The sequence below is a fragment of the Zingiber officinale genome, chromosome 3A, assembly GCF_018446385.1.
Source record: "Zingiber officinale cultivar Zhangliang chromosome 3A, Zo_v1.1, whole genome shotgun sequence".
In the NCBI taxonomy this organism is placed as follows: Eukaryota; Viridiplantae; Streptophyta; class Magnoliopsida; order Zingiberales; family Zingiberaceae; genus Zingiber; species Zingiber officinale.
The window spans coordinates 146,371,149-146,441,988 of record NC_055990.1 but is presented as its reverse complement, the minus strand read 5'-3'; the positions used below and the strand labels follow the sequence as shown (position 1 = coordinate 146,441,988).

The 70,840-nt window shown below is 37.0% G+C and overlaps 6 protein-coding genes and 1 long non-coding RNA gene across 8 annotated transcripts; 3 read left to right on the top strand and 4 right to left on the bottom strand.

The window, feature by feature from the left end:
- The first annotated feature begins 18,138 nt into the window (after window positions 1-18,138).
- LOC122052694 (peptidyl-prolyl cis-trans isomerase FKBP18, chloroplastic-like) lies at window positions 18,139-21,536 on the top strand. 2 transcript variants are annotated; one of them, XM_042614363.1, is made up of 7 exons: window positions 18,139-18,455; window positions 19,944-20,014; window positions 20,121-20,207; window positions 20,597-20,746; window positions 20,851-20,910; window positions 21,181-21,259; window positions 21,352-21,536. In XM_042614363.1, the coding sequence occupies exons 1-6, from the start codon at window positions 18,164-18,166 to the stop codon at window positions 21,241-21,243; spliced, it is 723 nt and encodes a 240-aa protein (XP_042470297.1). In that variant the 5' UTR covers window positions 18,139-18,163; the 3' UTR covers window positions 21,244-21,259; window positions 21,352-21,536. The 2 variants fall into 2 exon arrangements, with proteins under 2 accessions (XP_042470297.1, XP_042470296.1); XM_042614362.1 differs by having other exon boundaries at window positions 21,181-21,536.
- A 2,730-nt stretch (window positions 21,537-24,266) lies between these two features.
- On the top strand, window positions 24,267-28,329 carry LOC122052693 (outer envelope pore protein 21B, chloroplastic-like). The gene is made up of 5 exons (XM_042614360.1): window positions 24,267-24,449; window positions 24,836-24,910; window positions 24,991-25,143; window positions 26,600-26,698; window positions 28,108-28,329. The coding sequence occupies exons 1-5, from the start codon at window positions 24,354-24,356 to the stop codon at window positions 28,189-28,191; spliced, it is 507 nt and encodes a 168-aa protein (XP_042470294.1). The 5' UTR covers window positions 24,267-24,353; the 3' UTR covers window positions 28,192-28,329.
- A 490-nt stretch (window positions 28,330-28,819) lies between these two features.
- On the bottom strand, window positions 28,820-30,637 carry LOC122050753 (transport and Golgi organization 2 homolog). Its single transcript, XM_042611635.1, has 5 exons — window positions 30,169-30,637; window positions 29,757-29,943; window positions 29,431-29,637; window positions 29,141-29,338; window positions 28,820-28,954 (listed from the first exon to the last, which is right to left on the bottom strand). Exons 1-5 carry the CDS (start codon window positions 30,249-30,251, stop codon window positions 28,820-28,822), a joined length of 810 nt encoding a protein of 269 aa, XP_042467569.1. The 5' UTR covers window positions 30,252-30,637.
- Window positions 30,638-32,969: 2,332 nt separating this feature from the next.
- Window positions 32,970-35,328, top strand: LOC122052692 (pentatricopeptide repeat-containing protein At2g17210-like). Its single transcript, XM_042614359.1, has one exon. It carries the CDS (start codon window positions 33,019-33,021, stop codon window positions 35,230-35,232), a length of 2,214 nt encoding a protein of 737 aa, XP_042470293.1. The 5' UTR covers window positions 32,970-33,018; the 3' UTR covers window positions 35,233-35,328.
- A 322-nt stretch (window positions 35,329-35,650) lies between these two features.
- LOC122052691 (small nuclear ribonucleoprotein SmD3b-like) lies at window positions 35,651-47,085 on the bottom strand. The gene is made up of 5 exons (XM_042614358.1): window positions 46,848-47,085; window positions 46,575-46,627; window positions 46,426-46,492; window positions 46,277-46,333; window positions 35,651-35,917 (listed from the first exon to the last, which is right to left on the bottom strand). The coding sequence occupies exons 1-5, from the start codon at window positions 47,004-47,006 to the stop codon at window positions 35,855-35,857; spliced, it is 399 nt and encodes a 132-aa protein (XP_042470292.1). The 5' UTR covers window positions 47,007-47,085; the 3' UTR covers window positions 35,651-35,854.
- A 12,394-nt stretch (window positions 47,086-59,479) lies between these two features.
- LOC122052689 lies at window positions 59,480-60,673 on the bottom strand. The gene is made up of 4 exons (XR_006132081.1): window positions 60,316-60,673; window positions 60,123-60,237; window positions 59,965-60,020; window positions 59,480-59,545 (listed from the first exon to the last, which is right to left on the bottom strand). It is a non-coding gene; the product is annotated as an uncharacterized LOC122052689 (long non-coding RNA).
- A 6,565-nt stretch (window positions 60,674-67,238) lies between these two features.
- LOC122052688 lies at window positions 67,239-70,379 on the bottom strand. The gene is made up of 2 exons (XM_042614357.1): window positions 69,546-70,379; window positions 67,239-67,534 (listed from the first exon to the last, which is right to left on the bottom strand). Exons 1-2 carry the CDS (start codon window positions 69,752-69,754, stop codon window positions 67,444-67,446), a joined length of 300 nt encoding a protein of 99 aa, XP_042470291.1. The 5' UTR covers window positions 69,755-70,379; the 3' UTR covers window positions 67,239-67,443.
- Window positions 70,380-70,840: the final 461 nt, after the last annotated feature.

Here is a 70,840-nt window from a genome sequence, read left to right as displayed (position 1 = left end):
GGCATCTCCAATGGCTTTGGAGGCGTCTTGAGCTTTGACTACGAAGTTGCTGCATTTAGGACCCGAGGCACCTCTATTGTGTTTGAGGCGCCTCAGATGAACAGTACCGAGGCACCTCCAAGTACATTGAAGGCACCTCGAACATAGAAAAGACGTTGGCGATAGTTGCACTTCGGATAAAATTCTATCCACACTGGAGATGCCCTGGATCCCTTTGGAGGCGCCTCTGAGCCACATCAGTCAATTGTAATATTATCCCAAGAGGCTATAAAAAGCTTCCTGGAGCTAGGAATAAAATAACAAATTGTATTCGCTTTCTATACTTCTTTCTGAGCTATCAAAGTTTGTAAGAGGTTTCTTCACCTTTAATGAAGGAGTTTTTATTGAGCCTTTCATTTCCTTATATTATCCAACCACCTATGTTGTAACCAAGTAACTACTATGTCTCTTTTATTTTATGTTGTTCAATTATTTTAATTAATCGTCTATCCTTGCTAGTTCAAAAGGCAAGAGAAATTATAGCTTTCATTTCAGGGTTGTTCAACCCCCTCTTGTTTGTTAATGAAGGTCCAACAAGTTGTATCAGAGCGAGATACACTTTAGAAGGACTAATCGCCAACTGAAGCAACACAAAGATGGTTGGAGCGAGCATTCATCCGCTAAAGTTCGAGGGAGATTTAGCTACATGGAAAAAGAGAATGGAGGTATTTTTTAAGATTGATTTTTAAATTTTATTAACTATCCAATATGGTATTGTAACACCCAGGGATCAACACGGCGACAAAAAAGAATAATATCTCTGGAGCAAAAAGGAGTAGGCCGACTTAGTGGCCAACGAAAAAGTAGAATTCTATCTTCTAATCGTATTACCAATGCTAGAAGTTAATCGGATCGGTGCCTAAGACTCCTCTAAAGAGTTATGGGAGAAATTCCTAGAGCTTCACGAAGGGACCTCGAAGGCTAAGCTAGCGAGACGAGACTTGCTCAAAAATTGACTGATGAACCTCCGACTGAAAGAAGGAGAGTCAGTCGCTCGATTGCATGCCAAACTGAAGAAGCTAATCACCGAACTTATAAATATCAGAAAAATGGTAATGAATAGAGACTCCCTAAGGTATGCTCTTAATGCTTTCTTGAGGACCCCAGATTGGACATCGATAATCAACTTTGACTACATTTCTAAGGATCTCGAGGTAAGTATGTTAGAAAGCTTATTTCTATATAAAAACTTTACGAATCTAGATGTGCAGGACAAAGAAGGTGTTGGGGTTGCAAGGTTGCAAATATAGTCCCATATTGAAAACACATGGGAAAGATCATGGGTTTATAAGAGAAAAAGATATCTCCATTGGCATGAGGCTATTTTGGTAGAGCCCAAGAGCAAAACCATGAGGGCTTAGGCCCAAAGTGGACACTATCATACAATTATGGAGATATCTAAATTCTTTTCGATCCTACAATTGGTAACAGAGCCCGAACTGCAGAAGGTTTAACCGTCGACTGTGCACAAGAGTTATGGTCTGATTGAGCCATGTGGGTAAAATATTAACCTTGAACAAAGAAAGTGGGGGCTCCTATGTTCTGATCAAGAGGACCAGACACCAGGCAGAAAGTCCTAGTTGTGGCTAGGCAAGGAAGTCCTAGTAGGTCGGGTGGACCGAGGGGTAGGAAGACCTGGTGAGTCGAGGATCGGACATGGAAAGCCTGTGATCCTTTGTTTGAGGGGGGGATTGTTGGGGTTGCAAGGTTGCAAATATAGTCCCACATTGAAAACACATGGGAAAGATCATGGGTTTATCAGAGAAAAGATATCTCCATTGGCATAAGGCCTTTTGGATAGAGTCCAAGAGCAAAATCATGAGGGCTTAGGCCCAAAGTGGACAATATCATGTAATTGTGGAGATATTTAAATTCTTTTTGATCCTACAGAAGGAGTCAAGTTAGAATATTTCCCTAAAAGCAAAAAGGGACAAACTAGACTCTGAACCTTCTCTCGACGAAGACGAAGAAGCTTTTCTGGTAAGAAAGTTTTCAAAAATTTTAAAATCTAACATTTTGAAAAGAGATAAGCAACAAAAACTTTTTGGAGTAAAAGGAAGGTTCGATGCTATAACTGCCAAGAAGAAGGATATATCAAAGATAACTGTCCAAAGTTGAAAAGCAAAGGTAAGGACAAAGGGCTAAGCAGATCCAAACACAAAAACCTAAAAGTAACATGGAATGAGTCCTCATCTGAGTCTGAGTTAGAAGAATACATTGGGCTAGCATTAATGGTGGATTATCAAAAAGACAACGAAAGCTCGTCCAAAATGAGCATTGATGAAGGAAGAGATACGTTGGAAGAAAGCAGCAATGAATGAGAAGCACCAAACTACGAGAATAATATGCTAAGTAAGGTATGCTCCTTATCTCCTAAAAAATTGTACAAAGTTCATAAAAATGATTTTTGAAAGTTTGTACAAATTAAAAACAAGAATGCACTATTAAAAAAAGAAAATATCAAATTAAATGTTACCTTAGTAAAAGTATGTTTATTAGAAGATTATGATAAATTGAAAATTAAAAAATGATAAATTAAAGGATCAAATAAAAATATTAGAAAATAATTATGTATGTTCAAATATTCAGAACTTTAAAATTTTTTAAGGACTTAATTTGTAATTTAGATTTCACAAGTGCCAAATTAAAAAAGTGACATAAAAATCTATTCATAAAAATATATTCAAAAAAATGATCTTTTTAATCCAGTAAGTAGGAACTTATTTTGGTTTCGAAAATCCATCTTGACATGCTAGATTATTTTAAGTATGTTAGAAATTTGAATTATGTTGATTTATTAACATTTAATCATTTCAAAAAGTGTCTTTTTATTTTTATTTTTACCCAATTTCTTCTGTGAAAAATAAAAACATCATCTGCTAATAGGAAATTTTTCAAATTTTTGGACTATTATATATTTTTTAAAATTTTTTAACAAAAAATAGATTTTTTATATTAAAATTATCTCAAAAATAATTTTTAAAAGACTTAAATAATTTTTTGTTTCTTTTTATAGAAATTATTTCAAAATTTTTTGACTGTTATATTAATTTTTTTAAAACAAATATAAAAAATAATATTTTATAATTAAAAAATATTAATTTTTAAAAAAATTAATTTTTATGTAGATAAAAATTATATTTCAGATATAAAAAATTGGCATGATTTTTCGATGTTGAAAAATATTTTTACATTGATTTTTTAAAAATATGCACTTTTGTCTCAAAATATTTATTTCACTAATAAAAGTAAATAATTTATTCATGAAAATTTTTATATTGATCCGAAAACTTATCTTTGACTCAGATAAAATTTTTTAATATTTTTTAAATCTTAAAATAATTTTAAAATTATTTTTGGAAAATCCAAGACTTAATTCTTAAAAATTAATTTCTTTACAAATTAATTTCGGTAAAAATACATAGTTTGGAATGTTTGTTACAACCCCTAAAAATATTTTTAAATTTTTTTATAACTCTATTTATTTTTTTCCTATTTTTTTATTATGAGGGGAAGAAGTTATTAACTTTAGAGAAGGTTTTATTTTAAATTGTCATATTTATTTATTTATTTATTTATTTTCTACAAGTTTAATTAAAATAGTTTAAATGCCATATTTAATTTTAATTGCATTTTATTGGTTTGTTTAATCTTAATCTTAACTCGAGTTGATGCACGTTAAAAAGGGAGAATTGTAAGTATGTCAAATTGGGTTTGATGTGAATTGTAAGTGTAAAATATCGAAAAATGTCGAATAATGATAAGGGAATTTTCTAGAATTTCTGGAAAATTTTCAGAAATTTTTCGGAAACTGTATGGACGAGTTTATGGGGATAAAAACTGAACCCCAGAAAAGCCTATTGAGGTTACCCCATTTAGGTGAGGAAAAGTTACATTTTTCCTATTTCTTTTCTTTTTCTATTTCTATTCTTTATTTCCTTCTTTCCCTGTCGTTTCTCCGCTGATCCGTTCCTTCTTCCCCCGCCGAAACCGTGTCCATGCCCTAATCTCCTTGCGCCGATCCCTTTCTCCCAATTTCCTTCGTCTTCCACCCGACGACGCCGCCTTTCCTCGCATGCCCGAGCCCCCTCACTCGAGGCCTCCTTACGCCCAGCCGCCCCCGATCATCTGCTTCTCTGCCCTAATCTGCACGCCAGCTGTCTCCTCTATGCTAGCCACCCGAGCCCCTCGCCTCCGTCCGATTTCCCTAGTCCCGAGTCACCGCCGTTACCTAGCAGTGATCCTAAAGGTAAGGCAATGATGAGAAGGTTAGGGATTTGGGGATCTTGTTAGATCTCAGATCAGTTTCTTGTGACCTTCTTCCTGTTCTGTTCGGCTTGATTCGTAGATTGTTGTGGTATTGGGATGTTAACAAGTATTGTTTGATTTGTGATCTTCTTGCTGAATCTCATCTTGTTTTGTTCAGTGAATGAATCCAACAGGAACGGCTATTCTGTGGACTTTCTGATGTCGGCAGCAACCTCATTTCCACAGCATTGTTCCTTTTGTGTGGAAAAATGGGGCTGAACTTGAGGTAAGATTTGTTTAGCTTCAAATTCATACAGTAAGGGTTCATTTTTGTATTGGCTTGATTAGCTAGTCATTGAAAAGGGGAGGTGTTCGGGATTAGGATTTTAGTGAATTAAATGGTGCTTAGTCAATGATGACATTGATTATCAGACTTGGTAAGTAATAGTTGATTTGGATGGCTCTATGTATGTTGATTAAGAGAGAATTAGCTGTGAAGGAATTATTGGATTAAATGGAATTAAAACATGATTTCCTAATCAAATTAGGATTGAGTTTTGGGGTTGAGCTAGTTGTTGTATATGTAATTAGCTAAACCATATATCGTATTGATTGCAGGACGTTGACTCGAGACGAGCGTCTGGAAGCGAGACTACTTGACACGACCTACGTATAAAGACGGGTACCTCTTGACTTATCTTTTATGATATTGTCAATTGGATATGCATAGTATTTTATAGCCACAAGCAATGATCATGTTTGCCTTTGGTATGTCATTGTTTGATACCCATAGCATGTTCTGTTTGTTGCTGATTATGTATCCATGTTTACGCCTTGTGATCATTGCCATGAGTACCTTAGTTCCTAGAGTAAGTGACATACCATGCTTTACTGAGTTTAGGATTAGATTCTGGATTTTTATCTGGCATGTGTACCTATATTTTTATATCATATCTGATCTGTGTACCTAGACCATTTTTCTTTGATCCATGTATATTGATGGTATATATTTTATGGAGGTGGATATGTTCAGGATCTAGGGTTATTGATTCCTTATCTGACCGGTGTACCTAGACCATTTATTAGGTCAATTTATTCTATGGTACACATTTTATATATATGGATTGGTATAGGATATTGCCATGCTTAGTGTCATGCACCATTCACATGATTGCATGCTGTGCGATTGTTGGCTCCATTATTATTGAGCACATTGTTAGTTACATGTATCTGCACACACGACCACTCATGGGTTAGTGGTATATTCAGGCAGGGTGTGTTGCAGTAGGTACTCTGTCAAGGGCTCCGTTGGTCCACTCATGGGTTAGTGTGACGCAGCGTTGTAGCAGGACAGGGATCCCTCCCCGTCATCATGTACCGGGAGATGAGAGCATTGAGCTCCCCCATTTATGATTTAGGGTAGGAGGATAGGTGTAACTGGCAAAGATCTTCCATACATTTCTCACAGTGACATGAAAGTTGTATGCGAAGGTGATCCTTATGTTATACCTGTAACCAAGATTTACTAGTGAGACTTATGTTGCATATATTTATAAATTTTCATTGGCATTCATATTTGTCATATGCCAGTTCATATATAAATGGTGATTCTGTATGGTTCCTGTGCTTTCTTGATTTTGTTTAAAAATCATTGTATCAAATGTTGATTTGTAAATAACTGAAAGATAAGTGTTCTACATTTGTCCTTTTTCTTTTGATTTACATCTGACTTTTTGTTACTTTTTTCCTACGTTGTGTATTTTGTGATCTTATATTTTGCATTAAGTTTTCCACAATTCTAAATGTATAAATTAATTGTTAAGTGATCGCTTTTGTTTAATTGTATTGTACAGGAGATGACTTTAGAAGAATATGAGAAAATCAAAGAGGAGAAAAGAAAAGCCTTACTTGTTGTTTTGTATGGGCTTGTATTTTATGTTTTTCCGCTGTGTTGGTTTTGATTTCAGCCGAGTGGGCTGATACAAATATATATAACTGCGTTGTTGTTGTTATATTTGTCCAGCCGTGTAGGTTGAGATTATTAACTGCGTGGTTGTATATATATTCCAGCCGCATGTGGCTGATGTATATTGTGTCTGTAGAAATGCTTCAGATTGTCACCCGTACAAGGAAGGTGTTGCCAAAATTTCTTCGGACAGGGACTTTCCCGGGGCGTGACAGTAAGCTTAACCGAGTTAAGTTAGGCCGTGTGTTATTTTGATGCCTTGTATCTAAATGTGTAGGAACTTAGAAATATGAGAAGTTAAACGGAAGATGCGACGAACAAGAAGGATAGCATGGGAAGTGACTCGATGGGCTAAGTGCATCCGAGGGACGAGAAGTCGAGAGGAAGACACAGTGGATGAGAAGGATAACACAGGAAGTGAGTCGATAGGCTCAGTGCATCCGAGGGATGAGAAGTTACGGAAGAGTACACTAGTGGACGAAAAGAATACGTGCAACACTTCTGAGGATTGAGAAGCCGGGAAGGAAGCTGCTCGAGAGGAAAGGTCGGAGCTGGGTTGGGGTGAGCTCAATTTCGGACGGCTAGAGTTGGGTTCGGATGAGCTCAATTCCGAGCGGCTGGAGTTGTGTCTGGGTGAGCACTGTTGGAACCCCGTGGTAGTTTTGATGTGATCAACCAGATTAAGTTAGGTCCTGTTATATTTAACCCTTGTGTCTAAGTGTGTAGGAGCTTAGAAACACAAGAAGTCGAGTGGAAGACGCAGCTAGCGAGAGGTATGGCACGGGAAGGGAGCTGACGGGCTCGATGCATCCGAGGGACGAAGTGATGCGGAAGAGTACACCGATCGACGAGAAGGATGTGTGGGACATTCTGAGGGACGAGAAGCCGAAGCGGAAGCCTGCTCAAGGAGAAGGCCAAAAAATGGGTCCGGGTGAGCCCTATTTCGGATGGCTACGATAACCCAGGCGATCGGAATAGTAGAAGAGCGAAAGGAGAATGGAATTGTTGTTGGAGGCGCCTTCAAAGTGAATTGAGGTGCCCCTGCACCTTCACTGTGGAATGTGCCTTCCATGACAGGACACCTTCCAGCCCTATGGAAGGCGCCTTCGACTAGGCTGATTTTAGCTGTTGTCAAAGGATAAAACTTTATCCTTTTGCGCCTGGCTGGAGGCGCCTTCAAGCCATGGATAAGAAGTTTCAGGGGTTATAAAAAGACACCTGGACCTAGGACATAGATAACCACTCTTATATTCTTTTCCTAGCAATAGTCTGAGCAATTAACGAGTGTAAGAGGCTTCTCCACCTTCACCGAAGAAGATTTTTAGAGTTTTCATTATCCTTGGATTAACAACTACCTAGATTGTAACCAAGTAAACCCTGCGCCTCTTCCTTCATTTTCTTGTTATTTATTTTAATTATAGTATTGCTATTAATCTAAGTTGAACGGTCGAGAAAGGTGTTTGTTTTTCTTTTTGACAGATAAACTCAACCCCCTCTTGCCGGCTCTAACTGGTCCAACAAGTAGTATCAGAGTCAGACCGCCTCAGAAGGACTAATCGTCGATTGAAGCAATGAGATGATGGCCGGTGCAAGCATCCACCCACTAAAATTTTAGGGAGACTTCGCGCAATGGAAACGCTAGATGGAGGTATTCTTTAAAACAAATTTTGATATTCTATTAATTATAAAATATGGTTTTGTAGTTCTGAAAGACAAAGAAAAATACCAGTGGACTAAGAAAGAGCAAGCTAATTTCGTGACGAATGGTAAAGCAAAATCCATCTGCTCAGCGTCCTTCCGTACTAGGAGGTCAATCGAATCGGCAACTATGCCTCCGTCAAAGAGCTCTGGAAGAAGTTCCTAGAACTCCATGAAGGCATTTCGGAAGCAAAGTTAGCAAGGCGAGACATCCTCTGAACCCAGCTAACAAACCTGCGAATGAATAATGGAGAAAAGGTAGTGCAACTCCAAGCACGAATCAAAGAAATCATCACTCAGCTCAACAATCTCGGAGAATCAGTAATGAACCGAAATTCAATCTGGTATGTACTCAACGCCTTCCCAAGAACTCCAGAATGGTCATCCTTAGTAGATGCATACTACATCTCTAAGGATTTCAACGTAAGTACACTAGAGAATTTGTTTTCCACTTTTGAACTTCACGAAACTCGATGTGCAGATTCTAAAGAAATCAAAAGGTCAAACAACAATCTTCTCTTGAGAGCCAAGAAGGAAAGTCCTGACTCCGAAGCGTCGATCGACGAAGATGAAGCAGTGCTACTAGTAAGAAATTTTAATAAATTTATTAAATCGAATAAATTTAAATCACAGACGAGAAAGCATTATCGAAACAAAAGGATGGTCCGATGTTACAATTGTAATGAAGAAGGGCACATCAAGGATGACTGCCTAAAACTAAAGAACAAAGACAAGGAAAATAATAAGAAGCCAACTCGGCTCAAACATAATCTAAAAGCCACATGGGATGAATCGTCGTCCTCCGACTCTAAAATCGAAGCCTACACTGGACTATCCTTAATAGCAGACCATCAAAAGAAAGACGAAACCAGTTCAGAGATGAGCATCGACGAAGGGGGAGGATTATTAGAGGAAAGCTGCAATGAAGGGAGAGCATTAGAACTTAAGGTAAGTGAGGTACGCGCTCTTTCACCCAAACAATCTTTTCAGTTCATTAAAGTTCTTTCTAAGGATTTAGTAAAACTAGAAAAAGAAAACAATGATTTGAAAAGACAATTAGCAAAAGCATATCCATTAGATTTGTTTGATAATTTAAAAATAGAAAATGATAAACTGAAAATAGAAATAGAATACATGAAAAACCGTGCATGCTTAAAAAAATCAAAATATTAGGAGATATAATAATTTGAATTGATATATCAGACATCACCAGAGACAAATTAGGAATATTCCTAAAAATTATGTACCTCCAAAATTTCTGATTAATCCAATAGTTAGGAACTTATATTGAGTTTCAAGATCATAACTAGACTAAAATTCTTTTAATTATAAAAGAGTTAAATTGAATATTAATTTCTTTAAAAGGCTTTGTCTAAGAAAATGATTGTTGCTCCAATATTTAAGAAGGCCTAGTATCTCACCACAACCTAGAAGTCAATTATTGAAATAAATATTTAATTAATTAACTGTTAAAAAGATTTACTTTGTTAATAAAGTTAGATTTTTTTTTCAAAATATTTTTTCGTTATTTTTTAAAAAATATATATATAAAATATGACTTTATGGAAATTTTTAACCATTTTGTTTGCTATTTTATTAAGTACCTCTCAAAATTAACTTCAAATTATTCTAACTTCTTATGTTATTTTTTGATGTGATCAAAGAGGGAGGAATAGGTACAAGTTGGAGATTTTAGGAGGAGATTTTAAAATTTTTTGAATTTTGTAAACTTTTAAATTTTACAACATTATACTTAATGTTCCTAAAATGTTATTATTGTAATTTCTTTATAATACTTTTATTGCATCATTTTTACCCTAACTTGAATCTGGATTGATGCACATCAAAAAGGGAGAGATTATTGGAATCCCGTGGTAGTTTTGATGTAATCAACTAAATTAAGTTAGGTCCTATTGTGTTTGACCCTTATGTCTAAGTGTGCAGGAGCTTAGGAACACAATAAGTCAAATGAAAGATGCAACTAGCATGAAGGATGACATGGAAAGGGAGCCGACGGGCTGGGTACATCCGAGGGGCAAAGTGCTGCAGAAGAGTGTACCGGTGGACAAGAAGGATGTGCTCGATGTTCCAAGGGACGAGAACCCGGAGCGGAAGCTTGCTCGAGGAGAAGGCCAAAAAATGAATTTGGGTGAGCCCTATTTCGGATGGTCACGATCACCCAAGCGATCGGAACAGCAGAAGAGTGAAAGAAGGATGGAATTGCTGCTGGAGGCGCCTTCAAAGTGAATTGAAGGCGCCCCCGCACCTTCACTGTGGAAGGCGCCTTCCAACCCTATGGAAGGCGCCTTCAACTAAGCTGATTTTAGACATTATCAAAGGATGAAACTTTATCCTTTGGCGCCTCATTGGAGGCACCTTCCAGCCTTATGAAAGACACCTTCAAGTCACGGATAAGATTTTTTAGGGGCTATAAAAAGACACCTGGACCTAGAAAATAGATAACAACTCTTGTATTCTTTTCCTAGCAATACTCTGAGCAATTAACGAGTATAAGAGGCTTCTCCTCCTTCATCGAAGGAGATTTTTAGAGTTTTTATTGTCCTTGGATTAACAACCACTTAGGTTGTTATCAAGTAAACCCCTCGCCTCTTTCTTCATTTTTTTGTTATTTATTTTAATTATACTATTGCTTCTAATCTAAGTTGAACGATCGAGAAAGGTGTTTATTTTTATTTTTGATAAACTCAACCCCCTCTTGTCAGCCCTAACTAGTCCAACAAGTGGTATCAGAGCCAGACCGTCTCAGAAGGACTAACTGCCGACTGAAGCAACGAGACGATGGTCGGTGCAAGTATCACCCACCAAAATTTGAGGAAGATTTCGCGTAATGGAAACGTCGGATGGAGGTATTCTTTAAAACAGATTTTATGATTCTGTTAATTATGAAATATGATTTGTAGTTCTGAAAGACAAAGAAGAATACCAGTGGACGAAGAAAGAGCAAGCTGATTTCGTGGCGAATGGTAAAACATAATTCCATCTGCTTAGCGTCCTTCCGCACCAGGAAGTCAATCGAATCGGCAGCTACAAATTCGTCAAAGAGCTCTGGGAGAAGTTCCTAGAATTCCATGAAGGCACTTCGGAAGCAAAGTTAGCAAGGTGAGACATCCTCTAAACCCAGCTAACAAACCTGCGGATGAACAATGGAGAAAAGGTAGCGCAACTCCAAGCATGAATCAAAGAACTCATTACTCAGCTCAACAATCTCAAAGAATCAGTAATGAATCAAGATTCAATCCAGTATGCACTCAACACCTTCCCAAGAACTCCAGAATGATCATCCTTAGTAGATGCATACTATATCTCTAAAGATTTTGAGATAAGTACACTAGAGAATTTATTTTCCACTTTTAAACTTCACGAAATTCGATGTGCAAATTTTAAAGAAATCAAAAAGTCAAACAACAATCTTGCCTTGAGAGCCAAGAAGGAAAGTCGTGATTCCAAAGTGTCTATCGATGAAGATGAAGCGGCGCTACTAGTAAGAAAATTTTATAAATTTATTAAATCTAATAAATTTAAATCGCAGACAAGAAAGCATTATCGAAACAAAAGGATGATTCGATGCTACAACTGCAATGAAGAAGGGCACATCAAGGATGACTGCCCAAAACTGAAGAACAAAGATAAGGAAAAGAATAAGAAGCTAGCTCGACCCAAACATAATCTAAAAGTCACATGGGATGAATCATTGCCCTCTAACTCTGAAATTGAAGCCTACACCGAACTAGCCCTAATAGCAGACCATCAAAAGGAAAATGAAACCAGTTCAGAGATGAGCATCGACGAAGGGGGAGGATTATCAGAGGAAAGCTACAATAAAGGGGGAGCATTAGAACTTAAGGTAAGTGAGGTACGCGCTCTTTCACCCGAACAATCTTTTCAGTTCATTAAAGTTCTTTCTAAAGTTTTAGTAAAACTAGAAAAAGAAAATAATGATTTGAAAAGACAATTAGCAAAAGCATGCCCATTAGATTTGTTTGATAATTTAAAAATATAAAATGATAAACTGAAAACAGAAATAAAATACATGAAAAACTGTGCATGCTTAAAAATTCAAAATATTAGGAGATATAATAATTTGAACTGACATATCAGACATCACCAGAGATAAATTAGGAATATTCCTAAAAATTATGTATCTCTAAAATTTCTGATTAATCCAGTAGGTAATAACTTATATTGAATTCTAAGATCATACCTAGACTAAAATTCTTTTAATTATAAAAGAGTTAAATTGAATATTAATTTCTTTAAAAGGCTTTGTCTAAGAAAGTGGTTGTTGCTCCAATATCCAAGAAGGTTCAGTGTCTCACCACAGCTTGGAAGTCAATTATCGAAATAAATATTTAATTAACTAACTGTTAAAACGATTTACTCTGTTAACAAAGTTAGATTTTTTTTTCAAAATATTTTTTCATTAGTTTTTTTAAAAAAAATACCAAATATGACTTTATGAAAATTTTTAATCATTCTGTTTACTATTTTATTAAGTACCCCTCAAAATTAACTTCAAAATATTCTAACTTCTTATGTTATTTTTTGATGTGATCAAATGGGGAGGAATATGTACAAGTTGGAGATTTTAGGAGGAGATTTTAATTTTTTTTTTGAATTTTGTAAACTTTTAAATTTTGCAACATTATACTTAATGTTCCTAAAATGTTATTATTGTAATTTCTTTACAATACTTTTATTGCATTGTTTTTACCCTAACTTGAACTTGGGTTGATGCACATCAAAAAGGGAGAGATTGTTGGAATTCTGTGGTACTTTTGATGTGATCAACCAGGTTAAATTAGGTCCTATTGTGTTTGGCCATTGTGTCTAAGTGTGCAGGAGCTTAGGAATACAAAAAGTCGAGTCGAAAACATAGCTAGCAAGAAGGATGACACAAGAAGGGAGCTGACGGGCTCGGTGCATCCGAGGCACAAAGTGCTGCGAAAGAGTACATCAGTGGACGAGAAGGATGTGTGTGATGTTCCGAGGGACGAGAAGCTAGAGCGGAAGCCTGTTCGAGGAGAAGGCCGAAAAATGAGTATGAGTGAGTCCTATTTCGGATGGTCGCAATCACCCAGGTGATCGGAATAATAGAAGAGCGAAAGGAGGCTAGAATTGCTGCTAGAGATGCCTTCAAAGTGAATTGAAGGCACCCCTGCACCTTCACTGTGGAAGGCGCCTTCGATGAACAGTATGAAGGCGCCTTCCAGCCCTATGGAAGGCGCCTTCGACCAGGCTGATTTTAGCCGTTGCCAAAGGATAACTTTATCCTTTGGCGCCTCGCTGGAGGCGCCTTTCAGCCCTATGGAAGGCACCTTCAAGCCACGGATAAGATTTTCTAAGGGCTATAAAAAGACACCTGGACCTAGGAAATAGATAACAACTCTTGTATTCTTTTTCTAGCAATAGTCTGAGCAATTAACGAGTGTAAGAGACTTCTTCGCCTTCACAATCAATTGATCCACCTAATTTATGACCTAGTTTAACCTTACCAAATTCAGGTTAGTTTATATAGTTTTCTAAAGTGTTCAATTATTTTTTAAATTTCTCGTATTCTTTATCACCCCTCTTTGTTGGTTCTTTTTTACTTATTGTAATTTATAAGTCTTTTACATTTGTTGAATTTATAGGAGAAACTAACAATGAAGTTACTAAAAAGCGAGGAAGAGGCCCTGCTCAAGGGGATTTATATGTGGGTGAAAAATTAATAGTTGATTTCAACGAATCATTCCAGGCTATTGAACCGAATGTAGGGAAGTATTCATCATTGCTTGGTCGAATTGCTCATAATGGTGTCCAAGTTCCCTTAACATATGTGGAATGGTCTGACGTGCCCACACATGTTACAGATTATATCTGGAATGAAGTTCAAGTAAGTTCTTCATTTTTGCTCTATTATTAATCATATCATATGACCAATATGACAAAGCAATGTTTCTAACCTAGTTATAATAATTGTTTCTAAATATTTTTTTAATTGTTCATATATCTCCTATAAATTATATAAGAGAACAGCAATGCCCCTCTGGCACATAAATCTGTATGTCTTAAATCTGTTGGCGACAAATGGAGAAAGTGGAAGAATCGAATTAAAACTGATTATTTTAATAGAAAGACGTATGACCAATTGTTAACCAATGTTCCTAATCGTGTTGAACCTGAGCAATGGAGGATTCTCATTGAGTACTAGAGTACAGACAAATTTCAAGTAATTTCTTGTCTCAAATAACATTGTTTATGTTTTTTTAATTATTGTCATTATAACATGTTCAAAAAATCTCTATTTTTTTTTGTTGTTAAGGAAATTTCAAAGAAAAATGCACTCAATAGAGAACTTGTGGGGCCAATACATAGGACCGGAAGGACTTCGATGCCTAACTTCAAAATAAAAGTATGTATAATTATAATATACTATATTTTTCTGGTAACAAATTTATAAAGATTTGTTATTTTTATATAGTTGGCAGCTGATGGAAAGTCAACTGATCCCTTAACAACATACATTGAGTCTCGTTGTAAAAATGGAGTTCCAGCTGATGCTGAGGCTGCAAATTTAATAGTAAACACATTCATTTACAATTCTTATATTGTTAAGAATTATCATTCTGTTTACTTGTGAAGGATCTATATTTATTGATGTTAATAAACATCTAGAGTCAAATGCAAGAAAAGTTATTAGCGGTACCTATTGAGGATCAAACACCTGAGTTGAGACAGAAGATATTCAATAGTTTCATGGGAAATCAAAGTCATGGTTATGTTCGCACTATGGGTTTAGGTCATAGTCCTTTTGATATGCGTACTCACCCCTTGTTATCTAATGAACATTCAAATGAGTTAATAAAAATGTCTACGGAGAAAGCTGTAGCAGAGTATATGAAAGTAGTGACTCCTATTCTAAATCAAATGAAATCTCAAATAGATGTACTTCAATCAAAGTTAGAGAATCATGAATCCCCATTGACTCATCTTGGTATGGAATTCAGTGAATTTAAAAATCAAAAGATATCTTTACTTTATTTAAATAACTGACTTTTATAATGAAGTTTGGTAGTTTTGTGATACGTACATTATTTTTTATTTAGGTTGCAGATAATATTATTTCACATGAACAAGGATTAGATAACCAACAGGTACATCAGTAGTTGTTTTCATAAGATTTTTTTTAATTTTATTAACAATTTAGTGATGTAGTATTGTACATATTTTTAAGCTGTAGATAAATTTATTTTACAGGTGCAACAACTTGAAAGACAAAGATATTGACAAACACATAAACCATCATTTCCTATTACGAGATGAAGAGGTTTGTTTAACTTGGGGTTGTTTATGTTGTATATATATATAGTTGCAAGAAAGAGGATTATGTGTTAGATGATGAGATTTCTTATTGAAATATTCTATTTATTGATTTTTTTTAACAGTATATATTATAAATTATCTTTACCTCTAATAAGTGTTTTTTTTTATGTTCAGGATTTTGGTGAAGAAGGGTTATAGAAGTTATCTCTAGATCACGAGGAGTTGTTCTTTAGATTTTCTTTTGTATAACTTTCATGGGAATAGTTATTTTTTATTATCAAATTAATGATATATATGTAGATATTTCTGTTATTGGATGAATGTTGGATGCACTTCAATTAATGATTATAGAATTTTATATTGTGGATATCATTTTTAATTTATAAAAAGAGAGTTTTTCCTTTTGTTTTGAAATGATAATTTAATAAATTTAATCTAGATTAATTTGTATAATAAATGTTCTTTAAAGATTATTAATTTTTGTCATAATTATTACATCTAACAAGTTAAAATATTAGGGGCAGTAATTTATTATCTTCACTTCTATTTAAGACAGCACATTACCATCTCGATTTAGTGTCTTTAGTTTTTTCACAGGATAAGACATAACATTTGAGACAAAACAATAATTGTCTTAAATACTTTTAAGACAATTAAATAATTGTCTTATCACCGTCTTAAATAGCATTTGAGACAGTACAACTGTCTCAATATTTTGTTGAGACATTTGTATTAGGGGCGAATACATTACCGTCTCAAAAATATTTTGAGACATTAAATTTATAATTTAAGACATATTTTGTTGTGTCTCAAAAGCCTAGTTTTCTAGTTAACGGTCGAGAAAGATGTTTATTTTTCTTTTTGACAGATAAACTTAACCCCCTCTTGTCGGCCCTAACTGGTCCAATAAGCTCAATTCTAGATGGCTGGAGAATCACCTAAGAGAGCATGGGGAAAAGATTGGTCAATACTATAATTGACCATTCAAATGAACAGTGTTTGAGGCGCCTCCAATGACTTTGGAGGTGTCTTGACCTTTGGCAGCAAAGCTGCCGCATTCAGGACCCGAGGTACCTCCATTGTGTCTAAGGTGCCTTGAATGAATAGTGTCAAAGTAGCCCAAGCACATTGAAGGTCCCTCCAATGCGGTAGAAACATTAGCAACCGTTACACTTCGGATAAAATTCTATCCACACTAAAGGCGCCCTAGATCCCTTTGGAGGTGCCTCTGAGCCACGTCAACCAACAGTAACATTATGCCAGGAGGGTATAAAAAGTCTCTTGGACGTAGGAATTAAATAACAACTTGTATTCACTTTCTATACTTCTTTCTGAGTTGTTAAAATTTGTAAGAGGTTTCTCCACCTTCAATGAAAAAGTTTTTAGTGACCTTTTCATTGCCTTAGATTATCAATCACCTATATTGTAAGCAAATAACCATTATGCCTCTTTCCTTGCTAGTTCAAAAAGCAAGAAAAATTATGGATTTCATTTCAGGGTTATTCAACCCCCCTTTTACCGGTTAACGAAGGTCCAATAGGTTCTCCCCTTGGGGGAAACCCTAGAGCCATCTTTTGAAGCCGCCTTCGATGATTCGTCCTCCTCCGGAGTAAGGGAACATCTCTAACGACACTGGAACTCATGGATAACCATATCTCTTATCTTTATTTCATTTAATGAGTTGTAAATTTGTATTTCTTTATCTCTTGGGTATGTTTCCCTTCTCCATGGAGTAGATTCTCCCGATTTAGGATGTAGAGAGTAATTATGATGTGATGATGATATATGAACTATGTATTTAGTCATTTTTCTATTCTATGATATGTTTATGACTTGTTCTAAATGTGTTGTGTCTTGTATGTGTTTGATGAAATGTGTAAATGGTGAATGCATATGAATGTCAAGGTTTGGTCATAATGTAGAGGAGAAGTTTTGGATTGTATGACCGGGGGCCTAGTGACAGAGGATATCCATTTAACTGGACTTTCCGGAGTCATCGCTTTGAAATGGGGGTTAAATCTCTACAAAGAATTATCTAATTAGAGTTTAATGAGTTTTTACCAACTCAGTGTTAGGAAGTAACTTGTGTAATTTAGAAAAAAAATGTGGAACCACCACATCAGCGACCCCCTAGAGCCGGTCCCACGAATATGGAGGGAGGTAAATGTAGGTACACAACTGAAAGCGCATGGTCGGGACGCTAACCCCAGGCAATGACACCCCAAGTATCGAACCCTGGACCTCTCGACCACGAAACCATGCGCCCCCAGCTGTGCTACGCCCTGGGGACAACTTGTGTAATTTAGAGATTGTATAACTGGAGGCCCCTAATGACAAGGAGTATCCCTTTAGTTGGTTTCTTTATGTTATCTCTTTTACTTCGTAACATTAAAGTACAAATTATGTAAACACTCTTGTGTAATTGTCATGGGGTTGTATTGGTAATTTAATTAGAATCTCTACAAGATCATAAACATAGAAGGTAAAGAGATGAACAATATATAAGAACATTAGCTAGTATCATAGTAAAATTAAAATCCTAAACTCATCCCCAAAATTATTTTCACTCTCCCTTGATCACTCCCTCTCTCTTACTCTTTTTCTCTCTTTCTCTCACTCTCTCAATCTTTTTACTTATAAACATTCAATTAATTTTTAATTATCTAGATAATTTACTTTAATTAATTTCTAATACTTAATCAGTAATATTTATGGATGAATATTTTTATTATTGGATAACCATTTCATAGAATTACAGATAGGCAGCGAGTTTTTTTACACCATTACCTATGCACCCATCAAGTGAACCAATCCCGGACCAGAAAAATCTCCGAAGAGTATACAAGTGGACAGCCTCATTTCGTTTCCCTTCAATCTAAATCCAAAGCAATGACTTCATCTCCTGTCTTCTTCCGGATGGGGCTTCCTCCTCCTCCTCCTCCTCCTCCTTCCGATGCTGACCTCCGCTCATCGAAAGCGCAGAAGAAGCTACTGTACCACCCTCCTCCTTCTCCTCATCCTCCTCCTCTAACTCATTCTACACGACTCCCCGTTTCCCGACGAGATGTTATCCTGACCATCTCAGCTCTTCCCCTCAGCTTCACTGCGCCACCCCTTCTTTCGCACGCACGAGAGAGAAGGGGGAGAAAGGCCATCCCTCCGGAGGAGTACATGACCAGCCGTGAGTTGAGTTTCCTGCATCTTCTTCTTTTATGCACCATTTCCTAGTATCGCAAAGGCATTCTAATTTATAGGCTTTGTAGCCCAATCTGGCTAGCTCAGTTCTGTAATCTTTGTATTTTTGTTGGTGAAGGATATAATCGGATGCAAATTTTTAGTGTCTTTTGTTTTTAAAAGGAATTACTTTATTTGCACTGATTGCTCTACTTCTCCTGCCTCATTCGGTTATCATCTCTTTTAAATTTTCTTCATCTTCTTGTATTATGCACCGTTGCTGAAGCCTTTGTCTTCTTGTCACAAGGGCATTCTGGTTAATAGTGGTTTTGTAGACTAATTTGAACGCCGTCAGCTCTATAACCTTTGTGTGTATGTTTGTGATGGGAGCAAACTGGAGGCAATTTTCCCGCAGTGATTATTCTCAATCTCCTATATAAGCCGGGTTGGAATAACGTCCATCACAATTCAATGTAACCTCATCCCTAGGTTTCATGGACACCAGAAACTCTCCCAGAGAATTAGAAAACCTTCCTTCATGCAAACTTCTTGGTCTATGAGAATCTGCAAATCTCCTAAGGGATCTTGGAGGTTCCAAAATGCTCCACTAATTGAGAAAATTGCAGCAGTCACAAAATTCCAGCTGAATTACACCAACACAATGCTAAAAAAGTTAAATAATTATACACTAGATTTCCTGCATAGGGCTGCAATTGAGCCCAAACTGGCTCCCCAAGTGCAACATATCAACTGTCCAACTGTTGGTTCATTATAAGCGGTTCATATAGGTTGAGCTCCATGTTGAGCCTGTCCTAGGTGTAGGGTGCAGTGGTAAGTCACTCCCACCCCTGAATTAGTTTACCAAAACCCTGTGTGGAACCATTACTTTGAGATAATGAAAGATAGTTTATTTTGAGAGTTCTGTTGTCATCATCTAACACTCAATTTTAGCAAATGAAAGAGTACCCTCAATAAGTGCAATTTTTTTATACTTGTAATTGCAGCAGGCTCGACAATATGAAGCATATGATATTTTAGTGGAAACATTTAATGATAAGGTTTTTGGATTTTCTCTGTATTATTCTATATTTGCTCAAGTTATGTCAAAATGGCCTTTAAATGGATTGATAAGATAGGGAAAAAAAATGCTAGACAAGTTGATATTTTGAAGCATCAATTATGCTTATTTTTTCAGCATATTATTTAAAGTCAAATGAACTATAATCTTTGTGGTACTACATGACTTCTCTCTTTTAGATTAAGTTTCTTCTGTGCTATAGTAACGCCATATTTTCTTAATTTTTGATTTAATGACATCTAAATGTGTACAACAGTCAAAGGCTTGCAGTACTGTGATCTCGAGCTGGAAACATGGATTATCAAAAAAAAAAAAAAAAATTGAAGTCCTGTGATCTTTTAGTATATGTTTCTGGTGTTTTAGTAATTTCATATTTTCTTAATTTTCAGTTTTCTGAGGTCTAAATGTTTAAAACAGCTGAAGGCTTGAAGTACTATGATCTTGTTGAGGGAAAGGGCCCCAAAGCTGAGAAAGGCCTCACAGTGCAGGTTGTTTCCATATCAAATTGCCTGACTACTTGTTCCAGTGACAAATGTTTTCTTTGCAGATGAAAATGCAAACCACATCATTGTATGCTGACCTTTGCTCTTTTAGGTACACTTCGACTGCATCTTTCGAGGGATCACAGCAGTTTCTAGTCGTGAGTCTAAACTTCTAGCTGGAAATCGCATCATTGCACAGGTTATTTCCACGAGCGCAATTTGATTGTAGCATTTGCATTGTGTCTTCTTCAGTAATGCTGATCGTATTTACTCATGATTGCATTCTTGTGGTAACACTAAGTGATTTCCTCATGTAATCACTAATTCGGAGGGAAACATAGAGATCCAAGTTTCCTATCATGTGTTTTTTTATTGCTATGTGGATTATAGCATAATTCCTTCCTATTTTCATGTAAATAAATTTTGTCCGCAATCAATTCTTCTCCGAGTAATTCTGTATTCTTGTTTTCATGCTCACAACTCGTTGCTGCTTGGCATTTTTGCTAACATCGTTGCTCATTTTTAGTGTCTGTCCATGACAAACTTTTGTGAAATTGTAGCACTGACAGAGCTTTCTTCTTTTAGTAGCCATATGAATTTATTGTTGGTTCACTACCTGGTAAAGAAAGAAAGCGTGAATTTGTGGACAATGCAAATGGTCTTTATTCTGCCCAGGCTGCACCGAAACCCCCAGCAGCTCTGTATACGATAACCGAAGGCATGAGAGTAGGTGGGATGGTGAGTGTCTACAAAATCTTTTTGCTTACATGTTTCCTTGAAGCACATTCGTAGCTTACACTGTCTTGGCTTTTCATGTCCATGTTCTATCTTGAATGGTGCAGAGAACGGTGATCATCCCCCCTGAAGTGGGTTATGGAAAAAAGGGGATGAATGAAATACCAGTAAGAGTGTATATTATTTCTGAAATTCATCGTTTCATCAATAACTTTTATGGGTTCGGTCTGGAAAGTAGATCTATCTTTTTGTTTATATGCATTATCTCATCTATTGTTCATGTTCAGTCTAGAAAGTAGATCTATGGTTCCTAATCACACTCCTAGTTTGGAATGAGCGAATGAGGAAAAACTAAAATGATGGGGAGCAATCATTATGCACAAACTCTTGTAGGTATCTTTAAAGCGGCTAATTTTCGTGAATTTTCAACCTTGTAGCCTGGAGTTGATTTTGAAATGAATGTGGAGCTTTTGGAAGTGGTACCTCCAGGAGGAAAGTAATCTATGTTCTTAAGAGGTCAGCATCTCGGGGACTTTGTTTAGTTTGTTTGCCAGACAGGCAAAAGTCTTCTACTTCATGAATGAAATACAAAGTGCCTTTTGTTTCAGCAAGATCCCCTTCTTGAAATGCAAGACCAAGGCTAGTAGAATGTTTGGTTAACTTGTCGGTGCACCGTGTATATTATTTTAGTTTTTTTGTAAATGTTCAAGTTAAATTAAACCCATGATGAATACTTTCAAGCTTCCTATATGTTATTTGGGAAAGAAAATATGGTTCCTTAGTTTGCAACTTCCATATTATCCTCCACTGTGTTATCGGCATGTATATTCGGCGTTAGCTCTATCTCTCATTGTGGTAACACTTCTGTTTACAATGTTGAATTGGAACAATGTGTTGCAGGTGAGCTCATGCTTGTACTAATTCATAGAAGTACAGAACTCACTCTGATGTAGTAATTCAGCATCTGAAATTTGTTATGCTAGGCTTTTAAATCCGAACCGATGGATGAATCTCTGGTTCTCAGTTTTTGTGGCCCATTCAACTGACTTCCCAATCGATCGAATTGAATGCTTCAGAGCGATCACCAAGCAACCAGTTCCCTCTAGTTTTGAAAACATTGGTTTTATGCAGTGTGGTGTACTAGTGCACATGTTAGATATGAACTCACTCTTTTACCTAGTTCAGTGGCTGCAAACACTAGGTATCGTATTTTATATATCATAAGAGTTTACTTATTCGTCTATTTAAGATTTTTTTAAATGAGCCAAACAATCTATTTAAATCTTAAATATGGTTTATCAAAAATAAAAATAAAATCAGTTAAAATTTGGAATAATTTTATTTGAACGAAACATTCCATTTCCAATTAAAATGGACATTTCATTTAACACAAATTATGCAAAATATCCTTATATTATTTGATCACTCAGTGAGGTAGAAGTTAGTATATAGCTTCTACAAGTGTAGAAGTCAGCTTCTACATAGTGTATATATTAGCTTCTACACATTGTAGAAGCCAGTTGTTAGTTTTCACAATAGTAACTTTATATTATTTTGATTTTGCTTCAAAATAACTGATATGAGTGATTCTATGAGTGATAACCTAATTAAAATAACTGATGGGGACTATCAAATGAACATTATTCGATCACAATCGATGGTATAAAAGCTAGCATATAACTTTTACATGTTGTAGAAAAAAAAATGTGGAACCGTTACATCAGCGGCCCCCTAGAGTCGATCCCACAGATATGGAGGGAAGTAAATGAAAGTACACAGCTGAAAGCGCATGGTCAGGACGCTAACCCCAGATAATAATACTTCGAGGATCGAACCTTCTACATGTTGTAGAAGCCAGCATGTAGCTTCTACACTGTGTAGATCGAGTGCTCATATAATATAAGGGTATTTTAAATCATTCATATTTAATGGGGTATCCATTTGCCTTTAATTGGAAATGGAACGTGCATTGACTATTTTGAAAATGATGTCCTTTTATTTTTGGCCATTTAATTTTTGACAAAATAAAAAAACTACAATTTTTATCGAACCAGTAAATAAGTTTTCAAAATACTCAAATCATATATCATAGTTTTAAAATTATCAAATTGTGTACTCACTTCCCATTTTATCCTCGTCCTCAAATCAACTTGACTAGAAAAAAAATTAGTCTGATTTTTTTTTCCAGTCGAATTGATTTTCTTTCTATGTGTTCGAAAAATCCATCAATCGGTTTCAGCCAAAATCAACTAATGGATCTAGTGATTTCAGAATGATAAGAAATTAGCTCTTATGTGTTCATCTAGTTCTACTGATTGTAAAAATGATATCAAACATTAATTTGACTCAATATATTGAGAGCAGTTATTTTTTAAATATGAATGTATCTGAAAACTAATTCGTGCTAAAAAAATCACTGCTCTCAATATATTAGGTTAAATTGATGTTTGATAGCATTTTTATAATCAGGAGAACTAAACGAAAATATAAAAACTGGTTTCATGTCATTTTGAGATCTTTATGTCCATCAACCTATTTTAGCTGAAACTAACTAATGGAGCTAGAGATCTCGAAATAATATGAAATCAGTTCATATGTGTTCATCCAATTATCCTTATTGTAAAACTACTATCAAATATCAATTTGACTCAATATATTAAGAGTGGTGATTTTTTGAACACAAATTAATTTTTCGGATATATGTGTTTAAAAAATCATTGCTATCAATATATTAAGTTAAATTGATGTTTGAGGATATAAATATAATCATAAAAACTAAAAGAACTCATAAAATCTAGTTTTACTTCATTCTAAACTCTCTAGGTCCATCAACTAATTTTGGCTGAATGAACCTAAATTGATTTTATTTAAGTTCATTCAGTCATAGTTTCAAAAAAAAATTACTACTCTAAATATATTACGTCAAATTGATGTTTGATAGTATTTTTATAATCAGAAGAATTAGATGAACATATAAGAACTGATTTCATATCATTCTAATATTTTTAAGTCCATCAGCCAGTTTTGGTCGAAACTTGTTGTTGGACCTAGAGAACTCAAATAACATGACACTAGTTTCTATATGTTTGTTTAGTTCTCCTGAATGTAAAAATATTATCAAATATCAATTTGATCTAATATATTGAAAACAATGATTTTTTGAATATGAATGTGTCTTTATGTTCATCAATCAATTTTAATTAAAATTGACTTATGAATTTTTTGAATAGAAAAAAAATGATTCCTCTTGAAAAAAATTAATCGGTTGATTTTTTTTTTTGGATGAAAGTAAAATGAAAAAGTGGTTAAGATTTGATAATTTTAAATTTATGATATAAATGTTTTAGAAACTTATCTATTATTTATTATTATTATTTTTTTTGAAAAACTAGTTCAACATGTGGTCGAATTGTCGAAATGATTGATAAGATCCTATTCGAGTTAACTTAAATATTAACCAAAACATTTTAAATTGTTTTTTTTAAGTCAACAATTCATTGTTTTTTTTTTCCCATCTTTTTTCTTCTATAAATGAACGACGCAGTCCCCTGAAGCGTCCGGCCATCTTATCTTCTTCTACTGCTGCTCCGCTAGGGTTGGAGCAGGAAGGATGATGCAGAGCTCGCTGAGGTACGATGGTGATTCCAAGTCCCTTCGCATCCACGCCAAGGAGAGGATTCCACTCGCCTCCGATACCCTACTCCAGGTTCATTCCCATCCTTACTTCCCTCTCTCCTTTGCGTCGGGACTGGATCTTTCTGTTTTCGTAAGAAGGAAACAATTAGCTTTGGACTTTGGACTTTCTCCATATAGATCAGAATATCTAGCCAAAAAAAAAGGAGGAGAAAAAATAGTATGGATCTTACATTTGTGCTTTTAGGTCTAAATGTTTCATGCATTGCTTCCTATGATTACTGTTTCTTGTTTAGAAATGATGAATTCCACGGTGTTGCTGAATTTTTCTGTTTTTCTTTCTGGAGAAACTAATTATATTGTATTCTCGTTTCTTGTTTAGAAATGATGAATTCCACGGTGTTGCTGAATTTTTCTGTTTTTCTTTCTGGATAAACTAATTATATTGTATCCTATCAGGCTCATGCGGAGTTAGACACCAAATCTGGAAGTCCTAGTTATCTTTCTTTAATGTTTCGGCATTTTTATCCTGAGGTACATCTTTTGCGCTGATATATGCTTTGAACATAATAAGAATCTGAGTTTGTGGAGTGACTTTTGTTCTGATCGAGTAGGCGTCAGCCAGCATGGGTATGGGCGTCCAATTTAACAAAGATGAGAAACTGAGCTATACTGTTCAAGCAAAGAGAGCATTCCCAATCACAGCCAATGGATTAGCGGGCATAAACTTGAAAGGGAGGTACTATTTTGCTGAAGGATTTAAGGAGGTTTGTACTTTTTGATATTTCCCATTTTTTTCCAATTTAAATTGTGAAATTTCTATAATGACTAAGAGATATGAGCATTGTCTTGGATGTAATTTGTTACTCTTTTCTTCTTGAATTGAGAACACACATTTGAATGATAAATTGATTTGAAGTATCATAACCAGCCAGTTAAGTCATCATTGAGTGAGCCTAGTTCAAGGATAATTTTAATGGTTCTTGCCTCTAGGTTTGTTGAATACTACGGATAATCTAAAATTACTTGTAGATATTTCTGGATAATAGGGCTTGATTATTTGTACCATGGTTCACTATGGGGGTTGGGTTAAATTCTATGTTACTGATATTTTTCATTGACTCTTCATTGATTTATGTTCACTGTTTCAGGATTGTCATTTGACAGAAAAGCCTGTGTGGCAATATCTCTTAGCTAAGTCAATTTGCAAGTGAAATTGTCAATCTGAATTGCAGTTCTGTTTAAGATGTTGGATGTGATTGATGCCCTTTTTCTTTTGCTCTACTACTTCATATTTAAACCAAGACACTTTTCAGTTTATATTAGAATCATTAGTAAATATCTTATCATTTGCCTGAGTTTGAAATTCTCAATGAGGCAAGTCACGCAAGATCATTCATGACAATCTTGTATTCTTACTTATGGTGGTAATGGTTATGTTTGATCACCATTTCATCTACTCACAACTGCATGACAAATTGTCTGCACAAGTAATAGCTTGTTGTTTGGGCTAAATATATAAATTACTGGCGTACTGATCCCATTAAGTAACTCACTTGTGAGAATTATATTATGCACTTCGTCCGAGCTCATTGTTTGAATTCAGTATAGTTTTACTGCTCGTTAGCTCAATAGGACATGAAAATTATGTAATAGAGTTCATGCAAAAGTAACAACTCAAAGTTTGAAGTGAGTGTAGTTTATTATTGGTTTGTCCCACATGATGATGAAAATTGTATAGATTATGTTGCACATTCTTAATTTCTCTTTGGGCATAGTATGGTATCACTAGTGAGATGAGCATTACGAGACAATTGCTTTCAGCAATAATAGATGTCATGTGAGAGAAATACTTCGAGTGTGATTGTCCCTGTGTACATAAGCTTCATTGTTTCAGCTTTTCTCTATTGTTCAGGCTTTTCTCTACAGGTAAGGGAGGGGTTTAAGTATAAGTCGAGTTTATTTATGCTCAATTGTCTCTTAGTCATTTTCTTTTTCATTTACAATCCAAATTATTAGTTTGTAATATGATTCTTAACTTCTGTCGCGTACCATATATCATATGTCGAGTGGAGACGAACCCCTTGTTAATTTATTGATAGTTAGTTTTCTATCTTGTCTGTGATTGTTACATCAGTATGACAGTGTTATGTACATTCTGACTGTTTTCATAAACTTGAAATTCTCAATTTACCTTAAAAGAGTTATTATTTATATCTGTAGAGGAAGGCAAAAGGTGCAGTTGAGTTAGCATGGGCCATTCTCAATTTCCAGAAAGAACAAGATGTGAGGATTAAATTTGGATATGATATCAGTAACCAGGTATGTGTCTTTCCCTAGATGACACTTGGCAACTTAGATCTGCATCATGAACTCCTAGTTGTATATATATCATCCTGAGCAAGCTGTGCTCGTAGACCCCTTAGACCGCACTTGCAATGTGTTCTAATTGACTATCTGTGTAAGCGGGTTACATTCAGCATATACACAATCTTGAATGGTGGGTTTTGATGTGTTGGGTATTGTGATAGATCGCGTATGTTTCATGGGATTGTAAAGTCGTGCTTTCTCCCACAGTTACCATTAAGGGACTCCTGGTCTTGCCATATGTCAGTAGACACTTGAAAGTTGCTTTGGATTACAGTGGAAGTTGTACGGTATGGTAAGACTGATGATAGAACCTTGATTGCATTCAAACCAACAATTCCGAAGTTCGAGAGAGCCCTCCATTTTACACTGTAGAATATTATGGGCCCAGGCCAGCCAACAGAAAATAATCTTGTGGGAGTAAGATTCAGAGGGGCATATTCCTCTTTAATATATAGATATTCATACGCTATTTTGGTGATGACTAAAAGGAGAGAAAAGCCTCAACTTCTCAATTCTCATTCAGTAGGCTAGAATGTCAGGTTTATATCCCATTATCTAGGACTAGTAGGGCTGGAAATGAACCACATGTTTGTGAACAAATTTGTTTATGTTCGTCCAATAGTGAAAGTATATATAAAAGAAATAAGCTTTTACATTTGTGAGCTCGGTTCACTAATGTTCATGAACAATTTATTAATGTGAAATTTTAATTATAATTTATTTCTTATTTTTTATTCAAATTCATAAAAATGTAAGAAAACTAAGAATATAGTATTTTATAAAATTTACAATCTTAAATTATATTCATAATAAATTAAAAGTAAGGAAATAATATAAGTTTCATCGATTTAATAAATATTTAACCAAAATTATAAGGACAACTATGTTGTTAGTTGAGCTTGATAAAAAGTTCAAACTTGGGTCGAGCTTAATGAGATTTTTTAATAAACAAACTTGAACATTCTCGATAAAAAAATAAAACAAGCTTGAAGAAAGTTAAGCTTGGCATGGTTGATTCGTTTACACCCCTAAAGGATGGGCTGCATGATTCTTATCTCCCCATTAAATTCTAGTTCGATTACCTTATTATCTTCTAGAAAATGGCATCCCATTGCATCTTCTTATTACTTAATGTTTTTAGGTATTTATGATATATTTCTGGGGACAGGTAACTTTCGATGATCATAATGCACTATCTTGTTTGAGGATAAAAATACCTATCACTAACTTTTTTTTGACACCTTTGAATTCGTTAAAAGTGAATGGTCAAAACGATGATGATAAATAGTTGTTTTTTTTCTCAACGCAAGGAGAAATTTTTTACAAATGAAATAAGGCCTAATGTTTTCTCACTAATGCAGGTGCCGTATTTACAGATCAGAGAAAACAATTGGACCCTTAACGCCGATGCCAATGGAAAATGGAATGTGAGATTTGATCTCTGATCCTTACCTTTACCATTTATGGCAGGTGTAAGACTGAGACTCATTTTTGAAGGCTTGAGTTGATTCATCTCTACCCTATGGCATTGTATTGATAGCATGACCCATTTTCGATTGTTGTTATTGAGTAATGTTCTTTCATGCTCTCCCTGTTTGTGTTTCATCGTCGTTGGAGCTTCTGCACTAGCTCCTCCCTTCTCAGTTAAGTTTTCATGTCAAAGATTCAATCACATTGACCCCTCTCCCTTTATGAGTGTTGAGCATTGCAACATTCGATCCGTTCATTCAATGTTTCTCCAAAGGAATTACACTATCACTTCCTTCGTAGGTGTCGTGTTTGCACTTGTTCATCTTCTTCCTCCTCTTCCACATTTAAAATTATCACTTTAGCTCCTTTTGTTTAAAATATTTTTTTTCAATATCGGCCAAACAATTGAGACAACATAATTTAGAATAGGGATAATGATAAAGTTACAAACCGATAGAAAATAAATCACGATAACTAGGCAAAAGGAACTGAAGCATAAGCGGGTAAACTGTATTTACCCTTCCCACAATGACAATTTAAACTAAAATCCTCTTAGGGATAACTATGACACGAGTAGTTATCCTAATTAACCCCAATCATTCTCTAATGTATCTTCTCGGTATCATATGCCACAGTGTGCTCCTTCCACACTTCATTCTCCAAGTATTTCTCATAGAAGCTAACATTTCCATCTGCCTTCACAGTCAAAGCAGCAGAGCTCCTTGTTCCATAGAGTCCCTGTCCAATTGGATACAAAACAAAGGAATTGGCTAGGCTACATGAGCACGAATCTTATGATCTTTTTGAATCTAGACATGCTTGACATGCCCAGACCGAATGGCTAAAAAGACACCCTCCATAAAATTCCTTAAGGAGAGTCTTGCGAGGGAAATAAAAAGAAAAAAGGGTTCGACTTGCGCTTACTAGTTTGGTCTTGACCTCAACAAAAATGGAGCTCAAATTGAGTTCCCAGTCCGGATCGCAGCCAGTGTTGGGCAAGCTTTCTCTATCAGCTTTTGTGGTGTCACACATGAGCTTCTCGATCATGTCTATGGGATGGATAACCTCTTCCTCTCCATAATTTAGAATTAGGTTGATGAAACCCGCGCGAAGGCATTGTGCCTATGGAAGGTTAAACATTGACGATAGCAACATATAATATTTTGTTGTATGACCCGATTAAGATATGAATCCCGACCTAATTCTTTGCTCACCTTATGCCAGGAGGTGTCCAATTTCGCATTTGAAAGCACATGAAGGCCTGGTGAGACCATTTGTATAGTAACAGGTTCCCCTTTTGGTCTATTTGATACATAAACCATGAGCTTAGCAGAAATGTCAGCAACTATGAGATTAAACCCATTATACTCATTTGCTTCCTCCTTCAATTCCTCTGCAAATTCTAGTGGGCTCATCCTCCCCTGCAATGGTCTAATTTTTGTTCAAGGACTCAAAACAAACCAATTTATACGAATGATTGAGATTAAATCTCGACACATTCTACAGCTATAAAGGGGGCTTATAAGGATGCATGACCTACCTGAAGAAACCTAAGAGGCAAGTCTCCTCTTGTTCTTGCGCAGGGGAGGACATCAGGCTCCAACACATTGGTGAGGAAAGCCAACCTTCCGTCCCTCGTGCAACCCAACCATGTTCCGCCGCATAAGCCATCCCTTCCTCCCAAGATCTTGGTGCATTTTCCCCACCATCCCACTGGATCCGTAGGCCTGACACCATTCCTTTGGTTAGCTTCTAGGTTTACATATGTATCCTTTGAGATCTCTCTTAAAAGTTACAAACAATGTATATAATTCACAATTTAGATACAAATCATCCGCACTAGGACAAAGACTATAAATGAAGAATTCAAGTGTTAGAATGAACAAGATAATCAATCTTTCACAACTAAAGAAACAACAATAGGAAAACGATGAAACTAGGTTTCGTCATACCTATCATGAAACTCATCTCTATTGTGCAAAAGGATTAGTGGGTAGAGAGGATGATCTTGCCAAAGCCATGCAACAATGCACATCTTGTTTTTTCTCTAGTCTTCTTTTCTTCTTTTCTTCTTTTCCCGATGAAATACAATATATATAGATCTGTGTCCATCTACCAACATACTAAACAAAACCCAAGCAAGCAATGAAACATGACAAACCCTTCCAAATTCTCACATCCTCACCTATTCCAATGACCATATTTATTGACTAGGGTTTAAGTTGCCATCTAAAATAAGTAAAATGTTGCACATGGATGCTTTAAGTGGTCTCTAAATTTGTGTTCACAAAAGAGTTTAAAGTCTTAATCAAATAGCCACTTATAGATTCAATTAGATCGATGTGGGAGTGATTTGCATTATGAGACCAAGGCACTTCACTTGAATTGCATTTACTAAAAGAACCACATCAATTTTAATCTACGTTCATTTACTATAGTAAAGGTCTCTAGAGTCTAAATTATCTTGGAGGCATCTAGTCTCAATCCACTGTTTCTCACTTTTCACTTTACCCTGTTCTTATAATTATGATATAAGATGACTCACAACCATCCGTCCGATGTCTACTACTATCTCACCTCACCTGTTCATGGTCCATTAGCATTAAACCTGGATCATATCCTTTGATAAATTATCATTTTTATCGGAAATTTAATCAAAAGACACGTGCTACTTTATTATTTATCAAAAGATCCATCTTTTTATAGTATTTTTCTCATTCTATCCTCCTGATTACTTTTTTTTTATTTCTCATCATTTCTCTCTCTTCTCTTTTCTCCTATGCATGCAATGTTTCTTCTCTTTCCTCCCCTCTTTTTTCCTCTCTTTTGCACATTGACTCTTCTAAAACATTTTAGCATTTTTGAGAAATTGAAATAAACAATGGATAGTATATTTGAACTCGTTGAAATCTTAGAAATTCACAGAAACTGAAATGGGTGTAATCGAAACTCTCTAAGTTCATCAATGGATTTTGGTCGAAATTCACTTATGGATCTCGAGAGCTCCAATTGCACCTATTTCAATTCCTGTAGATTTTTCGGGTTGCAAGGAGTTCAAATATGTTATCTATTGTTTATTTCGACTTCTCAGGGGTGTTAAAATGTAATAAGAAAGAATTGTCAAAATTCTCTACGTTGGGCCTGATATGGAATCATATCAGGCACGCGGAGAATTTTGACGACTCTTCCTTATTACATTTTAATACCTCTAAGAAGCTGAAATAAACAATAGATAGCATATTTGAACTCTTTGCAACTCTAGAAATCCACAGGAATTGGAATAGGTGCAATCGGAGCTCTCTAGGTCTATCAGTGGTCGAAATCTACTGATAGACCTAGAGAGCTCCGATTGTACTCATTTAAGTTCCTGTAAATTTCTGATGTTGCAAGGAGTTCAAATATGCTATTCATTGTTTATTTCGACTTCTCAGAGGTGTTAAAATGTAATAAGAAAGAATCACCAAAATTCTCTACGTTGGGTCTGATATAGAATCATATCAGGCCTAATGTGGGCCAACGTGGAGAATTTTGATAATTCTTCTTTATTATATTTTAACACATCTGAGAAGTTAAAATAAACAATGGATATCATATTTGAACTCCTTGCAACCCCAGAAATCCACAGGAACTAAAATAGGTGCAATCAGAGCTCTTGAGGTCGATCAGTGGATTTCGACTAAAATCCACTGATGGACCTAGAGAAGTCCGATGACACCTATTTCAGTTTCTGTGGATTTTTGAGGTTGTAATGAGTTCAAATATGCTATCTATTGTTTATTTCGACTTTTCAGATGTGTTAAAATATTTTTAGAAGAATCGACGTGCAAAAGAGAGAAAAAAAGAGAAGATGAAAGGGAAAAAAGTTGCATCATAGAAGGAAAGAGGAGAGAGAGAAATGACAGAAAAAATAAAAAAAAAGTAATTAGGAGTGTAGAATGGGAAAAACATATGAAAAGGTGTATTCTTTGATAAATAATAAAGTAGTAGGTGTCTTTTGATAAATTTGAAAATCTGTATACTCCTTTTGACAGGGCGTTCTATCAAAGGGTGCCCCACCCTACTATCCCTCCTAGTAAAATGACATAACTATCCTTAAATATATTATTTGGCTAATTTTGATTTTTAATCAAATCGATATCGATTTTTTGAGAGGTTGATTTTAAGTAAATTTAAATCATTCAAGCAGACTTCGACATATTTAATAATATTCATATTATAGTATTTATGATTTTAAACTGTTATATCATGTACTTAATCTATTAAAAAAAATTGATGTAGTTACAAAATTATAATGTAAATTTGACAAATTCATCTAATATTCATATTATAATCGCTATGAAAATGTAGCCACTAAAACTCAGCATATTATGTTTAACATGTTATAATAACTATAAATCATAGCTGCTATAATTTAAATTTGTCATATTTAATAATATTTATGTAGTTGTTATATGAAATCGTAGTTGTTATAAATATATTATAGTTATAATTTAGTAGTTGATTTAATATATGTGATAGAAGATGATAAATTATTCTTGATAATGGTCGTATAATTTTATAGGGGTTGATGGAATGATACGTTCTTTGATAAAAAAAAAATAATAAAAAGAAACGTTACTTCGATGATTCCATTAACATTGGGCGCCATTTTGATTTTTGATCAATTTTTGGCAAGATTTTAAATACCTGGAGGCATTTCTTGAAATAACGTGAATGTTAGGCAGCGAAGTGAAATTTTCCTAAATATAAAATCATGCCTTCTGTTTGTGTTCCGAACGCCGTCACTTTCTCTCCGTCGTTGAATGCGCGCTCCCGTTGCCGGAACCCTAATTTCCTCCGCAAAATCTATCCTCCGGGATCGCTCCGAAATCGGTTGCACGTCGTTAATCCGATGGCAAGATCACCTTTTTCTCTACCGCCAACTAAAGAACTCATCTCTGCCGGCGACATCCGCCACGTTTCCTCCCGTCCTCAAAGCCTGCGCCAATCTCAAGCTCTTCGACCATGGAGAATCGATCCACGCCGATGTCATCAAGATGGGCTTCGCTTCCTACAGCTCCACCTGCAACACCATCATGAGCCTGTACATCAAGCGCGGAGCCACCTACTGCGCACTGAACCTGTTCGGCGAAATGCCTCAGAGAGATTCGATATCTTGGAACGTCATAATCCATGGTTTATCGAGTTGCCGAGACTCCGAAGCCGGGATGGGATTCTTCCGGCAAGCCCGAACCCTGGGGTTTGAGCCAAATGTGGCCACATTGGTGCTTGCAATTCAAGCTTCATGGAAGCTGAATGATGTGGATGAAGGTTTAAAATTGCATGATCTTGTTCTAAAGAATGGATTTTTGGCTGATGTTTCTGTTCAAAATTCCATGATTTCCATGTATGCAAAGGTGGGAGATATTGATTCTGCACGGAGAGTTTTCGATGAGATCACGGAGAAGGATGTGATATCTTGGAGCTCCCTGATCGGTGGATATGTACAAAATGGACAAGCTGTCCTGGCATTGCAGTTGTTTCGTGATATGTCTAGCGAATGTGACATGGATGAGCTAACCGCTGCTTCTGTTCTTCAAGCTTGCAGCTTTGCGGAGGATGTCCACCAGGGTAGCTCATTCCATTGTCACTTGATTCGCAAAGGTATCGAACACGACTTGTTTGTTCAAAATTCTTTGATTGACATGTACTCGAAGTGCAATGATGTGGATTCTGCACGCAATATATTTGATATGATGAGCGATCGGAACAGTGTGTCATGGAACACTATGGTATCTGGTTTACTCCGCAATGAAAGGCATCAAGAGGCAGTGGCATTGTTCAATTCAATGAAGAAAAGTGGAGTTCTGATTGACGAGGTTGCGCTAGTGAACTTGATGCAATCATGTAAGAAACTTAATCAGGTAATTTGGTGCAAGTGCATCCATTCCATGATCATCAAGAAGGAATTCGCCTCGAGTACCATTGTGCTGAACAATTTGATGGATGCTTATGTGAAATGCAACAGTGTAGAACTCGCTGCAAAATTATTTAACCGAATGGAGAGCAGAAATGTAATCTCATGGAGTATTATCATTGCAGGCTCTGCGCGCAATGGCCAGCCAGATAACGCGATCGCGAACTTCATACAAATGTGGCTGGCAGGGGAGCAACTGAATCCAGTTGCAATGCTGAGTGTTCTGGAGGCATGTGCTGTTGCTGCGGAGCTCAAATTGTCAAAGTCTGCTCATGGTATCGTTTTAAGGAACCAGTTTGCGAGTGACCTATCTATTGGTACTGCAATTCTCGACATGTATGCTAAGTGTGGTGATGTAAGTTCGGCAAGAAAAGTGTTTGAGAGCACCGTAGAGAAGAATGTTACAACTTGGAATGCGATGATAGGGGCATTTGGAATGAATGGATGCCCACGAGCTTCACTTGTGGTTTTCAGTGAGATGGTATCACAAAATGTGAAGCCCAATGAAGTGACTATCCTTGCCGTGTTGTCGGCGTGTAGCCATGGAGGTTTAGTCGAAGAAGGGCTCTCTATTTTTAAGAGTATGACCTCGGATCCTTCTCTTCGTGCTACTGTGGAGCACTACTCGTGTGTTGTGGACATGTTGGGAAGAGCGGGAGACCTTGAAGGTGCTTTAGAGGTGATCGAAAGGATGCCCGAAGCTGGCCCTGCCGCTTGGAGTTCCCTGCTGAGTGCGTGCAGGAGTCGCGGAAACTGCAAAGTTGGGCAAAATGCAGCTGCCCGAATCCTAGAACTAGAGCCTTCGAATCCGGCAGGGTATTTGCTGACATCGAGTATGTATGCAAAAGATGGATCCGTCGATGAAATGGCACGAACGAGATTGTTGTTGAGGAAAAAGGGTGTGAAGGTTATCGGCGGTTACAGTTTGGTCCGTACCGATGGAAAGGCACACAAGTTTGTTTCTTGGGATGGATCTCACCCTCAAAGTAAAGAGGTATACTCCATGATTGAATTCCTGCACAATTGTATGCGTTTGTCTGATAAGAATGACTTCTTATAATCTCACAAGCAAGATTTGGAAGATTCTTCGATTTTAAACCTAGATTTTTTATAGGCTTTTCAGGAAAAGTATGCAAATATAAATGACAGATATTTAACTCTTCGAACCGATAAATTTATATTCTAATCATACATAAATTAGAATGTTATATTATTGATCAATGTTAAATTAAATAAGATATCATCTGTAAACATATTGTAACAATTATTAATTATAACTACTACAAAAGACTATAAATCATAAATTCAGATAATAAAAAAAGATGGAGTGCTCTTCTTATGATTTTTTTCCCCCAATAAATTAAAATAATTGGAAAAATTATAATTTCTCTTTTAATGATTTAAAAAAACACCTGAAAACATCTTTTTAATATTTTCCAATATGCTCGAGCATGCTCAGTTAAGTTTCACACGGATTATTATCATCAACAAATTTCTAAACGTTCAAGCAATAATATCACAGTAGTGACAGAAACAAAAATGATTCAAAGTCACAACAATTTGCAGAAAATAGAGTCAAATGTAGCAAAACAAAGCATTTTTTTAGCACAAGAACTCTGCACATAGGATAGGAGGAACGAAAGGTAACACAGCATCTGCTTGGAAAGAGATGATGATCGTCCCTATCTTCTAATTGGAGGAACAGCTCCTCGACCAGGAGGGCCACCGCGCCCAGCTGCTTGGGCCTGAAATAGAAAATGCCAAGGTCGACAAATCTTCTTGAAGCAAATAAGGCGTGTTGAACTGTGCACTTCTTGAAGTAATCGGAATTTCTATTTACATCCATTTTTTTTCAAAAAGGAAATGCGGCAGTGACAAGAAGAATAGAATGGCACCGATTATAGACAATCAACAATACTAACAATAACAATAGCAACAAACTCTTTGCATGAGGTGTTTTGGATTAGTAATATAATCTCCTCACTGGATGTCTAGGTAATTTACATCTTTAATCATTTTAATGTAAACTCATTTGGTTCCCCTTAAGCTGTTGCATTCTAAACTACAAATTAATTGCCAAACTAAGCACGTTACAAGTAGCATTTAACCATGCCCACATCCATGCCAAGGAAAAATGAAATCCATAAGAGGATGCATTGCATGGCAGCAGAGCTAGAGGGCATTGCAGAGCCAAGGAATAGCCAAAAAGTTCAGCAAATAAAGAGTGAACATAAGAGATAGCACGAACAGAACATGTAAAACAGCAATCAGAAAAGAAAAATTAGACTAGAAAGTTGATTAAGAGGGTGGAAGATAATGAAAAAACAAAGGTGATGGAGCAGTGGAAAAGATATTCACAAATATCAGAGCATTTCTAAGCAAACGTAAAGTGGAAAGTGAGTTTTGTGCGTGTCAATTCTAAAAGCGCAAAGACTTGAGCAGCGGAGTTGTCACCTCTATCAGATATGGCACTGGTAGGGGCCCAAGTGCCTTTAGGAACCCTTTAGGGAGGTGGTAGATAGGAGAAATGGAACCCAGCTTAGTATGTCATCATGTACAAGCTGTCATGCTTCACTAAAAAATGCATCTGGTTCATTTTTTTCTTCGAATCAACAAACAAACATTAAAAACACTTTGGCAATTCATGTTGGGGCAATTTTCATAGGTCAAGTTTCATCAATTTGACTAAACTTGAGTTAAGTCAAGCTTGAATCGGGATTTGAGTTTTGATGTTTGACAATATAAGAAGATTGCTGGAGCAATCGTCCGATTATGGAGATGGTCAAAGAGTTGACCAGGTTGATTATGGAGATGGTCAAAGGGTTGACCAGGTTGATGAGAATATAAGTCAAGTAGATCAAGGTTGACAGGAGACTTGATTGAGAAAGTCCTAACTAGATGTTAGGCATTTGGAAAGTCCTGGTGAGGAGTCAGGCAGTTGGAAAGTCCAAGTGTGATCTTGGCAAAAGAGAAAGTCTTGGTGAGGAGCAAGGCAGTTGGAAAGTCCAAGTGTAATCTTGGCAAAGGAGAAAGTCCTGGTGAGGAGTCAAGTAATTGGAAAGTCCAAGTGTGATCTTGGCAAAGGGTGTAAGTCCAAGCATGTGGTCTTGGCAAAGTAAATCCTAGTGTGACTTGGCAAGGAGAACTCGACAATTAGGATGAGGCCGAAGGAAGCTCCTGAAGGCAAGGCGTGAAGAATGGGAGATATCCGAGAGACGCAAGGCTGATGGAGAAGACTAGAAAGCTAATTCGAGGTTGGTTGGGTGTGGCCAAATGCTAGGCATGGAGACCCAACAGGTCACGGTTGACCAGGAGATGGGTTGGAGATTTTGGACTTGAGTTTGAGTCAAGTCCAGGCTGGTCAATCGATCGGGCGATCGATTGAACCAGGGTCCAATCGATCAGTTGATCGATTGGGGTGTGCTACGATTGTGGAAAGGCTCAATCGATCGACCGATCGATTGGGATGTGAAATCGCGAGCACAAAGGCTCTCCCAATCGATCGGGCGATCGATTGGGAGCTGCCGATCGATTGGTCGATCGATTGGGCAGCAGAAGCTCTCATGCGGATGCGAGAGCACAGAAATGTGCTACATCGATCGAGCGAACGATTCAGGCAGTCCCAATCGATCGATCGATCGATTGGGAAGTGATCGTTGCGCAGGATGCAGGTGATGGACGACTGCGATGAAGCGGTGATGACGTGGCAATCGATTGAGGATGAATTCGATCGATTGGGAGCAATGTTTAAAGCCTTGGCGAAGCGTTTTTCTCCGCAGATCTTTGCGATCTTCTTCTGCGATTTTTCTCTGATCTTCACAGCGATTTCTCCAGCACTCACGCCAGTTCTTGAAGACACTTGGGGAGCATCTCCAAGGTTCAAGAGGCAACAACAAGTAGCAAGAAGAAAGGTGTATTCACTTGTATTCTTAGGGTTTCTTCTTGTATTTGTGTTTGTGTTGTGTGTGAGTTTGTACGAGGCTTCTCCGCCTCCGGCTGCGACCGAGAAGGAGTGTTTCATAGTGGAGATAGTGTGTCGTGTGTGGATCCTTGGATTAGTCACCTTATTTTGAGATGGACACCAAGTAAATCTACTTGTTAACATTGTGTGAGTCTTGTATTTTATTTCCGCTGCATATCATCATCAAGACGAAGCAAACGACGCAAAGAGCACGACGAAACGTTATTCACCCCCCCCTCCCCCTCTAGCGAGCACATCGGTCCCAACAATTGGTATCAGAGCGAGACCGCTCTTCTACGAACTAACTGCCAAGAGAGCAAGAAGCTAGAGGAAGAAGAAGATGGATTTGGAAGGACCACTCGGATGGGGCATCCAGATTCCATCTCCGTACGACAAAGAAGATTTTAATTCATGGAGGAATCGGTTGGAGACTTGGTTCCAAATGGATTGGAACCAATGGGTGGTCTTGGAAGACCCGTTAGAAGCTCTAATGGATAAGAAGGGTAAACGCCTCCGACCTCGACATTGGACCGAGGAACAAAAGGAGCAAGCGGAGGCGGATAAAGAGGTAATAAAAGTGTTGTTAAATTTATTACCTTCTAATATCCTTTTGAATGTAGGTGAATGCACAAGTGTATGTCATCTTTGGAAGAAGATCATTGCCTATCATGAGCATCCTGCACAACTTCAAGGAGTTGAGGAGCCCAAGGAGAAGGGCTCATTGGTCCAAGAAGAGGAGGACCAATTGGATGTTGACACGAGGGCAACATTCGAGGAAGAAAAAGAAGAGGAGAAAGAAGATGAGGAGAGATCTTCTACATCCTCAAGAGAGGAAGAGATGGAAGCATCCATATCCTTAAGAGAAGAAGAAGAAGAAGAAGAAGATGATGCCACCTCCACAACACAAGATAAATCAAATGGAGGATTGAGTGCTACCCCTACAAGCAAAGGTATAGAAATTTGCATTGTAAATAATAAAAATCATATCATTTGTTTTGAATATAGGGAGCATGGGCACTACAAGAGTAAGTGTCCCAAATTGGCCAAAAAGAAGGGTCAAGTAGCACCCAAGGGCAAGGAGAAATCCAAGGAGACCGCTCCCACGACAAAGAAGAGCAAGGAACACATTGTGTTTCTTGTGTAATCAAAATGGACATTATCGAAGTCAATGTTCAAAGGGGAAGAAGTCAGTCAAGATCAAAGGAGGAAACACAAGTCTAGGGGGAGCTTCCAAGGTAAAAACTAAGGTATCATTCAATGAACCTATTCCTTTGACACATGATAAGAAGCATGCTAGAAATAATTCTTATCATTTTAATGCTAATTATCATGAAAGTAGGAAGCATGATGGCACTAATGGTAAATATATTCCTCCTCATGCTAGATTTATCACACCTAAGGCTAGGAAGGTAGATAATTACTTAGACAATAACTCTAAGGATTATAGATATATGCCTAAAAATAGAAATGCTCAATGACTCAGTGAAAAATCAAAATCTAAGGATTTATGAAGTGAAAATCAAGTCTTGAGGACAAGACTTGATAATTTAGAAAGGACCCTAGCAAATATGGAAAACATGCTTAGGAGTCAAAATGAGCAAAATCTAAGGAGAACTAGGCAAGAGTCATTCAATAACCATAGAGGTTTGGGATACAAGCCTAAGGCTAAGAAGGATGTGACTACCTTTCATAGGGTTCCATATAGCTATGGGACCAACCCTAGGTGTAGAGGTCAAGTCAAAAATACTAGGGAAGGAATCCCTAAAAGTACTTTTGACAAGACCAATGTGACTAAGACTACCAAGAAGTCTAACAAAGTCACAAAGAAGGTCACAAGGGAGGTCATCCCTAAAGTTGATCTAGTAAAGGTGACTAAGGCTCCAAAAAGGCCAAACAAAATCACAAAGAAGATTACAAGGGAAGTTATTCCTAGAAGTGACCTAGTAGAAGTGACCAAGGCTTCTAAGAAGCTTAGAAAGGTATCTAGGGAAGTCATCCCTAGTGAGTATCTAGAGCATCCAAGGAGCACCAATAGGTTTTGGGTTCCTATGAGCATATTCTCTACACCCTAGATGGGTTTAGAAAGTGTCAACTCAAATTGGAAGGGTAGTTAACCCAACTTGTTAAAGTTGACACTTGAGAGCATTTTCAAGGTTATTGTTAACATTTGAAAATGAAAAGGATTATGGGGTTACTCTTTGAAAGAGTAATATACGTGCCAAAATTTGAAGAGTTAAACTTAATCTAAATTGACACACTTAAGAGAAGTATAAGAAAAATCAAGTTAGAATTTTGATACTTTCTTAAGGAATTAAGAGAAAACTTATGCTTTAATCAAATGTGATTAAGCCTTGAAGAGCAAAAAGGTGCCAAGTTTTGAGGATTTGAAATTAGGTTAACATTGGCACACTTAAAGGAAAATCATAAGAGATACTAAGTTGAGATTTTGGTGTTCTCTAAATGGGCTAAGGGACAATTTAAATTTTAGTAAAATTAATTACTCCTTGGAAGAATAAGTTGTGCCAAACTTTATGGAACCACATTTAATGTAAGTTGGTACACTTGGAAAAAATGATAAGAAATGGCTAGTTGAGATCTTAGTATGTTCTTAAGGAACTAAGAGCAAATCTAAATCTCAAGTCTCAACGTGTAATCCTTAAGAGGAGTAATTTGTGTCAAACAAAAATTTGAGGATTGAATTTTTAATCTCAATTGGCACAAATAGAAAAGGGTAAAAGAAATATCAAGTTGGATTTTGGCATTTCTTCAAGAAATGGACAATCTAGGATTAAACTTTAAGGTTTAGCATAGGATTAAGGATGTTTAGATAGTCTATCTAGGTATATTTTATTTATGCTAAAATGTCATGATTGATTGCCTATCATATATCATGACATCATGCGTTGCATTCATTTTTATTATGAAAAACACAAAAATACCATGTCATGTCATACATACATCATGTAGCTATAGCATCCTTTTCTTTTGAAAATTGCTTATTTTGATGTATGTCATTAATCATCATGCATTATGTCAATTTCCTTGTAATTAAGGACAAAAGACATTTATTATGAATGGAAGTGTTCCAACAAGTGACATCCTAGATAGATAATCATGATTTTCACAATGCCTAGATAGAGATGCATGATCCCTCAGTTTAGGGCAAAACCAAATATACATCTTACAAAGGATCATAAGGTGACTTGTATGTGTTTTGATACACATTAGATGCAAGTAAGATGTTAGGATGGTGAACAAAACTTAAGATGTTGATTTAGTACATCTTGTTGAGTTTTAGATTCATCAAAGCACATAATCATGTGATTTCCAATCATTGGTGATCCGGTGGTAAGGACGGGGGACCCGCCCAGGAGAAGGTCAGTGACACGTAGGAGCCAAAGGTCAAGAGGGTCGACCCTAAAGTCCTACCGAGCGGAATCTCCCAGGCCGGACGAAAGACAGCTCGACCATAGATCGGGTTTCCGACGCAAGGAAAAGGAGTTTCTGTGTCGAGCGGCCAAGCCGCCCGGCTAGGTGGTGCAATCTCATCCGAGCACATGACCGGGGGCCTTCCCGCTCGGTCCAATACACTCACATCCCCGCGCGCCTGGAGCGTCGGGCGGCCGGCCCACCCGGCCCAGGAATAGACGAAAGACAGAAAAGGACAAAAGGGACAGCTGGGGAGATCAGCCTAGAGACAGCTACTGTCGACAATCGGCGTGGTCGATGGTCAGGCCGTACACAGAATCGTACGATGGAAGTTTCCACTGTCCCGTCAGGGATATGCTCGAACGATTGCGGAATGACGTCAGACATGCTTTTTCTGACATCCATGTTTGAGGTATGTTTGGGGAAGCGTGCACACCTTGGGAAGCGTGCACGCACCTCCCCGGGGTCCTATATAAGGACCCCTAAGCTTCAACGGAGGTATGCAATCATCCACACTGTAACTACAATTCTCATTATCTTGCTCCAGCTTTCTTCTCGCCTGACTTGAGCATCGGAGGGTCGTCGCCGGGAACCCCTTCCCGGCCCGACTTTGTTGTAGGTTCGTCGGAGGTCCACCTCATCCCGACGTCTACACGAAGCCAGCAGAGAGCGTCACGTCCCCAGCTTTCATCAACTCATAGTTCGGACATGATCAATTGGAAAAGCTAATGTACAAGTCATGTGCATTGAGCCCAAAGAACATGGTTGAATATTAGTTTTGAAAATGATTTTAAAATGCTTTTGGAAAACCTTGGTGAAGACTATCTTTTAATAGTAATCATCATTGGAAAGTTAGACACAAACTAAAAGAAAACATTAAGGGGGCGTTTGGTTTGCATTTTTCACGCTATTTTCTATTTTCATTTTCTGAGAAAATGAAAAACGCGTTTGGTTTGCGTTTTCCACGTTCATTTTTAAGAAAATAAGAGAGTGTTTTTCTAAGAAAACGAAAAACGCGGAAAAGTCATTTTCTAAAAAACGAAAAACGCGCGTTTTTCAGAAAATGAAAATGAAAATGGGGCAAACCAAACGCACCCTAAAGTTTTCAAGACTTTTCAAGTTTGTGTCAATCTTTGAAAATATGTAGTATTTTCATAGAAAACTATTTTTCCTTGATAAAGTATATTCTAAACAATGTCTACATGAAGTTTCATGATTTTAGAGTTGTGTAGAATTTTTGGAGAGTTTCTAAATTTCGCTGAAATTGAATTTCAGGAAATCAGAAATCCAATCGATCAGCCGATCGATTGGGATGGTTTCGATCGATCAGTCGATCGATTGGGGAGTCCATTCCTGCGAACAGAAGGTTAGTGAATCGATTAGCCGATCGATTGACCCAGGATGGATCGATTAGTCGATCGATACAGAGGGAATTTCTGCAAGCAGTAGCCTGCGGAATCGATCAATAGATCGATTGAAGTGTTTTCAATCGATTGAGTCTCAACTTCAATCGATTGGGAAGTCAGATTTTGGCTGGAAAAGCCTGATTTCTGTACTTCAAGTCACTTCGAGTTCCAATAACCATTCCTAACCCCTTAGAATACATTTGTATATATTTAAGGAGAGTTTTCTTGATGAGAACAAGTATGGATTGGTTAAGATAAATCAAGGTGAAGTTTAGGATGGGGTTTAGTTTCAATTTCGAATTTTTGGAACCTCAAAACTTCAAGCTTTGTTTTTCAAGGGCCATTAACCATTCATAACCCTTTGGAATACACTTGTAAACATTTAAGGGGAGTTTTCATGATGAAAGCAAGTATGGATTGGTTAAGGTCGACTTAGGTGAAGTTTAGATTGAGGTTGAGTTTTATTATTGATTTTTGAACCTCAAAACTTCAAGTTTTGGTTTTCCTAACTGTTTAGGAACTCCAAGTCATTGTTGGTGCAATGACAAAAGTTTGACCATGCTTTTTAGGAGAAGCTACTCCTTGAATGCATGAAAATTTATCTTCAAGGACCTTGGAAGGGGGTTAAACCTTCGTGTTGGATAATACTCAGGGTCAAGTATTGGGGAACAATGGAAGATTAGTTATCTTCATTGCTAGGATGATAAATGCTCTCGGATGAGCATTGTGGAGTAGGTTACTGCTCAAGGGGAGCATTGGATTAATGAAGGGGATCGGACCTTCATTGGTAAAGTGAAAAATGCGCTTGGATGAGCATTGAGAAGAAGATTACTGCTCAAGGAAGAGCATTGAATACAATAAATGGGAGTTTCATTGGGAAGTTGATGCATGCTCTAGGATGAGCATTGTGAAGTGAATTAGAGCTCAAGGGGGAGCTTTGGCGGCAATGAAGAATATGAGATCTTCATTGTGGGGTTGTTAACAACATACGAGGTTGTACACAACGTAAAGTTAACTGTTATGGAGAAGAGTTGGTTTTCTGGTTTCATGTGTGACAAAGGGGGAGAATGGAAAGTTAAGTTAGGCCTTCATCCCAAGCAGGGGGAGTTTGCCCTCTAGGAAAGGGAGAGGATGAAGAAAATCTTCATTCATGTCTTGTCATGAAAGAGTTAAGGCTATGAGATTTAGCCGTGTTATAAAAAAGAAGTTAAGGCTATGGGATTTATCCTTGTGATAAAGAAAAGGTTAAAGCTATGGAATTTAGCCTAACTTAGAGGTATTGTCAAACATAAAAAATGGGGAGATTGTTGGGGCAATTCCCCTAGGTCAAGTTTGACCAATTTGACTAAGCTTGAGTTAAGTCAAACTTGAGTCGGGATTTGAGTTTTGATGTTTGATGTTTGACAATATAAGGAGATTGTTGGAGCAATCGTCAGGTTATAGAGATGGTCAAAGGGTTGACCAAGTTGATTATGGAGATGGTCAAAGGGTTGGCCAGGTTGATGAGAATACAAGTCAAGTAGGTCAAGGTTGACAGGAGACTTGACTGGGAAAGTCCTAACTGGATGTTAGGCATTTGGAAAGTCCAGGTGAGGAGCCAGGCAGTTGAAAAGTCCAAGTGTGATCTTGGTAAAAGAGAAAGTCTTGGTGAGGAGTCAGACAGTTGGAAAGTCCAAGTGTGATCTTGGCAAAAGAGAAAGTCTTGGTGAGGAGCCAGGCGGTTGGAAAGTCCAAGTGTGATCTTGGCAAAGGAGAAAGTCCTGGTGAGGAGTCAGGTAATTGGAAAGCCCAAGTGTGATCTTGGCAAAGGAGAAAGTCCTGATGATGAGCCAGACAATTGGAAAGTCCAAGTGTGATCTTGGCAAAGGGTGTAAGTCCAAGCATGTGGTCTTAGCAAGGTAAGTCCTAGTGTGACTTGGCAAGGAGAACTCGACAATTAGGATGAGGTCGAAGGAAGCTCCTGAAGGCAATGCGTGAAGAATGGGAGATATCTGAGGGACGCAAGACTGATGGAGGAGGCTAAAAAGCTAATTCGAGGTTGATCGGGTATGGCCAAATGCTAGGCATGGAGACCCAACAGGTCACGGTTGACCAGGAGTTGAGTTGGAGATTTTGGACTTTAGTTTGAGTCAAGTCCAGGCTGATCAATCGATCGAGTGATCGATTGAACCAGGGTCCAATCGATCAGTTGATCGATTGGGGTGTGCTGCGATTGTGGGAAGGTCCAATCGATCGGTCAATCGATTGGGATGTGAAATCGCGAGCACAGAGGCTTTCCCAATCGATCGGGCGATCGATTGGGAAGTGATCGTTGCGCGGGGTGCAGATGATGGATGGCTGCGATGGAGCGGTGCTGACGTGGCAATCGATTGGGGATGAATTCGATCGATTGGGAGCACTGTTTAAAGCCTTGGCGAAGCGTTTTTCTCCGCAGATCTTTGCGATTTTTCTCCGATCTTCACAGCGATTTCTCCAGCACTCACGCCAGTTCTTGAAGGCACTTGGGGAGCATCTCCAAGATTCAAGAGGCAACAACAAGTAGCAAGAAGAAAGATGTATTCACTTGTATTCTTAGGGTTTCTTCTTGTATTTGTATTTGTGTTGTGTGTGAGTTTATACGAGATTTCTCCGCCTCCGGCTACGACCGAGAAGGAGTGTTTCATAGTGGAGATAGCGTGTCGTGTGTGGATCCTTGGATTAGTCACCTCATCTTGAAGTGGACACCAAGTAAATCTACTTGTTAGCGTTGTGTGAGTCTTGTATTTTATTTCCGTTGCATATCATCATCAAGACAAAGCAAACGACACAAGGAGCGCGACGAAACGCTATTCCCCCCCCCCCCCCCCTCCTCCTCTCTAGCAGGCACATCGGTCCCAACAATTCAGACACAAGAAGACACTTGAAAGAATCAAAACACATTGCCTACTAGAATCATTGGATCAGTATTAACATGGAGAGTAAATTAGAATGACAAAGCTGAGAACTGCAAACTAGAATTTATCAAGGCATCTGGTAAGTCAGAATCTAGAAAAATACAAGGAAAATCTTCCTTGAACAATGCCCATCCTAGCAAAAATACTTTAGGGATTCAGAAATACTTTGAGGGTTCCGACAGGTAGAAACACAGAAGAATCAAAAAAGATTGTTTATAAGAATCATTGAGTTCAGATCACTAAAAACAGAAAATAAAATTAGAATGTTACGCTGAAACACAACAACTCGCACCGTGTCTAGAAGGATAAATTAGTAACCTACTAGGGAAAAGAATTATATATGTGAGGAAAAAATCTCCCTTAAATAATACTCACCCTTGCACGCATGGCAACAGCACGACCACGACCAACTCCAAGAGCAGATCCTTTGCCCTTAACGAAAACAACATATCAATTCAGAAACAGGAGCAAAAAAAAACACACATTTCCAGCAAAGAAAACAGGAGAGAAGTTTTTTTTTTTACTCTGATTCTAGCATCCAAGCGCTTAAACATTGGTGCATTCTTAAGCATATCAGGGATGACCATAAACCTGTAATACACACATGAACCAAGTCATACAACTATTATCTAACAAAAAGATATGGTAAACAATGGAAGAAGTAGAGATCTACCTTACTTTGCTCCCTCGTATGAAAACATGCTCGAGCTGTGATACTTTCCCATCCTATCAATCAAGAATAACAGCAAAAATGAAAACTTGAAGAACCAAATCACAATAGATCCATTCTATATAATCGATATCGAACAGGCATCGGCAAAAATGATACAGGAAACGTACATAACAACAAGGCAATCTAAGGGCATAAAATGAGACGGTAACGGAAATAAAAAATCTTTAAGCAGAAGCACGGAGAAGGAAGCGGAAAAGGACACCTAAGATTTACCTTGGCAGTATATGTGATGCTTTCGAGTTGGCAGTTCCAGTTGTCCTCACACTCGATCATGTTGCCCCGGTACAGCTCGCCGCTCTTGAGCTCCACCGTGACGATGTGCCCCGCTGCCTCGTGAAGCAGCTTCACGGGGATCCCCAGACTCCGGCTCATCTTAAACTAGTCGCCTTATTCTGCTCCTCCCTTCTGTGCGCTTAAACCCTAACACGAGGGGAAGGGAAAAAACAAAGACGGCAATGAAAATATAGAATTGGATAAATATATATATAGAGTAAGATTTTTTTTTCTTTCTCGTGGAAAATTAAATTTACCAATGACTTCGAATTTAGCGTTATGTAAAACTCCGTCCATTCTCCAACTTAGAACATCACTATAAGCCATTTACAAAGGGCATGAGGACATGTAAAATTTAAATTTATCAAAAGCGTATGTTACTTTAATTTTTTTTCAAGAATGTATTTTTTTTTTTTTAAGTATATTTTCTATTTTATCCTCTGACAATTTAATTTTTTTATTTTTTTTTTCTTCATTATTTTTCTCTCTCTTCTCTTTTTTTTTTAACTTTACCCTTTGATAATTTTACCCTCTGACAATTTAACTTTACCCTCTGACAATTTTACCCTTTTTTCTTTATTTTGGTCCTTTTTTTCTTTTAATTAACTTTTCATTTTAACTAATTAACTTTAACTAACTCAAAATTTTTTCTTTAAATAAATCTGTTTTCCTAAAAATGTCAGAAACAGTTCTTGTTGGTCGAGCACCTTTTTCAAGGAAATATAGAATAGCAGGAACGTTTGAATAAGTTTGATTATTTATCGGATCATAAAAACCCACTTTTCGAAGATCTCTCCCTTCTCGTCGGGATCGAACATCAATTGCAACGATTCAATAGATGGCTCATTGGGATAGATGCACATAAACAATCTCCCCCAGAAACATACAGAACATATGAATAACATTAGTTAATTTTTTAATAACATTTTAATACATTTGAAGAAATAAAAATAAACAATGAATAACATATTTGAACTCCTTGCAATTTCAAAAATCTACTGGAACTAAAATGAGTATAATCGGAACTCTCTAGGTCGATCAATGGATTTCGGTCAAACCTAATGATGGACCTAGAGAGTTCCGATTGCACCCATTTCAGTTTCTATGGATTTCTAAAATTGCAAGGAGTTCAAATATGGTATCCATTATTTATTTTGTCTTTTCATGGATGTTAACATGTAAAATGAAAGAATCGTCAAAAAGACCCACATTGGGCCTGATATGAAATCATATCAGGCCCAACGTGGCCATGATATCATTCCATATCAGGCCCACATTGGGCCTGATATGAGTCCATATCAGGCCCAACATGGATTTTTTTGTCGATTCTTTAATTTGATATATTAACATCTATGAAAAAAGAGAAATAAATAATGAGCATCATATTTGAACTCTTTGCAATATCAGAAATCCATAGGAACTGAAATGAGTACAATCGGAGCTCCCTAAATCCATTAGTGGGTTTCGGTCAAAATCCACTGATGGACCTAGAGAGCTCTGATGAGCTCTGATTGCACACATTTCAGTTCCTATGAATTTCTGATGTTACAAGGAGTTCAAATATAGTATCCATTATTTATTTCGCCTTTCATAGATGTTAATATATAAAATCAAAGAATCGATAAAAAAAACCACGTTGGGCCTGATATGAAATCATATCAGGTATATCAGACCCAACGTGAGCCTGATATGATTTCATATCAGGCCCAACCAACTCGGAAAGTCAAGTTATGGTACATTAGTGCAAAGCACCTTGATCTTTGACTAGGCCATCTCTTATAGCAGGAGTTCTGTTTGTGAGTTATTTGGATCTGACTAAATAGATTTCATCTCATCACTGAATTGTATATTCTCTACCACTAATAATCCTCAGACTATTTAAAACATATTAATTATTCTAAGAAGAAATTTCTTTGATCTTTTTTGCCCCTAAAACCTTCAACTCTACTTAATTCAAGTCATCTTATAAATTTATCAATATTCATAAATATTTATATTTTGTTAACTTATTTATAATCTATCAAGATTACAAATACCTTACAAAGGACTATGATGTAAGGTATACCAGCAATTAGACAAGGTTAAATACTCAATTCTAGAAATGTAAATTTATGTTTTTCAGTTCAGGGTTCATAGTGTCTTTTGTGTTTAATAAAATTCTTCATATCATTATTAAGGTAACATGACAAGTACTTGAGTGCTTCTACCAAATAATGTAGCTCAATGATCTTATTTTATGATTCCTTTATAGTAGTTCCCAATGCACTTGCTTGCAAGATAATGAGCATTTCATTTTAAGGATTTTACGTGGTTTTATAAAAGCTAATAGTTCTTGGTTAAGAAAAACCTCAAAAACAGAGCTCCAGCGTTGATGAAAGTTGAGCCTGATATGATTTCATATCAGGCCCAACGTGGGTTTTTTTTTGTCGATTCTTTGATTTTATATATTAACATCTATGAAAAGCAAAATAAATAATGGAGACTATATTTGAACTCCTTGCAATATCAGAAATCCATAGGAACTGAAATAGGTGTAATCGGAATTCTCTAGGTTCATAAGTGGGGTTTCGGTCAAAACTCACTTATGGACCTAGAGAACTCCGATTATACCCATTTCAATTCCTATGGATTTCTGATGTTGCAAGGAGTTCAAATATAGTCTCCATTATTTATTTCTCCTTTTCATAAATGTTAATATATCAAATCAAAAAATCGACAAAAAAAACTCATGTGGGGCTTGATACGGACTTATATCAGGCTCAACGTGAGTGTTTTTGACGATTCTTTCATTTTATATGTTAACATCTATGAAAAATCAAAATAAATAATGGACACCATATTTGAACTCCTTGCAATTTTAGAAATCCATAGAAACTGAAATGGGTGCAATCGGAGCTCTCTAGGTCCATCAATGGGTTTTGACCGAAATCCACTGATCGACCTAGAGAGCTTCGATTACACTCATTTGAGTTCAAGTGGATTTCTGAAATTGCAAGGAGTTCATATATGTTATTCATTGTTTATTTTTGTTTTTTCAAATGTATTAAAATGTTATTAAAAAATTGACAAATGTTATTCATATGTTCTGCATGCCGATACAAAAAAGAGAAGAGAGAGAAAAATAATGGAGAAAAGAAAAACAGACGAAAAAGTTAAATTGTTAGGAGGGTAAAATAGAAAATGCACTTAAAAAGGTGCGTTCTTTGGTAAATATCAAAGTAGCGTACGCTTTTTGGTAAATTTAGATCTCTACATGTGCTCTTTGGTAAATTACCGTAATCTACAAGTTAAGATAAATAATTTATTTTATTAAATTTAGATAATTACTTTCATTATACACTACATCAACTATCCTAAAATTTTCATCATCCTTGATATTTATACAATGAGTGAAATAAGAGAGATTGAAAAAAATTAGTGGAAGGATAGAGATTAAAAAAAATATTATTTTATTTTTAGGATAAAGGTTTCATTCTCTAAATTTAGAGAATTACTATTTATCAAATCTAAATTTAGAGAATGGATATGGTAGCTGATGTAAAGATTTTTTAACTACCCTATCCAAAATTTAGAATAAAATTTTTAGATAAGATAGCTGATGTGGATTCTCTTAATCGTCAACATAGGACAGATCCTCTCGTCCATGAAAATGAAAACATAATGATGAATCACTTGTAATTATAGTTAAATTATAGCTATGATCTGACTATAATTAATTGTGATTCTTTCTAGGTTTATTATTCCTTTATGTTATAATTTAGGTTTGGACAGGTGGTTGGAGGCCGCTAGTAGTGGGCAAGTGGCTAGGCAGCCTGGTGTCGAACGGGAGCAGTCTCCAGTGGCCTCCGGCCACCCGCCCCGACCCAACTATAACTTAAGGGGACGGTGAACCCAGGGAGAGATCACAACCAATTACGACCGAATTGCAGTCACGATCCAGCCACAATTATAAGTGATCCATCTCATGGTTCACTTTTTATGGACCAAGGGATCTAGCCTTATATTAATGTGTCTAGTCTTAAAAAAATATATATGTAGATCTGTTATATTAACAGTCCTTTTAGTATCGGTTCTATAAATATAGAGGAAGATAAATATAAATATATAAATATTAGACGTATGGTATAATAAATCATAGGTCATCAATTTATAAAAATTTATACTTAAATATTATGTTAGAAATGTTATCCATTCATCGTGAGCTTGCGCCCTAGAGCATGTGACTAGTCTTTAAGGTTCCTTTTGATAGGGTATTTTTTATAATTTTGGATAATAAAATTTATATTTTAGAAAAAAATAAAAAGATTTTAACGATGATTTACATGTTTTTTATTTTTATTTTTTAAAAAATACGTATTCCTAAAAAATAATATTTGATTTCTATTTTTCATATTTTTTTTTTTTAAAATAGATACTATTTTTTGAAAAAATAAAGAATGACTAAAAATTATTTTTATTTTGAAAAAAATATTTTTTTTTTAAAAAGTAAAATATACGTAAATCAAACGCACCCTAAATTTCTTTTCATCTATATTACCAAAAAGGATATTACTCTTTTAAAATTTATTAAAATACCTCACCATCCGTGATTTAATTTGGGCAAAAATCTTTGTTTTTAGTTGTTTTTTTTTGTTTTTTTTTGTTTTTTTTTTTTTTGTGAATCCACATGAGCGCCGTTTTTATTATTATTATTTTTTTACGAAAAAAGTGTCGCACCCAACGATCCAAATGGCTTTGTTGTCCTTACATGTATTAAATTTTTAATCGATCGGAACCAGGTAAATCTAAATTACTAGAATACAAATTTATTTTATTCAATAATATTTACATTATAATAATTATAAAAATATAATTGTTATATGATAATAATTATAAAATTATAACTGCTAATACGATTTCACAATTAATTACAAACTAGTCGATCGATTATAAATTTATAGAAAAAAAAAACCTAATGCGGAAAATGATGGCAAAAATGAATATGTTCACCCCCAGCATCCCTGTCAATTCGTCCCAAGACCAACACGGAGGAGGTAAATCACGGACGACTACTAGCCTTTGAAATAGTTACTAGCACATAAGAGAAAACCTAATGTGAATAATGTACTTAAAGACGGTATATTATTTTACCAAGAAAGCTGATGAGTTGAGGCACGGTTTTGATTAAAAAAATAAAAATAAAGATTAAAAAAATATTCTTTTATTTTTTATTCATTTAATTTTTAAAATATCTTAAACTTTAAAGGTGATACAATTTTAATTAAAACTTATTTTCAAATAATATTTTTTTTAGTTGACACCGTGTATCCAGCTTTTCGAATCGACTAATCTTAGCCCGATCCCATCGAATAAGGATGACAATTTCCTCCGAATCTGATAGATGATCCAATATCCGACCAAATGGAAAATAATATGGAAGGACTACCGATATCTGATCTGAATACCGGACTAAATTATATATATATGTGGGCAACGTCTGACATGTGCAATCTGACGTGACCAAAAGAATGTTAACCTACACACTCTTATATTGGCGATCACGGGCGACAGTAGACATGGCGAGCTAACGTGTCCCTCTCTCTTATACAATTCTGTATATAAGCTCTCTCCTACAATTCTACATGTACAACATGGTGCTATTTGAAGAAAAAAAAATACCATGTAGTGTTGTTTAAAAAAAAACAACACCATGTTGAAAAAAATAGCACCAATGTGGCATTGTTTTCATAAAAATAATGCCACATTGGTGCTATTTTTTTAAAAACAACACTACGTGGCGTTGTTTAAAAAAAAAACAGCGCAACATTAGTGTTATTTTTTTTCAACATGGTGCTTTAAACATGTGGCAAAAAGTAAAATCGCTCGTCCCCAGTGCCCCCGCCACACCCGACCCAAGGTCATCACAAGAGAGGTAAATCATAGCATCCTGAGCGAGCATGTGGCAGGTGGGATGAGTTGCACAGGGACTGGGGATTTACGCCCTGACTACCCTGAGTTTCGACCCTGCGACTTCATGTGGCAAGCATCCCACCACATACCAACTCAGATGACCTGTGGGGTCAACATGGTGCTTTAAACAGCACCATGTAATGTAGTGCCATTTTTTTTTCAAAATAGTACCATGTTGATGCTACTTTTTTTCAACGTGGTGTTGTCTTAAAAAAAAAATAGTGTCACGTTGGTGCTTTTTTTCAGCATGATGTTTTTTCAAAGCAGCACTACGTGGAGATTTTTTTTCCAAAACAGCGCCACGGAGTGCATGTATAATTATAGAAGATGTTGAAACTAATAGATAGAGGAAAGAAATAAAATATAGAATAATTCTTTGATCTATTATTTAAGTCAATATGCTTATTTATATAAATTATCCAAACAATAATAGAAAAATTAAATATGACATACAATTATAAGCATAGTAATAAATATAATAGATTTGAAAGTATTATTTTTGCTATTTGATTCATGTAGATCTTAATTGTGATGTCGGTCTTTATTGTGATGTCAAATATAATAAATCTCAATTGATTAAAATCAATTCAAGATTATTTTTCATTATTGTCATTACCCTTACAAACTCAAAGGAAGTGCTTGAACGTTAAGTTTGAGTGTTAACTTAGTGAAACGTTTTCTGGATAATGGTTTGGTAAATATATCAGCAAATTAATGTTCAGTAGAGATGTAAGAAATTGAAACTTGTCGAGTTGTCACATGCTCACGAACAAAATAAAAATCAATCTCTGCATGCTTGGTACGAGCAATGACGTAGCCAGGATCTTTAACTACCTTGGGCTAAATTACAAAATTAACAATATATACATGTATAACGAACATTTAACAAAGATATATCAATATCCTTTTATATAGTTCAAATTTCATACAAAATAGTTCAAATATCTACTTAAGTTGTGCTCGACGAGATTTTAGAGTATAAAACTTATCTATTACTGAATCCATGTCTATTTTCTCTGTCATTTCTCGTTCTATGTAGGGAATCATACAATTGGAAAGTAAATCATCATCTATCTTATTGTGACGTGCCTTTTTGAGAAATTTCATGGCTGAAAAGGCTTTCTCTGCCATTGCTGTTGATACAGGAAGAGTCAATACAAGATGAATCAATCTTTGAATCATAATATAACTCTCAACCTTTTTTATCACAACCATTTCTCTATATAATGTAGAAAAAATAGAAATTTGTTAAAACTTAGGATTACAAACTATGTCAAGTTGATAGTGTTCCAATTCAGCTTTCAAAACATGAATCTCTTGTTGAGTGAAATCACCAGGATAAAATTTTGATACAAGCTTGCAAATGTCATTTACATTAAATTTTTTAAATGAATCAGTAGGATCCAAAGTTAAACAGAGAGCAAGAAGTTCATTGTTGTCTTACTAAATTTATAATTTAGTTTTGTCACTTGAAAATCTATTATAGTATTAAAAATAGCATGGTGATAATGATGCTCAACTATGACATGATCCTGTTGTTGACAATAACGACTAACTTTATAACCACGACTAATATCGGGCACCTCAATATTATGTCATTAAAAAAAAATCTTTATTTTCTAAAATATTTATCCCAACCATCTTCTCTAAATTTTAGAAGGTTGCTTTTGTGGCTAAGACAAATTTTAAAGTATTCACAATGTCTTATGATTTATATTGTAGAGTTTGGCAAAGAGTGTTAGTGGTTTCCAAGATATTTTCTATCAAAAACAACACAAATACAAATTCAAATCTCATAATTATGTTGCATAAACCACTAGCTTCCCCACGTATTGCACCATTTGGCCCATTTTCACTGAGATTTCCCAGGATCTTACAAGTTGTTGCATACATGTCTATCAAGTTCCAAACAAAATCATAATGAGAGCTCCAACGAGTAGCACCAGGTCTATGCAATGTACTAATTTGATTAGTCCTTGTACTAGACTCACGCTCACCAATAGCTAACATATATGCATTAAGAAATAATGCTTGAAGTCAATTCCATTCACCACACATATTACTAGTGTTGTCATACTCTTGTTCCCTCATGTTGTGGATTTGAATATTGGGTTGAACAAAGATGTCAGAAATTGATTTCTTAAGGTTTACCGATGTTGTGTCCTCAACACTTAAAATCTCAAAGAAACGTTCCATCAAAAAATCAGAATTATTAACAAATATTAAAATAAGAGTCATTTGCTCTTTTTTAGTTTCATCTTGAACTTCATCAACAAGAATACAAAAGTTGGCATCTCCCAATTCATTTGAATCATTCTTCTTACTTTATTAGCAAGAATATGTAATATTTCCTTTTGAATTTGCGGAGAAGTGTATTTAACATTTTGCGGGATATTATATAACACAACTTTTGTAATTCCATTATTTAAATGTGCTTGAAATTTCAACAATTCAATAAAATTTCCATGGTTTAAGGAACTCTCTGATTCATCATGACCTCTAAAATGATATCTCTGAGTTGCAAGCCATAATAAACCTTCAATTGTTGCCTTTAGAAGCAACCTATTCTTTACAATTTCTTCTATAAACTGAAATTCATTACTTTGTCAATATTTTGCTTTGGTTTCATCAAATCTTGAACACATTTCACACATCTATTATGTGATGAAGACAATGAACCAATATGAATAAGAAATGCACATTTTTCTCCATCATTAACTCTCTTCTAGCTGTTAAATCCTTCATCCTTGGTACCCTTAAATAATCCCCGAGCTTGCAGTGCTGAGATAACAGAAATCCCATCATCCTTGGTACCCTTAAATACCCAAGATCATTGACCCGGAGGTCTAAATGTAACCACCCTCGCGCTGCAGTCGATAGTAGCATAATACTTGACCAACCAGTCCATACTCAAAATAATATCAAATTACAACATATCCATACTGTAAGTCCACCATAAGAGTCTTACTCTCGAAATCCAATGGGCATTCTTTAATCTCCTGATTGATATTTAGTATCTCTCCCGAGGGTAAAAATACCGCTAATGCATGCATCCGACGAACCGGTAATCTACAAATCTTACCCAGAAATATCCGAGAAATGAAAGAATGAGAACTATCAATATCTATCAATAATTCAGCAGGAAATGAATAAACAGTAATCATACCCCGAAAGGTCGATCCCTCCGCCCCCTGTGCCTCCTCGTGTGTAACCGCATAAACCCTCCCTACTTCCGGGCATAATGGTGGTACTCCCATACGGGTCTGAAACTGTGCTAGTGGAGCGGTAGCAAACTGCTGAGGTTGGATCATTGGACAAGAACTAGGTGGTGCCGTAAAGTTCTGCTATGTCGGATATATATGATGCGAAGAAACAACAGTCGAATACTGCATAGTAACTGATACTACCGGGTGCTCCTGACTCTGTATGTGATATACCTATGCATGAGGAGGTGGCATACGCTGCTGATGTGAAGCACTCTGTGTCCTCTGTGATCCCTTTGACTTTCGCTGTGCAATACTCTTGGTCGCCTCCAACTGCGCCTTCAGTGTGCAATCACGACTCGCATGACCCGGAAGCTTACAGTAATAGCATACATCTTAGCCCAATGGACAATTAGGTCTAGCGTGCCCCTCAGTACCACACCTATAACATCTAAGCTCACAAGAAGGATCTTTCTGAGGGAGCCTAGAAGAACCAGCTGATGATCATCCTGTCTTCGGTGATCGATAAGACTCCCCCAAAGCAGCTTGGGATCCATGCCATTTCTTTTGCCTTTTCTGACCTTGGTTTTGTTGTTTCTGATTTGGAGTTGTACCCTGAGCCTTTTGTTTATCTTTTTCTTGCTCTCAAGAAACTTGTTGTTGTGTCATCTCAATCACTAAAGCTCTATCTATTGCCTCTCGGTAAGTGCTAGGAGTAAAACCTGACATCCTAAGATGGATAAAAGCTATAAGGCCTTGGGTGAACTGATCTAACCGATCATTGTCCTGAGCCACAAGATGAGGACAATACTTAGCTAATCAGTTAAATTCTGCGTCGTACTCTATCACTAATCGATCACCCTGCTTAAGATTTAAGAACTCCTGCTGACAGGTCAAACGAAAAGGAGCCAGAAAATACTATCTCTCAAATGCTTCTCTGAATAGTGTCTAGGTGATGATCTGATATCCAAAAAGTGACTTCTGCATCTTCCACCAAGTAACAGCTTGGTCTCGTAAGTGGTATGCAGCTAATTCGGCTTTTTCTTCCTCGGTGCAAAACATGTACTCGAAAATGTCCTCCATATTTCCCAACCAAGAACAAGCAACACTAGGGTCAGGAACTCCATGGAACAAAGTAAATCGGTCCTTTACCGATTGAGCCAATAGCGGAATACGAGCTCTATCCCTCACCCAAGTAATAGCGGCGGGAGTAGGGATTGCATATGGTACTGTAGGAGGAATCTCCTGAGACTGAATGCCCTGATCTCTCATGGGAACCTGGTGGGTCTGTCCATGACTATCTGTCTCAACCTCTATAGGATCCTTGAATGAACCCACCTCCTGCTCAACCAGCTCAGATCTCGCTGACTTGATAGGTGGTTTTTGTGGTCGTCCCGAACCACGTCGGTAACTAGGGGTTGTCTCTCCACGCTTCATTCCTGATACTAACAACAAGGTAAGACTACAGAAGTATAATATAACAGTAAAGTAACTTACAACCTATAGCTTGGAGATATCCTGCCGCTGTCTGGTCCCAAAATTCGAAAAGTTACATCGAGGAAACAAAATATGAATCCCAAGTATAAACCTCGTAAGTCTCGTAAACCTCGTAAAACTCATAAATCTTGCTTTGATACCAAATAAATTGCCACGCCCCGAAGGAGTCCCTACCGTCAAAATTTTGGCAACATCTCCCCTGTACCAGTGACAATCTGAAGCACATAATACATCCATATAACCATCAGTTTGCACGGCTGGAATAGAAATGGAAACAACTACATAGTTAATATACTCAACCTACCCGGTTGGACAAAAATGGAAACAATCACGCAGTCACAACTGTATCAAAAACACAGCGAAAAAACGAAGAGGAAAAATCCACAGTCCACAACTAAAGTTTGCTGGCCAATTAGGCTTACATAACCACAAGATCATGATAGCAAAACGCCACGTATCAAACTCCAAACATAGACAAATTCATACAATACTAAAACCATTGAATACTAAAATACAAGTAAGCAGAAATAAAACCGATAAAAGTCCTCAGATATGATGTGGGAAGTGGGACCGGCCGACAACATACTCCAAGCAACTCCATATCATCTACCTACTACCTGAAATCAAAATGGTATAAATGGAGTAGTGAGATAGGTAACTCAACGGGTAATAGACAGATTAAAGCATGATTTATATAATGATATAGAAATCAAAGTATACAGTCTCCATAAAAAAATAAAAAATAAGATCATGCTATCAATATAAAACACTCCTAACCATAACTGATAAAATAACTGTATATGATCATACCTGACATAATCAATGCACATACCCAAACAAAATCAATACTATGATACAATGATCAGTAAACTCACCGAGTCAGCAACAGATCTACTCGTGACACCTGTGCAATATATATATATATATATAGTGTGTGGGTGTGTGTGTGTGTGTGTGTGAAATAAATGATATGTATGAAATATGACAACCAAATGCAGCAATCATAGCTCAAGCAAGTGCAACAACTCACAATCACATGCAACTAATATCTACTAGGCATGTATGCAAATATATCTCCACAGATGCACCGCGCATCATATGCAATATGCGTATGCATGCTCCATGGTCACCCCCGCCACCTCTCTAGACACCACGACCCCTGTATAGCCGAGAGGCTTGGGTCTGTGACAAACCGTACTAGCATCCAGTACATGCACTGCTATAGGCGGCTGAGGCAGACGGTTCGCTAAGTGGTTATCTAACTACATAACTAAGGGTCCTTGACAACTCACATCTCTAGCCCTCTGACTAATGTACCCTCAAGACCTACTACTCCAGAGTGGTCGAGGCTGACAAAGTATAAACACTGAGTGGCCGAGTAAACGCGGCAGGACTAGCTCCACTCCTAACTACCACTCTCCGAGAGTGACCGAACGGGTAGCTATAAACAACTGACGACTCTCTCAACCACAAGGGAGATAATAGTCATCAGTATGCAATGAATGATGAACATGATGTGAATAATCACAATATAGACACTATCATCACTCATGCAACCACCAGAAACACCCCCAATAACCACCACAAATGTATATGCATACACCACAATGCAAATGGTCAATCAATTATGAGACTCCAACAACACATACTAATCATATGTATACCAACATCGATATGCATAATCAACATGCTAACCGAATAAATCGGATATCCCTATGATACAAACTCTATATATGTATATGATATAGAGTTCAGATAACAAGAGTCGAGATTGTATCGAATTAAACTAGATTACATCAAAGGTCAAACAGAAGTGACAAGCAGGAAAGTAACAATTATACAGAATTAAGGTAATGCAACCTAACATCCAAATATAGTCATGCTTTAAGTTCAAAGAACTAAATAGAAAACAAGAAAGAAATACCCGCCTTGATATAACTCGTATCAACAGAACCACCCACGTCACGCGGCTCGTCTCCGATCAAGGTCCTGTGTCATATAATATATCAAAGTATATACATATACTACGATGTACAAATCGTGTATCAAAAGAAATAGCTATCCTTAACACATTAACTAATCCTAATTAATGCCCCCTTTTATTAAATAAATTAAAGCCATTTTCTTTTAATGATTGCTTAAAAATAGAATAACCCTAACTTTCCATAATCAATTAGATTAGGCTCAAATATGATTCACCTTTAAATCATCATCTATACCCATAGTTTCCAATCTAACACCTAATCTGATTTATTAACATGGTAATATAGTATCAATGAGGATTTAGAAATACAACCATTTACTACTAATTGTTCTAAGCAAGAACAAAACTCCACACCCATTAGAAAACCTAATTTAGTAACCTACTAATGGGAATAACAGTGATATCTCACTGGAAAATCGCTTACCTTGAGGTATAGCAACGAATCACAAGTTCATAGCCCTACCAGCCTCTGCCCAGAAGCTACAAAAGAATACACACACATCAATTCTTCCAAGAATCAGTCCAGAACTGACCTGTAAAGCTATAAATTGCTAAAACCCTAACCAACAAGACAATACTTACCTCAATCGAACCCCATTTCTTCAATCGAAACTTCAACGGTCGCAAGAAAGGAAGAGGGCAGTGATCGACACAGAGGAAAATCCACCAGTATGTTGATCCAATGCCTCCTCCTAGTCTGGATCAGAGAGAGCATCACAAAGGGAAACCAATTACACAAGATCTTTGAATTAACAAGATTCCAGACACAGCTTACCTAGACTGGTCACCCCCCAAATGCCTATCATCCGCTAGATGTGGAGAATGGATATGGCTCCAGCAACAGATCGAGGAGGAACGTCGGGAGTCGATCGGTTGGGGACAACGCGAGTCCAAAATCTCGCAGTGCCCTAGCTGCCGAGCCGCCGCCGATAGTGCGTAAGAAACCGCCGAGGAGGCGATCGCTTCACCGGAGATGGCCTGGACAACGTCAGAATCGTCGAGATACGACAACATATTTCTTAGGTGACGCGGCGATGCCGAGATCGCAGGTGGAGAACGCTCTCCGTCGATGTCGAGTCGTCCGCGCGCGTGAGAAAGAGGAAGAAGAGAGTTCGGGTCGGGTATTAGGTTTGGGTGGGGGTGAAGCCTGATTATATAATCCACTTAGGGTTAAGGAAATTATACCCTAGATAACTCCTAAATCAAAACTAATAATATGTATCTATTTAAACAGGCTTCCTCTCGCTCGATATGTCCATTCCCTTAATCGGCTCATACAAGCTCCATTCAAATCCAAAAAAATTTCTAAAAATTCTTAAAATTTCCCACATGATTATTTCTTCAACAACAATAATTTTTTTATTTTTATTTATTTATTTTTTTAAAATTCGCATATCTTACATAAACACACGAACACCAAGGGTTTATTTGGTTCGGAACTTGAGGTGACTCCTACTCCAAGGTCCACGCTCGTTGAGCGTTTACTTTAGGCAATCACTATAAACTCAAAAAATTATAATTCTGATTTACAATATTAAAGTACTAAAGAAAATGATACCGATAACTTGGAACAGTAAACTTGAAGCTTCTAGTCGTCGGGGTCGAGATACGACTTAGTCGAATCAATCTTTAAGCAGTATGCAGAAGAAGGATCGCAATTTCAAGTTCTGTCCTTGCTGCTGCTCGAACTAGGCTTAAGTAGCCTTTGGAGGGCGCTTCCAATTGCATGGAGGGCACCCTCAACCCCGTCGAATCCGCAGCGTGCATGAGCTCCGAACTGGTTGCTGCTTATCCGCCTGAGGGCACCTCCAAGCTCCATGGAGGGTGCCCTCCACCCAGCATCCAGGGTGCCTCCAGCAATCATGGAGGGTAGGGATGTAAATGAACCAAACGGTTCGCGAGCTATTCGGAGCTCGATTCGATAAAAAACTCGTTCGAGTTCGTTGGTTTATCTTATCGAGCCGAGCTCGAGGTCGATTTCGAGCTCGACTGTTTTATCGAACTGAGCTCGAGCTTAAGGGTATTCGGCTCGTGAGCTCGCGAACATGTTCATTTATAGGCTTGCGAGCCAAAAAACGACCCTTAAACTGAACCAAAAAAATGAGCCAAAAAAACGACCTCTAAAACGAGCCTTAAAATGAACTTTAAAATGAGCCAAAAAATGAGCTCTAAAACGAGCTCTAAAATGAGTCCGAAAATGAGCTCGAGCTAGCTTAATGAGTTGGGCTCGTTAACTTTGATAATCGAGCTAATAACGAGCCAAGCTCAAGCCCTATGATAAAAGTTCGATTCGAGCTCGAGCCGAGCTCGAGCCTGAATATAACTTAAACGAGCTGAGCTCTAGCCTAATACTGTTCGGCTCGATTCGGCTCGTTTACATCCCTAATGGAGGGTGCCCTCTGCTCTGCTACGCGGAGTCTTTAGGCAGTGCACCCGAGGCGCCCCCAAGCTCCATGGAGGGCGCCTCAGGTACTGTTTATCAGAGGCAAAAGTGTCCAATTCACTTTCTGCAAAATATGTTAGTCCAATAAACTAATCATACCCTACAAAATAAAGTTAGCACAATATAGACATGATAAAAATTGTCCAGTTCTGACTTCGAATTTCCCATCCGGAAATCCTAGGTCGAACCAATGCTTGTTGTTCCCTTGCCAGGGAACGCACCCTCACCTACTCCACTCAGGAGAGTTTACCTGTTATCAGATTGATCCTCTAGACCGACTGGACTTTTACTCAACGCCCGAGGCTCCAGGACTTTCCGCTGGACTTTCACTCCACGACCAGTCCAGTCTTTCACCTAATTTGCGACACCAGGACTTTCCACCTAGAGTCCCCGACTCTAGGACTTTTGCCCGAAGCCCTCGACCTACCAAGACTTTCCGCCTAGGGTTACTTCCCCCTAGGACCTAGGGTTACCACCCCCTAGGGTTTTCCACCTGTCTAACCGCAGCTAGGATTTTTGTCTAAGTACACTTAGAACTTTCCTGCAATCTCATTTAAACACATTAGACAACAAATAACCTTAACTTTGAACCCTTTGTCATTATCAAAACCTAGATTCGATCGTCGGATGCTTCCCGCACCAACACTCATTTGCTTGCATTATTGCATCCTAAACTTGTTTCTTTAAGATTTCATCATTGCACAGATGTTATCCAAATTGTGGGAGTTCAGATTTGTTAGTTGACAGAACCATTTCAGAAAATATGGTTAAGTTGATGCTGTTAACTGTAGTTTCTTTATAAAATGGGGAGTTTATTTATCAGGATTATAACAAAGAATCCTGTGCAATCAGTATTTTAGTCTAATGGTTGAAATTTTGTTAACTTCTAGTTTATCTTCATTTCTCTATTCCACTTGCATGAATTCTATGGAAAACTAGTTATCTTTTTGCTAATTTTTTAAGATAAATTTTTGAGGATAGTATTGCCTAAGATTTACATTGCTTACCGTATATCCTCATCCTTGGAGATCCTTTAACTAGTATACCATTTTGTAGATTGTTTATTTTGTTGAACCTGAACAGAAGAGTAGATCAAAAGTTGTTTGTCTGGTGTTTTTTTTTCTAATCTCTTTAACTGATTATAGGTCAATATAGGTCAATATTAGGATTGAAGCTCTGAACTTATTTATTTGAGGTCTGAACTACACAAATAAACAAACTGCTCAAAGTAAGAAGAGTTTGTGCCCTATAATTAAATGTGGATGGATGGATTTTTGACTTGTCTCAAGTTCCTACTTCGGACTGTGTGTGATCACTGTTTACACTTGTACTTTGCTAGCCATGAGACTAAAATGTTCCACCCTATCTAATTAAATAAAAAAATCAATTACAAATTGCAATAGACATCATTAGTATTTTTTTAAAATGCAAAAAGTTTGAGAAATACAATTCTGCCTAATTTTAATGTAATATAATCTAAAATAACAAAGATTGTGTATAAAGACAAAATATCATAAAATCATTTATCAAAAAAGGGGGAAATTATCCAATACTCAGTTCACCCTAGAAAAAATTATGGAAATTTGCAACTTGATTGACTTGGGCCTGAACTCGGTTGCATATTTTAATAATAAGTTATGTTTAACTTTTGAGTGTGTTGAGTATAAGGTTAATAGGATTAGTTTCACTAAGGTATTTTTATGATTAGGCTTTGATCATGAGTCCTTTGTATACATATACATAATCCTTTAGAACATATTTTGAATATTCTCTTTCCCAAGCTTAACACAGGGTATTAGAGTGACCCTTAAGTTGCTCCCAATATACATTATTTTCATTCTCTTTCCTGCATATCATATATATATATATTGCTTTGTTTTGTTTGCATGTGAAAACACATCTCCTATGAGTCAGTGAAAATCTGAATAAAGAAATTTCATGTTTTCAGTTTAGCTTTCATTAGCAAAGGGTCATGTTGTTCTATTCATTTTCGAGGAAGATTTGAATATACAATGTTTTGTTCTTAGTTTTCCAACTAAGTTGTGTTATCTAATATTCCTTTAACATCCCTGAGTGCTTTCCTTTAAGTCTATTACATGCGACTATAAGTATATGCATTGCTTCATAGAGAAGCTTATACAGGAGATTTGTTCCATATTTCTTATCTTAGTTTCATTTCATCAATTTTCTCTTTAATTCTATCTCTAATCCATGCCCTGATATAAAGGCAAAGGAATCACTGGTTGTGTGCTCCATTAATCACAATAACAAGTGTTAAAATTTTATTTCATTAAGGTCACATCTAAGTCTCCATTTTGGTTGTTCACGTAGCAAGTTGGAAATATATAATTTCTATGATCTATTTTCCAGCTTGAGGGTAGTATTAAGAGATGTGCTATATAAAGTAAAATGACAAATTGACAGTGTGGTATTGTTTAACTTGAATATTTTGGGTTTATTCTAGTAAAAAAATTCATGTTATTTATTTCCATTTTTGTGTGCATGTTTATGGTCATAAATCATTATTTTACTTTTAAAATGTTGGTGCAGATGAAGAGGCAACAGTAAAAACAACCAAAGTGGAAGTTCCATCAAGTGGGTTTGTTGGTGGAATAGTTCTTGGTTCATTGGGCATTAGATTTCCTCCCCCGCCTGCATATGGTGCAGTTCGTCCAATGTAATGTTTATGTTTACTTCATTTAATTAACAATGTTAAGTGGTGTCATTGATGTAAATTCAACATCAAATACTTCTACAGGAGGTGGTTACGTTGCACCAAATGATCCAGGTCCAATATCTTAAAGTTTCTACATCTATGTACATTGAAAGTCTCAGTGTGATTATAATTATTTCTATCTTATGATGATTAAAATTATCTAGGTAAACCATCAGGGTGCCTCCTTTTTTTCTAAATCTTCAAAGGGGTATTCCTTCTTGGCATTTTTTTTAAAATAAAAAAGGTGCCATCTTTTATGTTCTTTCATTAGCCATCTACCTTTTCCAAATAAAGCCAAAATCAGATATGAAGTCTACCAAATCTTGAAGACTATTTATCATGTACATGGCCACAGTAAAGTTTAAATATGCTGGAAAGCCATCTAAGTTAGATGTTGTTTATGAAACTCTCTGATTGATTAAAAAATTATAAAATGGAAAAATGTTTCACTTTGCAACTTATTCTCTTGGGAAGCTTAGCTCAATGTAAATGAACCTTATGTTCCAAGTTTCTTTACAAAAAATATCAACCAAAAATGTCCAGTTGAGTGAGTTAATGTATTACCTTTTTTTCCTCTTCAGATGGTGACTTGTATGCAAACTCCCATATGTATGCTTCTGGTCCAAACACTGAGACCCCTTCAATTGGACCTCCACCTGTGATATCCAACAAGCCCCCTTCCTCCCATGCCACCGCAAATGAGGTCTACTTGGTTTGGGATGATGAGCCAATGTCAATGGCAAGTTTCTGATGCAATAGTTTATTGGTTGAACTTTTTTTTCCTTAACTTGCTACTTAATGCATAACCTTATTCTTGTTTTATATATGGTTTCTTAATGTTGGACTATCGTGCAGGATGAGAGAAGAATGTCTCTGACAAAGTATCAGGTGCATGATGAAACTAGCCAGGTAAGTTTTTATTGCCTCCTGTTTTTCATTTTGACGGATGTCAAATGGATTTGTAATTTGGGTGCAGATCCAGAAGGTAGGAAACTAAACCAGAAAAAATAATCATTAAAGTTAATTGCCCTATATTTCAATGTACTCATCCCATCTTAATTCCACTTCTACTTTAATATGCAGTAAGAATGCTTTTATGAAAAATTTGTAAATTTTTAATAGGAATTTATCGCCCTTGTGAGTTTTCTATGAAGCTTTAGTTTCAAGTGAACTCGATTACTAAGTATGATATTCTTCTATTTTCCAATCCTCAACATTCTAGTTCTCCTGGTGTTTTAAAAGTTTTTTCAATTGGATTTTACATAATTTCTACTTTTAGTAAGTTTTATAAAACTGACAAGCTTTTGCTGCAAATGAGCGAGGGTTGCCTACCTAGCACCAGGCCTATCCCAAAATGTGTATGTACCGTGTTCTGATCTAGTTTTTTGGTTTTATTTATTATTCCTCTTGCTTAATGAGTGGAGGACTTAAGTTGAGCAAATCAAGGTGGCAAAAAAAAAAACCGAATACGCTCGCCCCGCCAACCCGTCTCAAGGCCAATAAGTTGAGCAAATCAAGAATATATGCCAGCAGGCTTTTCTCAATTTGTAGCATTTCTTGTTATCTGTTTTTGATCACATTGGCGACCAGAATGGTACAGTCAGCTTTCATTCAGATGCAAGTTCACTACCTCATATCAGTTAGATTATTCAACTTAAAGAATAACAATACTCTTTTTGCTACTTCACTCCCACTCTAATTTATCTTTTGTTTGTTTCATGTTACACTCAGGTGAACTCCATTGATGCAGCCATAGACAGAAGGATATCTGAAAGTCAGCTCGCCAGCCGCATGACATTCTAAACCCCATTATATCGGTGGAGGTTTTGACCCAGTTGCTATTTGTCCTCGGAACAACTCGAATAATGAAGCACCAAGGTCTGCTCCCTCTTTTGTATTAGACCGGCATATTAGTATTGTAACATGTGTGGAGGTTGGTTGATTGTGCCTTTCCTATGAAGACTTTAGACATGATGCAGAATTTAGAAAGTTTGTTGTTCAACTTTAACAAGAGGCTGTTCTCAATGTTACTTGATAGCTCTTAGTTAACATTATCAGCTGCTTGTCAAATTAATATCATTGTTTCGAGTTGGTGTTGGGTCTGTGTAATCGCTTGACGGTGATGCTGAATTTGATGCTAAGTGCGAGTTTGATAGTCCGAATTGGATTCTGGTAAGTGTATCTGTGACTTTGGCTGTCTGATACAACTATATATATATATATATATATATATATATATCGGAAAAAACGATAGAACAACATGAAAGTGCCACTATAACCATTGTGTTGGCTTAGTGTGGTGGGAAACGAATGATTTATTACTAGACCCGAAGTAAAGAGTAAAATTTAGTGGTCTTGGCGAGCATGTGAAGGCTCTCCACAGGAGTGGAGATAAGCCGTAAGATGCAATGACGAGAGGAGAGGGAAAAATGAATATGGGGGAAGAGAGATTCTCTAGGATGCTTTTTGTAAACGTGGATTGAACCACAACAAACAACTATTATGGATTCAGAGAAATGCACCATAAAATCAATGCAAGTGAACAAAATGAATTACACTGTAATTGGGGGAAATGATCTATCACCAACAACTGAGTTTCAAGTTTCACAGCACAGGTAGATGAATAAAGCATGCACAAGTCAAAGTGAACAATAATCTAGCTCCTAATGTGAACCAAGCACATCCAGTACTACTCATTTGGAATCAGAGAACTGTAAGGATGACAAACTTCTTGGAAAGATCACTTATTTCTTGCGCTTGGTAGCACGTTTTCCTTGACCCTTCGGTGGAGGACCCTTGCCGCGGCGCTTCAACATCTCCAACTTAGCCAATCGCCTGATGCAGGAAAGAGATGGTAAAGAGTGGCAATGAAACTAGAGAAATAACCATAGAAATATTTATAAAAATGTAGACCGTTTACCCCACATTCTAAGCTAGTAATGGCTTTGAACAACCACATGCAGATACGGGAGAGAAACTTGCTCAATCAAGCTATAAAGAATAAACTCAATTAAGTTACAAAAAAAATGACAAAAAATTGCAGGGTCGATATGTTTTCATGGTTATGCCTAGTACATGAACTGGTTAAGGTTAACCCTGAAGATAGCATATGGTCTTAGTTGAAAACATCTATACATAAATGACAACTCCCCAAAAAAATTTATTAGCAAAGCAATGAGGTCAATAGCAAATCTGAGTACATATCAGTTAGTTGGAATTTCTTGTTTCATTTGACATGCTTAGTTTGCTTGAAACTATATCTAATGCAAGTAGGCTTATACAAGGGAAATGATCAAGAACTTCATTCGCAGAGGCTTCTTCCAGGTGAAATTTTCCATGATCAGGAAATTGAAACCTTTTTGAGCTAACTTCAGGAAACATATGTACTTTTCTTTCTAATCAAAATAGTTGTTTCTAGCTAGAGGCATTTCAAATCTCATACATGTCTTTTTTTGTCTATCGATAACCACATTAATCCCCAAAATGCTAATGAACTGTTGAATATGGATCAAATCAACCATGTAGCAAAAAAGGTACAGAAAAAACAGAGGAAAAGAAATGGAGACACAAATGATAAAGTTGCACTTGTTTCAAAGATAAAGTGTAAACAAATTTGACAAATGCCTCACTTGGCACAGCTAAGTGTACCTTGCTTGTAGATGAATTTACTGAAGGATCCAATATCACAGTAGTTTAGTAAAAAAAATCACAAGGTAAAATCTAGGCCAAATCATCAAGTCTAAAATTGGTTCATCCTGAGTTTATCATTTATACTTCCACCATTTTAGGGACTTACAGGTATCTGTGATAAAGGTTATTAAGGGAAAAAACAATCAAACAACAAATTGGTAAGGGTAGACTTGGACCACTAACACCTAAACCTTGTTGCCACGGAAATTGATACTTATGTTGGCAGCTGCAAAAATGTACAGTTAATAATATTTATGCTAAAAAGGAAAAGTTTGGAAGTGCTATGCTACCACTAAATATTTGATTATAAACTATTGGTGTAGGAATCAGTTGAGAGATGAGAATAATTAGAGAGTTTAATTGATATCTATTTTGCATGCTAGGATAGTCGATTGTTTCCTAGGTGAAGTGGATGAGTAGGTCAGCTGCAAAAATCCAACAAAGAGACAACATAAACTGTCATGGGTTAGGGGAGGATCAATTGCAGACTGCAGAATATTCGGGACTAGTAAATTAAGAATCTCCTTGGATAACAATCCTTAGATTTCAAATAACAGAAAAATGAAAGAATACGAGCAGAACAGGTAACTTTCAGCTCATGCCAAGTTCTTTACGCATGGTACTTTATCTTAGCAAGTCATCACCATGTAGTCATTTGAATCAAAATTAGATGATTTGAAAAGATGAGTTAGCTAAAATTTAACCAAAAAAACAAATTTGCATATAAAAATTTGGTTAAACTTTATCAAAATCAGTTCATAAACTAATTATATGATTCAATTTCTAGTATGTGTCGATTTGTAATAATCATGTCAGTTTCATATCAGTGTTTTTTTAAAAAGACTATGTATAGAGTTCTACCAATTTTAATTTGTTTCTCTAGGTTAACAAGATCTAGACACACGAGAGAACAAGAAAGTAAATATCACCACGACGACTCAAAATAAAACAGTTTCAGTAGAGAAAGCAATTCCAGACATGTTACTGCAATATGAGCACTAAAACATTTCTATTAACCATCCACATAATACTGAAGATATTTTCTGGCACACAAGTAAAAATTCAGAGAATAGAAGCAGGCATTTTCTCGAATATGCATTCAGTCAGCAGGTATGAGAGTGCAAATTGAAAAGGAGATAAACAAGATGGTACATACTCTTTCTCCTCGCGGGCAAGAACAGAGGGGTCTTCGTTCTTGATGTCATCTGGGTACCACGATGCAATTTTTTCTCCAATGAGCTTTTTGCGAAGGATCTTGTGGGGCGACCGCTTCCCTAACGGGTTCAGGACATGGCCGAAGATCCTCGCCCGTGCCTCCGTCACCCCTTGCAGCGCCGCGGCCATCAGCACGCCCTTTAAGCTCATACTCCCGCAGCAAAACCACCTCCTGATCTCAGCGCTGGCGAAGAGAGCTCAACTGAAGAAGGACTAGGGCTAGGGCACGAGATATACCTCAGGCGCTGGGCGGCGATCTAGGGCAGAGATGCAAGCGCTCGACACTAGTTGGATGGCCCTTGTAGTGGCCGGAGGTGGAAGGGGGTTCGGCTGCCGGCGCTAGGGCAGAGAGAGTGCGTCGGGGAGGAGAGGAAGAAGTCAGCGGTGCGCGGCTCAGGAAGGAAAGGGAGGTCGGCTGTCGGCGACGCTGGTGCTGATCCTTCCTTCCGGCGACGGCTGCACTCGGCGACGGCGAAGACGACAGAGGAAGAGGATCGGCGTCGATTTGGGGAAGAGGAAAGGTTCGGGAACAGATAGCGGCGTCGCAAGGGGAAGAAGGCGAAGGGGTCGGGGAGAGAGGAGAGGGCGGCGGCGCGAGCTCGACGAAGGAGAAGGGTTCGGCGGCAGCGCGGAGGAGAGAGGAGAAGCGGCTTAGATGTCGGGGAGAAGAATCGGCTAGGGCACGGTGAGGAGGGGTCGGCGCGCGCGATCAGTCGGGAGGAGAAAAGGAGGCAGGATGGATCACTTTTTGTGGTAGAATGTGCCACTAGTCGTGATCCCGGTTGCAAATGTTACAATCTCTTCCTGAGTTCATTGTCCCTATTAAATTATAATTTTTGTTCGGAGCGGGTGGCCGGAGGCCGCTAAGAGGACACCCTCGCTCGGCGTATAGTAACCTAGCTACTTATCCACCACTGGAGGCCTTCGGGTGGCCTTCGGCTGTCCGTTCCAAACAAAAACTATAACTTGGTGAGGACGGTGAACCCAGGAAAGGATCACAACCATTTGCGACCGTGATCCGGCCGCAAATGCTAGTGGCACATCCCCTAAACCATAAAAAAGTGGTCCAAGAGATCTGTGCTCGGAGAAAAGAGCATAGATCTCCTAGACTATTTTTTTATGGTACAGAGGATGTGCCACTCGAATTTACGGTCGGATCACGGTTGCGATCCGACCACAAATAGTTACGATCCCTTTCTGGATTTATCGTCCCCACCAAATTATAATTTTTGTTCG

What these genes read in the sequence shown, in the direction of transcription:
- LOC122052694 (XM_042614363.1), top strand. Translation starts at nt 18,164, where the DNA reads ATGACTTCATCTCCTGTCTTCTTCCGGATGGGGCTTCCTCCTCCTCCT. An exon ending in AGAAAGGCCTCACAGTGCAG is followed by an intron (nt 20,015 to 20,120) that starts GTTGTTTCCATA and finishes TTGCTCTTTTAG; the next exon opens with GTACACTTCGACTGCATCTT. An exon ending in GCATGAGAGTAGGTGGGATG is followed by an intron (nt 20,747 to 20,850) that starts GTGAGTGTCTAC and finishes TGAATGGTGCAG; the next exon opens with AGAACGGTGATCATCCCCCC.
- LOC122052691 (XM_042614358.1), bottom strand. Translation starts at nt 47,006, where the DNA reads ATGAGCCGGAGTCTGGGGATCCCCGTGAAGCTGCTTCACGAGGCAGCG. An exon ending in GCATCACATATACTGCCAAG is followed by an intron (nt 46,628 to 46,847) that starts GTAAATCTTAGG and finishes CTTGATTGATAG; the next exon opens with GATGGGAAAGTATCACAGCT. An exon ending in CTGTTGCCATGCGTGCAAGG is followed by an intron (nt 35,918 to 46,276) that starts GTGAGTATTATT and finishes TTTCTATTTCAG; the next exon opens with GCCCAAGCAGCTGGGCGCGG.
- LOC122052692 (XM_042614359.1), top strand. Translation starts at nt 33,019, where the DNA reads ATGCGCGCTCCCGTTGCCGGAACCCTAATTTCCTCCGCAAAATCTATC.
- LOC122052688 (XM_042614357.1), bottom strand. Translation starts at nt 69,754, where the DNA reads ATGAGCTTAAAGGGCGTGCTGATGGCCGCGGCGCTGCAAGGGGTGACG. An exon ending in CTTGCCCGCGAGGAGAAAGA is followed by an intron (nt 67,535 to 69,545) that starts GTATGTACCATC and finishes TTCCTGCATCAG; the next exon opens with GCGATTGGCTAAGTTGGAGA.
- LOC122050753 (XM_042611635.1), bottom strand. Translation starts at nt 30,251, where the DNA reads ATGTGCATTGTTGCATGGCTTTGGCAAGATCATCCTCTCTACCCACTA. An exon ending in TGCCTCTTAGGTTTCTTCAG is followed by an intron (nt 29,638 to 29,756) that starts GTAGGTCATGCA and finishes AGACCATTGCAG; the next exon opens with GGGAGGATGAGCCCACTAGA. An exon ending in TTGAGGTCAAGACCAAACTA is followed by an intron (nt 28,955 to 29,140) that starts GTAAGCGCAAGT and finishes CCAATTGGACAG; the next exon opens with GGACTCTATGGAACAAGGAG.
- LOC122052693 (XM_042614360.1), top strand. Translation starts at nt 24,354, where the DNA reads ATGATGCAGAGCTCGCTGAGGTACGATGGTGATTCCAAGTCCCTTCGC. An exon ending in CCTCCGATACCCTACTCCAG is followed by an intron (nt 24,450 to 24,835) that starts GTTCATTCCCAT and finishes GTATCCTATCAG; the next exon opens with GCTCATGCGGAGTTAGACAC. An exon ending in TTCGGCATTTTTATCCTGAG is followed by an intron (nt 24,911 to 24,990) that starts GTACATCTTTTG and finishes CTGATCGAGTAG; the next exon opens with GCGTCAGCCAGCATGGGTAT.